The following is a 66905-nucleotide window of genomic DNA, read 5'->3' as shown; positions in this document are numbered from 1 at the left end:
CTGAGACATATAAAAGATTTTTGTCTTTATTTAGCAAGATCTTGACAGGAGCATTTGGTTTGTGGGGTTGCCTGAGGCTGTGATTATGGTCTCTGCTTTGTCTGGATTTCTACCCAACACCAGGCCAGCGATGCACCCATAATGGATAATTGTGATTCCAGATATTCCTGCCAGTAGTGAAGAATAAAAGCACTCAGGTATAATCGTCTAGGTATTGTAGATGTGTGAGGTGAATAATTTACAAGGCCATAAAAGTCCTATTGAGGAATGCAACTTTATTTTTTCTATTTTTAATATGCACTAGAAGATGGCAATTCTGTACCAAAGATAGAAGAAGCTTTTAAAGGAGTGTTTGGGATATGGCATGGTGGGTGGGGACTGGAGAGACAGGAAAAGCAAACACGCAGATTCGAGAGAGAAGGATAGGGAGAGACGAGAAAAGAGTGAGACATTAATGGCTCTACGAGTCACCAAGTCTTGCTTTTAGGAAGCCATGAATTAAATATGGAGAAAAAAGGAAAGGAGGAAAAGAGAAGAAAAAAATCATAGAGTGATACTAGTTCCACTACTGATTTATGATGGACACATCACCCATGAATCCACTTCTGAATCCTAATGGCGAAGGATGAAAAATGTTGTAGTTTTAGTTCAATTTGACAGAGATTGTAAACCAACTTCCTAAACTCCAATGTTAATATAGTATTATTTAGTATATATTAGTATAGTATTTATTTATTATTTTGAATTAGCTTTTATTTGTATATTTTCAGCTTGATTTTAATTATAGTTTACATTTTTTACATTTGTTTTAGCTTTAATTTTATTTTTAGGTCAGTTTTAGTTTTATTAATTTTAGTACTTCAACTTTCAGTTAGTTGCTTTCAGTTAGTTTTTAATCTAATATATATTTTTTTATTATTTAAGCTTTTTATTTTAATTAATAAACATTTTTGATACTTTTAGTTTCAGTTTTAGTTTGGATACCACCACCACCACCACCACAAAAAAAAAAAAAAAAAAAAAAAAAAAAATCTGTCATCGTTTACTCACCCTCATGTCCTTACAAAACTGTATGACTCTTTCTTCTGTGGAACACAAAAGAATATATTTTGAAGAATTTGGGTAAACAGTTTTGGTTCCATTGACTTTCATTGTTTTTTTGTCCATAATGGAAGTCAATGGTAGCCAATACAGTTTGGTTACCAAGAGGTTTGGAATAACACAAGAGTTTAATTTACGATGGGATACCAAAGTATAAACAAGAATTTTTTAAAGGTGCTATTCAGCAGATAGAATGGGGTTGTAATGATAGAAACTCGGAAGCAAGATGCAAGTAAAAACTCAGTATTTATTATAAAGCAATGATGAAGCAAGAAAGAGTCCAGTGGTAACAGGCTAGCGGCGCAGGGACTCCAATGGTCAGATGAATCCGGTGAGTGAGGTGACGGAGAGTGCTGAACAAACAAGACAAATCCAGATAACGACCACAGGAACACGAACAGGAACAACGAAGGCACGGGACTGGAACGCAGAGGGATCAACACAACCGGACATCACAAAACAACGATCTGACAATGGAGATGAGAAGTTGGTGAGATATATACACAGGAATGGATAGACTGCAGCTGGTGATGAGGTAATGAGTGATTGCTGAACGAGCGCTGATGAGCGGCCACGCCCCTCTGATCAGCGCAGACACATACAACAACAGAGACACGAGACAAGAAGACATAGGATTTACCAACCGTGACAGTACCCCCTTCCCTAGGAACGCCTCCTGGCGTTCCCAGACTACCTTACCTGCTGATTGTAATCATCGATAAGGGAGTGATCCAGGATGTCTCTAGCCGGTACCCAACTTCTCTCCTCCGGACCGTAACCTTCCCAATCCACCAAGTACTGGAATCCACGCCCCCTCCGCCTCGAGTCCAGAACACGATTGACCGAATAAGTGGGTTCCCCGTCTACGAGACGCGGCGGGGGGGGGGGGGGGGGGGGGGGGGGGGGCAACCGGGACTGGCGGATTAATGCGAGCAAAAAAAACGGGCTTAATTTTAGATACATGAAAGACGGGATGAATCCTCCTGTACACTGGAGGAAGATTCAGGCGGACTGTCACCGGACCGGACTAATGATTTTGGTGACAGAAAACGGGCCAAGGAATTTAGGTGCGAGCTTATTTGAAACGGAGCGGAGAGGAATGTCCTTGGTAGAAAGCCACACTTTAGAACCGACGACGTACACGGGAGGGCTCCGCCGGTGGTCGATCGGCTTTGGCCTTGGTGCGCGCCCCCACTTGGACTAGAGTCTCACGGGCTCTAGTCCAAGTGCGGTGACACCTCTGGACGAAGGTGTGGGCGGAGGGGACCGCGACTTCGGATTCCAGACTAGGAAATATAGGTGGCTGGTAACCTACGCTACACTCAAATGGTGATAGGCCCGTGGATGACACTGGCAATGTGTTGTGGGCGTACTCCACCATAGACAGTTGCTGACTCCAAGAGGAAGGATTCTTGGACACTAAACATCGCAACATTCGCTCCAAATCCTGGTTGGCTCGCTCAGTTTGACCATTGCTCTGGGGATGGAACCCAGAGGACAGACTGACAGTCGCCCCCAGAAGTTTACAAAACTCTCGCCAAAATTTGGACACAAATTGGGGTCCCCTGTCAGAAACCACGTCTGTCGGGAGGCCATGAATCCGAAAGACGTGATCAACGACAATCAACGCGGTCTCCTTGGCTGAAGGTAATTTGGGCAAGGGAATAAAGTGGGCAGCCTTCGAGAACCGGTCCACCACGGTCAAAACTACCGTGTGACCCTGGGAGGGTGGGAGGGCGGTGATAAAATCTAGTGCGATATGGGACCAGGGTCTCGAAGGTACCGGCAGTGGTTGGAGTAACCCATCTGGAGGTCGATTGGAAGTTTTACCCGTGGCACAAACTGAGCAGGCCAATACAAAATTGTGAACATCACGAGCCATGAGAGGCCACCAGAATCGTTGCTTGACTAAAAACATAGTACGATTAACTCCCGGATGACAAGCCACATTGGAACAGTGTCCCCACTGAATAACGCTGGACCGTAAACTCTCCGGCACAAACAACCGGTTCGGTGGGCAACGAGTCGGAGGCGTTACCCCTTCTAAGGCCTTCTTGACCTTCGATTCGACCTCCCATGTGAGTGTAGAGATAAATAGGGTCTCTGGTAAAATGCACTCGGGAGTAGACGGGCGATCGGAACGGTCAAAAATGCGCGATAAAGAATCGGGTTTGATGTTTTTAGAACCCGGGCGGTACGAGAGAGTAAAGTCAAAACGTCCGAAATAAAGAGCCCACCGAGCCTGCCTGGAATTAAGTCTTTTAGCCGTACGAATGTATTCCAAATTTTTGTGATCGGTCCAGACGATAAAAGGTACCCCCGACTCTTCTAACCAGTGGCGCCACTCCTCCAATGCTAGCTTGACCGCCAACAACTCTCTGTTGCCAATGTCATAATTGCTTTCGGCAGGGGATAAACGATGAGACAAAAACGCGCAAGGGTGCATCTTGTCGTCTGAAGGAGAGCGCTGGGATAACACTGCACCTACCCCCACCTCTGACGCATCGACCTCCACCACGAACTGACGTGATGGATCAGGGGTTATCAGGATGGGGGCTGAAACAAAGCAACCCTTCAGTTTGGCAAACGCAGCTTCTGCTGCGTCTGACCACCTGAACGTCGCTCTGGGGGAGGTCAAGGCGGTCAGAGGCGCGGCTAGTCGGCTGAAATTGCGAATAAAACGCCGGTAAAAATGGGCAAACCCCAGAAACCTCAGTAGGGCTTTACGGGAATCTGGACTTGGCCAATTTACCACAGCCTTAACTTTGTCAGGATCCATGCGCATTCCCTCAACCGAGATGATGTGACCTAGAAAAGGAACAGACTGTGCATGAAACACGCATTTCTCCGCCTTGACAAAAAGCCCATTCTCTAGCAACCTCTGAAGCACTTGTCGGACGTGTTGCACGTGTTCCTGGAGAGACGATGAAAAAATCTATATATCATCCAGGTAGACATATATAAATTGATCGACCATGTCTCGCAAAACATCATTGACAAGTGCTTGGAAGACCGCTGGGGAGTTGGAAAGGCCGAACGGCATAACCAAATATTCAAAGTGCCCCCTAGGGGTGTTAAAAGCGGTTTTCCACTCATCCCCCTCCCTGATGCGGACCAAATGATATGCATTTCTTAAATCCAATTTCGTGAAGATAGATGCTCCTTGCAACCTCTCGAAGGCTGAAGACATCAACGGCAAAGGATAAGTATTCTTTACCGTGATGTTGTTCAACCCCCGGTAATCAATACAAGGTCGCAACGATCCATCTTTCTTCCCCACAAAAAAGAACCCCGCCCCCGCTGGAGAAGAGGAAGGGCGGATGAATCCCGTTGCTAGAGAATCAGAAATGTATTTCTCCATGACCTCTCTCTCTGGGACAGAGAGTGAATATAATTTGCCCTTAGGCAGAGACGTACCTGGCAATAACTCTATAGCACAGTCATAGGGACGGTGTGGAGGAACAGAATCAGCCCGAGACTTACTGAACACCTCCTTCAGGTCCCGAGACTCCGTGGGCACGTTAGATAAATCCACTGTCTCCTCCTGCAACACATGAACAGCAACAGACGGACAGGCAGACACAAGACAGGACTTATGACAAAAACTGCTCCACGCCACTACTGATTTGAGCTGCCAGTCTATTTTGGGGTTGTGATGAGTGAGCCATGGGTGGCCAAGAACAATGGGTGCAAGCGGAGTGTCCAGGATATAAAAGAAGATGGTTTCTGAGTGGTTGCCTGACGTGATGAGGGTGATGTCTTCAGTGACCAGAGATATAGTGGGGAGTTCTTGGCCATTGAGGGCGTGTACTGCAATCTGATGGGTGAGGGGTTTGAGGGGAACTTGGTGGTTGAGTGCAAAGGTGTGGTCCATGAAGTTACCTTCGGCGCCCGAGTCCAGAAGTGTGTGACAGTCGTGACGGTGGTTGGACCATCGGAGTCTAACCGGAAGGAGAGTCGAAGTTGATGAGGTCTTCTCGGCGGAGATCCCACCCGACAGTAGCCTCATACTTACTGTCGGGCTGGGCCTTTTAAAGGACAGTTGTAGGTAGGGATGCACTGAATCCAGATTTGTGGGGTTCGGCCGAATACCGAATCCACTGGTTAAGATTCTGCCGAATCCGAAACCGAATACCGAATCCTACTCTCATCCTCAGTCCATTAACACAGTAATGAAGTAAACAAAGTGGATTTTTCATTTTATTTTATTACTGTAAATAATAAACCGTACTTTTACTTTTATAACTGTAAAAAAAAGAAAAAAAAGAATAAGCAACATTATGCATTTTAACAGCGGCGATGTTGTGTAGCATGTTTAGAGTCCTTGCCACCATGACAAATCTGCATTGCAAATTGAACATGTAGCTCGACTTGAATTGCCTTCTTTTCACTGAAAGTACTGCCAAACAACACTTTTTCTGCTCACGAGTTCCATTTTCACTTTCTCACAGCCTACTGCATTCGAACGGTCCACCTACTGTAACGACGAGTGAAAATAAGGTGTGGCCCCTTTAAGAACGGCGCGCTCCCTGTTAAACTGTCTGCACTGCAGTCCGTATTGTATGTGCCGTGCGCCTCGAACACATGCCCATGTATGCAGTTTATTTCTGTTTGATGCTCATTTTTACCTTATTTTGTTAAGTAACGCTGTGGACGGTAGAACGTGTGACAGACAGTTACACAAGTTCGATTGTGGAATAAAGTGCGAGTTGTGAGATGCCAATCGCCTCCGTGAATCTGTCTGGCCTCTGCAATAACTTTAGCTGTGAGCTATCCCTATTTTTCTTCCTGACACAACGCGTTACACTACTACAGGCTTGTTCGACTAGAACCTGAGCGCTGCACAGACAGATCAGTTTATGACATCAAAGTACCGCGAGAGCAATTCAAAAGCATAAGGAGCCGTCTGCTCTCTATTCGTTCACGCGGTACTTTGATGTCATTCACTGATCGGTGACTTCGACGTAGCGCGCGTGGTGCAAGCCTAGGGTTCGGTGGAAATAATTATGAGGTTCGGCAGAAACCGAACCCCGTTAAAAAGCCCAATATTCGGCCGAATCCGAATCCTGGATTCGGTGCATCCCTAGTTGTAGGCGAAGTGTCCAGCTCCTCCACAGTACATGCAGAGGCCCTGGGATCTCCGCCTTTCCTTCTCCTCCCGGGAAAGCCGGGCTCGACCCACCTGCATGGGCTTGGGATCGTAGACGGGGCTGACCGCGTCCCCGCCTCCAGAACGTTGGCCTTCAAATCCTCCCGAAGGGCGGTTGAGCTGTGCTCGCTGTTCCACTCTGGACAGCCGTGCGTCCACTCTAAGCGCCAAAGCGATTAGGTCGTTGAGCTTGGTGGGAAGGTCCATGGCGTATATCTCCTTCTGGACGCGGTCAGCCAGCCCATGCAGGAACATGTCCCACTGCGCCTCCTCGTTCCATTGGCTCTCCACCGCCAGGGTCCGGAACTCGATAGAAAAATCCGCTACGGATCTCCTTCCTTGACGCAGGTCGGCTAACACTCTGGCTGCTTCTCTACCGGCCACAGCGCGGTCAAAGACTTGTTTCATTTCGGCGGAGAGCGCTTGGAACGAGGCGCAGCATTCGTCCTGGTTCTCCCACACCGCCGTTCCCCATAGTGCCGCTCTCCCAGTCAGTAACGTCAAGACAAAAGCGACCTTGGTTCGTTCCTCACGGAAGGTTCGGGGCTGGAGAGAAAAATGCATTGAGCATCGTGTTAAGAAGGCTCGACAAAAGTTAGGTTCACCTGAATACGGCTCCGGAGCCGGTAGACGGGGCTCCGACTGGGAGGGGTCCGCTGGTGGTGGTTGGGGAATCGGCGGTGCAGGCGGCGCAGTAGGAGCTCGCAGAAGTTGGATTTGCTGGGTGAGCCCGGACACCTGCGCCACTAAAGCCTGAACAGCGCGCTTTAGTGTCTTCCAGACTTTCTGACGGGTTACTCGCTGCTTCCATTTGGGTCAGATCGTTCTGTAATGATAGAAACTCGGAAGCAAGATGCAAGTAAAAACTCAGTATTTATTATAAAGCAATGATGAAGCAAGAAAGAGTCCAGTGGTAACAGGCTAGCGGCGCAGGGACTCCAATGGTCAGATTAATCCGGTGAGTAAGGTGACGGAGAGTGCTGAACAAACAAGACGAATCCAGATAACGACCACAGGAACACGAACAGGAACAACGAAGGCACGGGACTGGAACGCAGAGGGATCAACACAACCGGACATCACAAAACAACGATCTGACAATGGAGATGAGAAGTTGGTGAGATATATACACAGGAATGGATAGACTGCAGCTGGTGATGAGGTAATGAGTGATTGCTGAACGAGCGCTGATGAGCGGCCACGCCCCTCTGATCAGCGCAGACACATACAACAACAGAGACACGAGACAAGAAGACATAGGATTTACCAACCGTGACAGGGGTAATCTATTATTGGGTATTGATTATGAGGAAGATAGTGAAATTTTTACAAAAAGATTAGGAAATATTATTACTGATTATACCTGTAAATTTAATCATAGAAAGAAAAAGAATACGGTCCCATGGATAAATGTAGATATTCTGAATTTGATGAAAGACAGGGATCATGCTTCGAAAACCTCACTTAAAACTAAATTAAGTAGTGATAGATATCGATTTACTATGTTGAGGATCTCTGTGGTAAAGAAATTACAAAAAGCTAAAGCAGATTTTTTCCTCACTATGAAAAAAACGAGCAAGAGGCAATCCTAGAATTATTTGGAATCAGTTAAAAAAGTTAACTGGCCAACAAACTGAAGTTAAGAAAATTCTAGAACTTAAAGTAAAAGGGAAATCAGTAAACAATCCAGTTGAGATGGTAGAGATTTTTAATCATCATTTTGTTGATTCGGTTGAAACTATTACTCATTGTTTTCCGCCTGCGTATACTAATGCCTGTCCAGTTACAACAGTGGAGCCTGTTTTTAGAATAAGGCCAGTTAGTGACTCTGATGTTATGAGAACAATTAGATCTCTTAAGTCATCTAGAGCAAAAGATAAATATGGTATGGATGTTGTTATGCTCAAAGAATCTAGTTTGACCTTAATTAAACCTATTAGTAAAGTTATTAATCTTTCAATATCTCAGGGAAAATTCCCAAGTGTTTGGAAATCAGCGATTGTTGTTCCAATATTCAAAAGTGGAGACCCCTTTTCTATTGATAATTATAGGCCAATTAGTATATTACCCACCATTTCCAAAATTATGGAGAAACTAGTTGCAGAACAGATTAGCATTTACTTGAGTAGTAGTTCATTTTCAATGCATCCAATGCAGTTTGGTTTTAGAGCAAAATACTCAACGGAAACCGCAAATTGTTTTTTTTTATAGAAAATATTAAAACTCTCTTAGATAAAGGTGGTGTAGTTGGAGCAGTGTTCCTTGATTTAAAGAAAGCCTTTGACACCGTTAATCATAGAATCGTTATGTCTAAATTAGCTTGTTTTAATTTCTCATTACATACAATTAACTGGATAGAGTCATATCTATCAGATAGATTTCAATGTGTTAGACTATAATCACCTATCTAATGATTTAGGTATATCAACTGGTGTTCCGCAAGGATCTATCTTGGGTCCAATGCTTTTTACTATAAATTATTTTCATCTTTCATGTCCTGGCACTAATATACAAATGTAAGCAGACGATACAGTGATTTATATACATGGTAATAGTCTGACACAAGTTGCAAATGACCTTACGAATTCTATGGTTAATGTGTCGGCATGGTTAAAAGAGAATTGCTTGCAACTAAATGTGGCCAAAACAGTATGTATGTTTTTCTCTAAGTCTAACAGTATTAATAAAGAGCCTGATGTTTACGTGTCAGGGGTGAGGCTGCAGGTAGTGCCACAATATAAATATCTGGGAATACTGATTGATTCTAAACTTAAATTTAAAGCTCACGTAAAAAAGGGTTGTAAGCAGGTTCAGTTTAATCTCTATAATTTTAAGCTTACTAGAGATAACATGTCATTAGAAGCAGCTAAGATGTTTATGTATTCTATGTTTATTTCTCACATGACTTTCTGTTTAACCACCTGGTCTCATGCGAGTTCAGTGACTCTAAAACCATTAGAGTCCTTATACAAATGTACACTTAAGGTCTTTGATAAGAAATCGGTACACTCTCATTATTGTCCAATACTGAAAAAATATAATTTATTAAGTTGGGAAAACATGATTAAGTATGCAAATGTATGCTTGATGTGTAAAATGATTTATGGGTTATCTTCTCCCCTTGGTCAGCTAGTTTGTATTAGAACAACTGATTATCGTTCTACAAGAGGTGCATTAAGACAAGACTGTATCATACCGTTTAGACGAAGTCAATTTAGCCAGTCTGCTTTTTCTGTCAAAGCTGCACAAGAATGGAATATTATTCCGACAACTATAAGAGATCTAGACACATATGCTTTATTTAGGGTTCAATTGAAGAATTGGTTAATCAGTACTCAGATTTGTCAACATTAGAATCTTATATCTGCTAGCCATCCTATTATTGTTTGTATTTTGCTGCATTGTTTTTAATTGATCCAAAATTGTTTAAATAGATTTTATTGTATTGTGTAACTATTAAATTTTCTATTATGTATTCTTAATAATTTTTTTCTTTTGGTTGACTTGTAACATCTTGTCCAGGGACTACGGATGAAAAATAGCCATTGGCTAATTCTGGTACATTTACAGGAATGTTTTAATAATGTACAATGTCCCTGTCAAACTAAAAAAAAAAAAAAAAAAAAAAAAAAAAATGATGACAGAATTTGTATTTTCGGATGGATTTTCCCTTTAACAATAACATCAGTACATTGAAAGTTTGTCCTTTAGTGGCAAAAAGCCTCAGAACATCTATTTAAGGCACAAAGGGTTAGTGAAGTGAGGTTAGTGGTTCCTATGTGACAGGATTAAAAGTTTCTTATTTAAACACTTTTCACATCATGATAAACTATATACTGCTTTTGCATATGAAATTAGATTTGTGTTGTCATTTTTGACATTAGAGCTGCAGTGCTCCTGGAGATGCAGGCTGGAGTCATGTCTTGATCACGTCACCACTCACTTTCTTGTCTAATTAAAGGCAAAGAGCTAAAAATATTGTAAGAATCATAAAGGCCAAAAGCTACAAAGTATCAATAGTATCTGCCAACTTCTAAGTATCAACCTAATGATAAGTCAGTTTATGTTTACCAGACACCTACATTTTCAAAAACAGGGAAAGCTTAATAGACACGTCTTCGACCACAACTCAGTGTTTAGCACCATGGACAGCGGCAGTGCTGTAGCCATAAAATGGTCTAATTCTCCCATATAGTATACAAAAAATATACTGCTGCTGCTGCAACTGCTGTTAAATTGAGATCTATCTATCTATCTATCTATCTATCTATCTATCTATCTATCTATCTATCTATCTATCTATCTATCTATCTATCTATCTATCTATCTATCTATCTATCTATCTATCTATCTATCTATCTATCTATCTATCTAACTATCTATCTATCTATCTATCTATCTATCTATCTATCTATCTATCTATCTATCTATCTATCTATCTATCTATCTATCTATCTGTTTGTCTGTCTACATCTACAGTATCTACACTATTTACTATAAAGGTTCTTTATTGGCATTAATGGTTTCATAAAAAAAACCTTTACCATTCACGGAAATCCAAGCATTCCACAAAAAGTTCTTCATATTGGAAAAATGGTTCTTTACATTTTTACATTTTTCTTCACACTAAGAAAAAAAAATGTTATTTTAAAATCTCATTTCTGAGTTCACTGAGCATCGCTGCAAAAAAACATGTTAGAGCCTTCATTTTTAAGAGTGTATACTGATAGAACTTTTGAACGCATATGCTCTGGTATTGTGCTAACATGAAAATTAGTTATGATTAGAATGCAACAATTTATAAAATAAAATATAATGCATAGCATGTTTTGTAAATGCCGCCTATGACTGTTTCATTTTCAGTTTACTAGTTCTATACAATTTGCTGAAATAATCACCTAATCTGAATTTGAACTGATTTATTTAATTTAAATGAAAATACGTGCGAAGGAAAAAACTAAAACCCTTGATTGAACTAATTATGTAAAAATTGATACAGGGCTCAGGCTCTTGCAGCACCTGCTCCCTCTAGCGTATGCACTTTGAGAGAGAGAGAGAGAGAGAGAGAGAGAGAGAGAGAGAGAGAGAGAGAGAGAGAGAGAGAGAGAGAGAGAGAGAGAGAGACAAAATCAAGACAGACTGTTCCCCCACATGCACACAAAATGACGTAGAAACAGAATTACACTTTTTAGCCTTGTTCCCAAATTGTAAACAAATTAGGAATATCTCTTTCCAATAAAGATTTTCAATGAAAATCTAACACAAACAAACTCCTATACGTGTGAAACGCAGGATGTGAAAACATATCAACTAGGTATACAAAGCCAAATGAAAAGGGCAACGAATGGGAAATGCAATAAATAAATATATTTATTGTATGTTAACGTATCTATTATAATTATCAACATTTGGCAACGTTATTACGCCAATTAAGCTTTTAAATCTGAAATTGAAATAGAGAGAGCATATAGCCCAATAAACTGAAACATCCACCAATAAGCATAAAATAAAGACAGCAACCTGAATAATACAGATAAGCATTATATTTGACAAGATAATTTATACATTATCATATATTTTGTGAAAATGTATGCTGCTATTCGCATTTGATGAAATTAACATATTTATGTTTATCCTGTCATTATACAAAGGCTTTAAATAAGGTCAAATATCTCTCTCTCTCTCTCTGTCTATTTTCTAGCCATTTGCACATGATGCTTGTAGTTTTACGGTCTCTTTGCTCGTGCACATCAGTGAAACATCAGAGTGTCCGTCTCCCATTATCATGACAGCAAATATACACAGATAAACACAGCCGTTTGTTGGGAAAACAAGAGCACAACAACAGCTGCTGAGCCATGTGCGTCCCTTTGGCCTATACATAGGGTACGTGTATAAGTTTAAAAGTTAAATATGAATTCACACAGATGGAAGACCTTGATCTTTCAGCTCCCTGGGATGTGTTTTTGTTTGCTCTGTATAATTAAAGTGAGATTTAAAACACCTTTTCATAAACACTCAAAGCTTGTATGGCTAAATTTAAATCAATATTCTAGAGGCTTTTCCCAAGGCACTTTGTTAGTCACCTGCTGAGTTCCACTCTATCGACTGCTCGGCTTTTAAAACTTGACACAAAACATTATGCAACTAAGAAAGCCTCTTCCATTTTGCAATTAAAGGAAATAAACCTCGGGACATGTTTCTCTCAAATGTTCTGCCTAGGGTGATGACAATATGTTGGAAGAGTTCTATTGTATAAGTACAATGTATGTGTATATTGTTAAATGCAACTGGTTGTTACTTCACAAAGATGTAACTGAGCACATTTCACATTTATATATCATGAAGTAAAACAACCTTTAAAGTCATTATGTCATGACTACAGTCATGTTCCAAATATGTTTTCATTTTTCTTGTGTGCAACACTGGAGAAATATTGAAGAATTCGTTTTTTTTGTTCATGCATTAACAATAATTGATGACTGAAGATGTAAGGTCTCAAAAAAAAAAAAAAAAAAAAAAAAAAAAAGAGACACAAAGTAGCCTACAGTATTATAAGTGGTCCAAATAAAGTTCCCTGTAGCCATGCATAATAGCTCAAATTTAAGTCGTGAAAAATTTGGCGCGTTGATAAGAAAGAAGAGTTTATGGAATTGATCTTGATTCGGAATGTATCAATCGGCTTAAACGGGAGTTTACAAAACCGATCTAAATGATTCGACTTGCTTTATCACACAAAGCTATCGTATGGATTTAGAAGACAGTTATTGTTCATGGACTACCTACTTTTATGGTGACTTTGCATCTTTTTAAGGCTGTGTTTCTTCAGTCACCATTCATTGTCAATGCAAACGAATAGGCCTATATTTTTCCAAAATGTCTCCTTTTGTTTTCTACAGACAATCTTGCAGGACGTCAACGACATCACGATGAGTAGCCTAAATTATGACATAATTATCATATTTGCATGAATTACCGCTTTAAATGGCTGTATAAACGACTCTGTGATTGTGCGTCTCATTAATGACAGTTGCTCGAAGACGTGGGGAAGGATGCACGCGCCCAGGGGGAGGGACGAAATCAAATCCACCTCACGCGCTTTCTGCTCGCGAAAAGCACAACTCAGCCACACAACCGGGATCCGCAAACATCCTTTTTACAGTTTGTTCCTACTCGATTCATTCACGAATTTGTTGCTTTCTTTTGGAAAGGGAGACGGATTCCCTAACTGCGAAGCTCGATGAATTCTGCGGGGAGAGTGACTTTGTTTTTTCTTTTAATTGCCCTGATCACGCAAGGTAAGTTCCACTCTATTCAGTTTATTAATACATTTTATGATTGCAATAACTTTGAAAAAGTATAATTGCTGTGCTTCTTTTGTGCCCACTGACCTCACGGTATTGTGATCAAGCGAAAAAAGTATAGCCTAGGCCAGGGGTTCTCAAAGTCTATATTCTAGGCTATATGCTGTCAGTCGTGAACTAACACTGTCCTTAAGTTAACTTGGTGAGAATGTAGAACATTTTCTCAGTTCCCATGATGTATTTTTTTTTAAACGAATGGTTCGCCAAGGCAAAATTCTTGCATCATTTAGCCTACCCTCATGTTTTTAATTCTAAACCCGTATGACTGAATTTCTTCATGGGAAACAAAAAGAGATAGAATGACAGACTCGGTCATCATTTACTTTTATTATGTGGAAAAAGGTGCAACGAAAGTGAATGATAATTGCTCGCTTAAATCACTAGCCTAATATTCTGACTAACACCCCTTTGTATCCCACGGAAGAAGTCAGAAAGGGTTTAAACAGCATTGTGGTGAAGAAGTTATGACAGAAATTTTGGGTAGCCTAAATCATCCCTTTCACATGGTTTCGTTAATGCAAAAAAATCACCAGGTGCTAAAGTCGTTTATGCATGTTAATTAGTAATCAGCGTGACAGTGGTACTCAATTCGTATTTGTCAAAAGGTTATAATTTGGATTTGATAGTAATCTTATAGATTTATGCCAAAGCGTAACATTTTAATATAGTCAAATTCATTCTTCACGCTGCTGGCGTGCGCGCGGAACGCGGAGTTTGGGGCGCATATTTTTCTCGCTCGGGAGACAGTACTGCGGGATCCCACGGCTATTTTAGACAACAACGATAGCACAATTGTGTTTAATCGCTTTAAAGCCTTTTATCGGCTGAATGTAACCGGTAGGTGAGCCCAGTGGCATTCTTATAATGAAATGCGGGTTATAATCAGTTCGCTTTTCACTTTCGTCAACATCCGCTTGTGCGTCAGAGCTTTGAAATATTTAAGTCTTCTCGGCGCAGAGAAAGCTGTTTACCTTAAGTTTGCAACATATCCACGTTTGGTCGTGTTCACCAGTTTTTGTCACTGGATTAACTGTCTGCTGCTAGTTTCCCTCCCATCTTGTTTGGTTTAGGTGGTAAATCTAGATCTACTGTAAATAAGAAGCAAGAGGCTTCACCTTTTGTCACTGCCATGCATCCATGTCACTCAAGAGTGAGTCACACTGAGGGGATAAACTTAGAAACAGGCAAAGACTCAGAGGACACATTGCTTTGTTCTTTCATCCTGTTGAGTTTTCACATTGTTAAATTCCTTTTGCTGTTGTTAGCTTAGAAGAGAAGAGCTGTCTGAGGATGAACTCGTGTACAACTCCAGCTATTTGTCATTCTCGCTGCAAGCATTCCCTCCATGCTGGACTGGTTACAAGGCCAATGTATGAAGTGAGAAGGAGGGAAGAGACAGACAAAGAGATGGAGTTTGGAGAAAGGCACACAAGTGGCTATAGAAAAGGTTTCTCTGGAGATATCCACAAATATAAAGTTTTGGAGAGTGCTGTGGGGAGTTACTGATATAGGCTAGTACATATCACTGTATGCCAAAGATTTTCTGTGGAATAGTCATGAACTTATCCACTCATTATCATCAATGAGTATATTTTAATATATTTTTTATTATTATATTATTGTATTACGTGTTTCAGAGTCGGGCAAGGTCAATGCAAATATAGTAAATTAAGCCAATGGATATTTGTAGGTATAAGCAAAAAATGCCATTTTAAATGTTTTTTTTATTTTATTAACTTACAATAGTTATGAACTTTTAAAATAATGTACTCCAGTAAATCATAATCTGAGTAACTGGGGCGTTTAAAGGACTAAAAGAATGAATGTTTATTAAAAACTTTCTTATCTATCTCTCGCTCTCACTCTCTCTCTCTCTCTCTCTCTCACACACACACACTGGATCCATATTGTACCTATATTGTTCCATTTATTCAAAATATAAATGTTGAAATGTACAATAAATCTTATAATTATGCATACAATGTTTGTAAATATTCGTGTGAAAATTGAATAATTTGTTTTATTTTAATGAGCAAATACCCTTTAATTCAGTGGTTCTCAACTTGTAGCTCTCTTAACAACAACACAGACACAGGTCGGATCCTTCAAATGGGCGTTTAATTTTTAGGCTCTGTTTTCTCCATGAGAACATACGTAAATGAACATAGTATAAGCACATCAGCAGATTAAACAATGTGTAGTCTGAAAGTAAATGAGATACAAAATGAACAATACATTAAACAAGTGACACAAATGCCTCGTTGGCAGTTTGTTTTGAAAAGAGGTCCTTAAGTCCTTAGTCTTTACCATCTGCTTGACTTAAGACAGAACTGATTTTAAACTTAAAGGATTAGGTCACCTCAAAATGAAAATCCTGATAATTTACTCACCCTGATGTTCATGTCTTTCTTTCTTCAGTGGCAAATAAATTACGTTTTTTGAGGAAAACATTGGACTTCAACAATTTGGTTACTGTTGAAGTCCATTGTGTGAAGTCCAAATCAATGCAGTTTCAAGGGGCTTTAAAGAGCTTCAAAGGCCTCTGCACGATCCCAGCTGAGGAATCGGGTCTTATCTAGCGAAACGATCGGTCATTTAAAAAAAAAAAAAAAAAAAAAAAAAAGTATATACTTTTTAACCACAATTGTTCGTCTTGTGCTGGTCTGCCAGGCATTACGTAATCACGTTGGAAAGGTCACGCTGGACATAGACGGAAGTACCGCCCCATTGTTTTAAACATCCAGGATACGCACACGAAAGGACCATTTTAAGCAATAAACTGACACAAAGACATAAATGTCATTCAACATACAATAAAATTTGAACGATCCTCCTTCTCCACGCTTGTAAACAATGGTGCGGTACTTCAGCGTACGTCCAGCGTGACCTTTCCAAACGCAATTACGTAATGCCTGGCGCATCGCAGACCAGCACAAGACGAACAATTGTGGTTAAAAAGTATATACATTTTTATTTTTTTTTAGAAAATGACCGATCGTTTCGCTAGATAAGACCCTATTCCTCAGCTGGGATCGTGTAGAGCCCTTTGAAACACTTCAAACCCTTTGAAACTGCATTGATTTGGACTTATCCTGAAAAAAAATCCTGAAATGTTTTCCTCAAAAAACGTAATTTCTTTTCCACTGAAGGAAAGACATGAACATCTTGGATGGCATTGGGGTTAGTAAATTATCACGAAATTTTAATTTTGAGGTGAACCAATCCTTTAAATAAAACTTAGCACTGCCTTGTGACGATATTAGACGACCAAGTCCCATCCTGTCTCCTACCTGTTCCGCTGTCCTCATCATCATGGCTGGTTCTGTCTAGTCCCCTGAATGTTTTAGATTTTCCACTCCCACCCCGTCACCTGCCCACCCCATTCTCCCCGTCATCACAACTTGCTCAGTCCAGTCCCCAGGACTCATCGGCTCCGCTGGTGTTGTGCCGCTCCTCGCTTCGCCTCCACTCCGCCAAAGACTCCCACTACCTCTCCAGCTCTCAACTCTGTGCTCCTTCAGCCTCCCCATGGTCTGACATTGCTTAGGCTTCACCGGACACCCTCGTCCCTCCTGGTCACTCTTCATCCTGGTTCTGCAGTGGACTTCCGGGCCTCTGGCTGTGACTCAGCCCTCCATCCCTTTGGCTCTACCGGGTACCTCCTTCCCTCTTTACTATCTGTCACGTACTGCTCTAAGACACAAAGGTTGAGGATCCAAATGCAGTATTTATTGAACAGGGTAATCCAAAGACGTAATCCAGATAACAGGCAAGGGTCATACACAAACAAACAATCCAAACAATAACAGACCAGGGCTGAGGCAAAGAGAGAAATCCGAGGGAACAGGCAGAGAACCAGGACATGGGAGAAACAGGATACAAACACGCTCAGAAATGCAGTGAGACACATACAAGACTTTGCAGAGAATGAATGAGAAAACCAGGCTTATATGGGGTGAGCTAAACAAGGTAATGACATACAGGTGGATGTGATCATGGCTGATTAGTTTGGGAAAAGGATTATGGGGAATGTACACAACAATATTCAAAGACCTCAAGATTTTTCCATTTGTTTGTGATTTACTGGATAAGGATGAAGATTTTTTTAAATATATATATATATATATATATTTATTTCTACCTGATCAGTGAGACCTGGACACAGTGAGAGAGTTGCACTGGGCCACAGATCTTTCTCTCTGGGCCATCAAGGAAATGGCAAACATCTTTGGCTAAACCTAGCAGCATTAAAGAGAAAGATAAGAGTTTTCTTATGGATGCTCCGCTGTCACCTCCTAGCCTCTTCGGCTACGCTGTCAACACAGTCTTCGAGAGGTTTCAGGAGGCTAGTAAACAGGTAGTGGCATTCCAGAAACTTCTCCCCCGCCGCTCTCAGGTCTCAGGGGCTGCTTGCCGGGAGCACCCCCAAACATCTCCAAACAGATCCTCACACTGTGCCACACAAAAACAGAGCATCGCCACCCAAGCACCCCCCTCACCACAGAAAGAATGGGGGTCAGGTTGGCGCTCTTAAACTCAGGTCACGGGGAAAAACGGATCTGAGGACCGTTATTATCTCCAAGAAGCCTGTGGGAAAGAGGTCCTGTCCCCTCCAGGGGGAAGTGGTCAACAACTCATTATATGGTGACCATTTCCCTTCTGTGCCCCCAGGGGGCTGTTCTGCCAACCCTGCCACCTCGTGTGCTTCGGGGCGCAGCGGTCTCCAGCGAGCTCACATTTCAGTGTCCGTCCAGAAACGTAGCGGTGCTGGGATGCTCTCCCCCTCTGTGGAGGATCCCAGAGCGACCAGTTTGGTTGTTCCCTCCGGGTTCACCACTTCAGGGCACCGAATTGGTTACTCGAGCAACACCAGAGGCCAGTCTCGAGAGACTGGTTCCCTCAGTAGATATTTTGACTGCGTGGAAGCTTTTGCCAAATATATCTGGTTGGGTCTTACACACTGTCCAAAAGGGTTACACTATTGAGTTCAGGTCTCGCCCGCCCAGATTTATGGGGGTCCTGCTCACAGTCGTAGGGCCCGAGCAGGATCTGTCCATGGAACAAGTGGTGAAAACTTTGTTGGGGAACGGGGATATAGAGCGTGTACCACCCCACGACAGAGAAACAGGTTTCTACAGCCGTTATTTCATCATTCCAAAGAAGGATGGGGGGCCCATTTTGGATCTAAGTCAGTTGAATCAGTCAGTTATGCAGCTAAAGTTCAAAATGTTAACCTTGAGACAAATCGTGCCACACATCAGGTCACTGCTTCCTCAATTCACTGCTATCTCAATTACAATCAAGTACAAATTAACTGTATTCAGTTGTGTTGTAGGCAGTAAAACAGTCCAGTCCAGTTTTATGTTGAAATAATGAAAATTTCTGTGCCACCCCAGACTCGTTGCTGGCCCCTGCCTGGCCACCCCTATGAAAAAATCCTGGCTCCCCCACTGCTGAGGAGGAACATCCTTAGGGGAGGATTGATTTTTTATCCACTCAAATGCTCTTTTTCTATAGCTTCACATCTGTGTTTTGGTACTGAAGAGAGAAATCAATGAGGGTCCAGCAGGGAGAGAAATTGTAGGAGGTAAACCCCTCTGCTCCAAACGAGGAGAAAAAGGCAAAAGAAAGTAAACAAAGAAAGGATGGGTGTAAAGACATTTTGAATCGTTTCTCATTCTTTTTCTTTCTTTCTCATACCAGCATTGCCACCTCTGTTTCTTCTGCCTTCCGGAGGCTGGTTTATTTATATATGGTGTCAAGGGTCTTGGAGCCCCAGGACCCTGCACTTGCACAATTCTATATGTTTCAGTGTGATCAGAGGTAACGCTTCAATTCATATGTAGGATGAACTGAGAGAAGAAGAAATTATAATAGAAGATGATCGCTCCAAGTTTATCTTTGAGATCAGCAGAAAATGTCACTTTTTAAAGAATGGATGACAGTGCTTGAAATGTGAATATTTCCAGGTGGCTTAGTGTCATTCCTCCTGCGTTCGGAATTAGTCACAAACTCACAGACTCTTTGTTCCAGATAGAAGTTACACAGCACACGCATGCACTCACACACACACACACACACACACACACACACACACACACACACACACACACACACACACACACACACACACACACACACACACACACACACACACGCGCGCACCACAGATAGTGACGCATGTCCTGACAGCACCTCACACACACATACAGAAACACACAGTCTGCTGTGGGGAACAGGCATGTGTATGCTACTGCAGGCTCAAGTCTCTGGGCAACAAGGACAGCTCACCTGTCTGATTCTATCTGTAATGCTTTTCCTCCACTGACAGAGAAACACACTTAGTGTCCTACTCACTTTGAGGGAAAGGGCAGAGAGGAGTGTTTCTCTCTTTCGCTTTCTCTCACCCCCATACTTCTAAATGAGGGCATATGTGCTCAGCAGCAGTTCAGGAGTGACATGGCTTTATATTATCATAGATGACTCTTTAGTCTTTCCAGCCAAATGAACACTCTTCATTATCTCCATCAAACCAGTTTCTGGAAAATTCATGTATTTTGGTTTGGCGATACAGTTAAAATAATATCAATATATGATATGTTTTTATCATGTTTTTATGATATTCAAGATATCTTGAATATTAAGAGATAATTAACCATTTTTGACAAGTTTTTCTTAAATGTTTCTATAAATCTATCTTTCTATGTAAATTAATTTTGATTTTGTTTTTATTTATATTGCACCAATAGAAAAAAAAAAAACTAAAGCAGTGTTTACAACATGTTTTACTAATTTTTTTGAATACATGTAAAATTCCATATAGGGACTTAAAAAAAACAAAAAAACAAGAATCTATATAAAATATCTGTTATCTGTTTATCTAAAAATAAAACAATTAACTAATTTCAGTAAAGAGGGAATACATTTCACGGTGACTCATACCTGTGGCTTTTTCGTATGTAATTGCAATTTTAATGGGCTTCAGTGCTGAATCCAGTGGACTAAGTCAAATGTTGGGCTTAACTGTTATGAACTGTAATTTTAACCGCAGCTATTTTTGATCAGCCTCCATCTTCATTGTGGCCACTGATGGCTTTCTTGCAATTATGATAATGTATGTCATTTCTGCTCCATTCTTACATTTTTATGTGAATTGGGCTCTGAAATGGAATAAATTTGATATAATTACCAGATTGTGTAAATAGTCTCTTGGACATAAAATATAGATTCATCCTGGTATATATATATATATGTGTGTGTGTGTGTGTGTGTGTGTGTGTATTTATTTAACTGACAGTGTTAATACAAAATATTTTCATGATTTGCCAGTTTTAGTAAATGCACAGAATCCTCAAAATTCACCTAGGGCACTGGACAATGGTTTAAAAAGTGAACATCTTTTCACATCCTCATTTTTTCCAAACCTGTATGACTTTTTTTGTGGAACAAAGAAGGAGATATGTGAAAAAAATAATAATACATTCTATTTTTTGTTCTTCAGAATAAATAAAGTCATACAGGTTTGGAACGGCATGAGGGTGAGTAAATCATGACAGAATTTTAATTTATTGGTGAACTATCCTTTTAAGTTTCCCACCAGGGTCTGCATAAGAGTTCAACTTTAAAAGATTTTATGGTCCATGCAGACACTGCTCTACTTTAATTTAAAAGGGTTATCTTAAGCTTGATGGGGTTCAGAAAACTAAATCTAAACTTCAACACTCTGCTTTGTATCTTATGCATTTCAGTGAGGGTTAAGTCCATTTAATTAATGGAAGCAAGGTCTTGCTATCCTTGGCTAACCCCATTAACAGAGGGTGCCATTGGAGAGTTAACTAGTTGAAGTAATTAGAAGAGGAAACTAAAACAAGAGACATACACACATGAGACAGCAGCACTGAAATATCCATGAGTGTGTTTGGGTGTTTAAAGTTCACAGCATATGGCTTTTCTATAAGGCTCACTCCATTCAATCCTATTCCATTTTTGCTAGGTTTACAGAAGTGATTACTGCAAAGGAGTGTTTGCAAAATGCCAAGTCAATTTATGTTATATCACTGCTAATCCATTATTTAATATAAATCTTAAAAGTGAATTTGTTGCAACAATACATGGAAGCCACTGTTTTAAGAAAACAGCTTTACGGTTGTATTGAAAATATTCTTTCAGACCTTTTTTAGCACCAAGTTTACACACTATTGAATATTTGAAAATTGCAACATTTAGCTGAATTGTAACCCCATGTATGGACTAAATATTTACTAGAGACGAGACCATATATTCACTATTCTCCAGTATATTTACTAAATAGTTATAACAGAAGCTATAACAGTAAGAATAAAATGGCAGAGTGATTGAATTACAAAAGATATATTGGACAACAGACTTCATTCATAGACATACTGTATATTATAATATTGACCTTCACACTCATTTATATTTTAAGAAAGATGTTAATAATTAGTTTTAGTTCTAAACATTGCATTTCGCCCTGTCGACAAAAAGCTAATTAAATAAATGTGTATTATAAAATTATTATTTTAAAATGTATTCATTTATAAAATGTATTTATTTTATACATATTTTTAATATTTATTTATTTCCTATTATCATTTGAGATATAGTTCCTATATCTTATTATATATTTAACTATAATTATTTAATAATTTTTATATATATCATCTTTCAATAGAAAAGGAAAAAGTTGAGGCGAAAGAAACAAAAGTACACTGACAAGTATCAAGATACCCTGAAATGTAAGCTTCTGGACATTGCGTATGTTTAGACAATTTGAAAGCCTCTTTTTGCATTAGTACAGGCAAACCTCATATGTGACTACACTTACGACCAGTATCCTACTAGACTATGTCTAAAATAAGAAGAAACGGTGCAAACAATTTAAGTTCAAAGTTACAAACTAAATAGTAATTCTATAGTGTGACGTTGTATATCCCATTTGAAATAAATATCTACATTCAAGTGCGACCCATACCCTGTTCTTGACTCGTCGTGTGTTCTTCAGTGTTACTTCAGACTTGGCTAGGTCCATCAGAGTGCACTATTTTAAAGTGGTTCTATTTTCCACTTGATTACATCTGGTCTCTTTGGTGATGCTGATGATGACCTCTAACCTTGAGAGCTATATTTGGACCCTATAGTGTCTGGTGGTAGGACTCTGGCTCTGACCCCAAGGAATATGCAACCAGCAACCAGAGTAAACACACTCACATTCTTACAAAAAACACGCATTCAAAATATAAAACAAGAAATAGAGTGAGGGGACAGTCAAAAACAAAAACAGCACAATTTTCACGGGTATATACAAGTACAAAATTATTTGCCCGTTTTGGATTACTGACAATAGCTGACAATTGTGCTTTGGGCCTTGGGCTACTGACATAAGTGGTAATTCCACCTTAAGGTTTTGTGTGTGTGTGTGTGTGTGTGTGTGTGTGTGTGTGTGTGTGTGAATTAAGTAAATATTTTGTACAATAATCATATAAATTCAGCCAATTTGGCTTACTTGCTTTCCTTGAAATAAAGATATCAACCATGTTCTCTTGATTTGCTTTGGTTGTAAAAACTCATATCAGTCAACCACTTTTACAAATACATTACTTTCCCGATTCGGAATGTTACTGTACTATGTGCCTCATTCTCTGTAGTTTTTATTTCGCCATCCACTGTATAATGAATGAAGTCTGTCCCTGGGTCCCACCCAGTGCACTGCATACTAAAGTAGATTTCTGTTCCATGTGTGTTTATCTCTGTATGTGTGTGTTTGTGCAGATTGTTTATCATCTAAAGGAGAAGACCGGCTGTTTCGTCGTTTATTCAGGAGGTATAATCAATTCATTCGGCCCGTCGAAAATGTGTCTGACCCTGTCACTGTGGAGTTTGAGGTCTCCATCTCACAGCTTGTTAAAGTGGTAAGAAAAAGTGTCCATGGTCTCAAAACATTTAAAAACTTTTGTTCAAACATTTGTGATAAAATGTAACTCTCACCTGAACTGTGGTCAGTATTACTAGCACTACATAATATATTGGTTATTAGTCAGTAGGCTATTAACATTTTTTTTTTAAATGATCAATATATCAGTATTGTATATTTAATTGTGAATGCTAGCCTATTTTTACATTTTATTATGTCTGCAATCATTGAACACTCACTTACTTTAAATCTTTAAAAACAATAATTTAATATATAACATACATTTAATAACATTCAAATGTTATATTTAGCCAATCTTAATATGAATATTCATTTTTCATAATATACAGTACATTATAATGTTGTGATGTCTACAATCACTTGTAGCATTTAAAACAATTAATTGTTTAGTTGTGGGTTTTCATTTTTTTATGGTGACAAAATAGTTTACAATTTCAGTATTTTGGTATGTAAGATCACCTGATCAGTATTGGACTGGACAGACTTTTTATATATTTGTGCATATTTGGTTAATATTTATCTAAAGAAGGAACCCTCTAATACATCTAATTACAAATGATCATATTGTTAAACATTATTGAAAAAAGAGAATCAAGCAAAGCTGAGACATTTGCATCAAAACACTAGAAGATTCTTGTCCAAATAAATTAGTTCTGTAAACTAAAGCTCAATCAAATGCAAGCACTTTTAACCTCTTAATAAAGCTCAATATAGGATTTTTGCAAGGATATAGTGCAAGGTTGTTTTCTCCGCAGGTTGCTTTCTATGAGTGTAATTCTGTGCTGTTTTCAGTTGTTGTGAGGGCTTTTTGTTTCATTTACTGTGGTCAGAAAGTGCAATTGAGTTAAAAGCCTTTGTGCCCCGCTGTTACAGGAAGTAGTGCAGACTCTGTGCTTTCCCTGGCGTCATACAAAATCAGCATGCCTCTTATAACTCCTGGATTAAATTTCCACTTCACCAGGGGAAAGCGGCCAAGATTATCATCACACCTTTATTCTTGCTTCACACACCTGAGAGATTAACAAGCCATAACCCACCACTCTATGGAACAGAATCCTGGATTATAGATTATACTCACTCACATGATTGAGGATTTCTGCTCAACAAGGTTTTTTTGTTTTGTTTTGTTTTTTTGCAGATGTTTTCTAGTGAATATGCAGAAGCTATTATCACTTTTGAGGGTACTGTGATGAATGGCATACAGTATGCACTTAAAGATAGAATATAAAATAACTAATGAAAGTAGCCCTCCAAACCCCTTTTCTAAGATCTTGTCAGATCTTCCTTTCCCATTAGACAATAACTGTATTGATTTTGTTGCTATGTTCCATTCTAAATAATAGAGCATGGCTGTCTTTCTTCTTTCTTCTTCATCTTTGTCTCTGCCTGTGTCTTCCTCTCTAAAGGATGAAGTCAATCAGATCATGGAAACAAACCTTTGGCTGAGACATGTAAGTGATGTAATAATAATAATACATTTTATTTAACAGCGCCTTTCTAAGCACTCAAGGTGGCTTTACAGAAAATAAAACAGGTACAGGGAACAAAAAAGTATAAACAAACAATTATGAAAAAGGACAAGAACAGTGCATTTACAAATAAGCAAGCTGGAACAGGTGGGTTTTGAGTCTGGTTTTGAACAGGGGTAGAGAGTCGATAATGCAGAGGTCAGGTGGGAGTGAGTTCTAGAGCTGTGGAGCAGAGCGGCTAAAGGCTCTGCTTCCCATAGTGACAAGTCGAGCAGGGGGTACAGTGAGGTGAATAGAGGAGGAGGATCTGAGGGAGCGGGAGGAGGTGGCGATGTGAAGGAGGGCAGATAGATATGGAGGAGCAAGGTTATGGATAGCTTTGAAAGTATACAGAAGGATTTTAAATTGTATTCTGAATTGTACCGGGAGCCAATGGAGCTGCTGAAGTACAGGGGTAATATGATGAAAAGAGGGGGTTCTGGTGATGACACGAGCTGCTGAGTTCTGGAGAAGTTGGAGTTTATGAAGAGATTTCTGAGGGAGGCCAAAAAGAAGGGAGTTGCAGTAATCAAGGCGGGAAGTGATGAAGCTGTGGATAAGTATGGAGGCAGTGTGAGTGGTAAGGGAGGGTCGGAGGCGGTTAATGTTGCGGAGGTGGAAGTATGCAGAACGGGTAACATTAATTATGTGTGACTGAAAGGATAGGGAGGAATCAAGGATTACGCCCAGACTCTTGACCTGAGGGGAGGGGGAGACCAAGGAATTATCAATGGGTAGTGTAAAACTATTGATGTATGTGTGCAGCATGTACTGTTGCACCTTGTGCATCTCATTGTTGTCTTATTGACGGTAATAATGTACTGTGACAAGAAAATGTGTATAGCATTCAATAGGATGGGATTGAGTAATGCAGGGAACGAAGAATAAAGTGGATATATATAGATGGAACAGATGAGAAGGTATCTATGTAAATAATTGAAAACTTTAGCACAGTTGTTATCTCCAAAACGAATGGAAATAAAGAGGTTAAAAAGATGCTAAAATATGTGCAAAAATTGTTTAGTCTAACTAGATCAAACTTTGTTTTTAATAATCAGCTGAATAATAAACTACTGTTCTGAAAGGTTTTTCAGTCAGCAAAATAATAATTATATTTTATAATAATTATAATAATTATAATAATAATTTTTTTATTCGTTTAGTTAATTATTTAGTTTAGAACTTTATTAATTTAGTCAACCTATTTTTCACCATCTAAGTATGATGCATTATATGATTTCATAAATGTCTAAAGTACTGCATATTTTTTCCTTTTATAATAAAAATACAGTAATATTGCACCTTATTAGTAATAGGGTTTCTTTGGAAATGTCTGGTTATATTTAAATTCTGCAATAGTTAGTACAAGATGCTCCTGCATGACCGCTGAACTTACTGCTTAAATTAGCATTTTTGGATTATTGAAATTTTTTCTAAGAATGTATGTATGTGTGTGCTTGTGTTAAACCCTTTAGTATGGTACAACGGTTGGGTACAACGCCTGATAGCAGTATCTCGGTATCAACATAGAGAGATAAGCAGTCTTAATAAGATATCTCTACACAGACATGCCAGAAAACAATGATGTGCACCCAAAATAAGCACAAATTCACAGCTATGCAAATAAACCACTTTAAACATTTTCAGCTCTGTATTCACATCTGATAGTAAACGGTAATAAACAATATACCTGCTCAAACAGGAAAAGCATTTTTTCCCCTTACAGATGGAGCGATGTGCACACGCAAAAACACACTTAAAGACTTTTAAAGACTATGACAGGGCACAGATGACTGAGGAACACATACCAGTGTAAATCCCAGATTTAATATTTTGTGATTTTGTCATAGATATGGAATGACTATAAACTGAAGTGGTTACCAGCAGAGTTTGATGGAATTGAGTTCATCAGAGTTCCATCAAATAAAATCTGGAGGCCTGACATTGTACTTTACAACAAGTGAGTCAAGTATTCCAAATTAACATGCAACTTGTATAAATGTTATATTAAAATATTAGAAATTTAGTATTTTGAGGGATATTTTCAAATTCTTAATTTCTTTTGGAGCGAAATGAGCATCAACAGAGCTAGTAGTCTAAGGGTTAAATTTCATAAAGTCATAACATTCAAATATACTTTTTTCTGACAGTGCTGTTGGGGACTTCTTGGTGGAAGACAAAACCAAAGCTCTGTTGAAATATGATGGAACCATCACCTGGGTCCCTCCTGCAATCTTCAAATCATCCTGCCCTATGGACATCACTTACTTCCCCTTTGACTATCAGAACTGCTCAATGAAGTTTGGTTCCTGGACCTATGACAAGGCAAAGATTGACCTGGTTCTCATTGGCTCAAAGGTCAACCTTAAAGACTTTTGGGAGAGTGGAGAGTGGGAGATCATTGATGCACCCGGTTATAAGCATGACATCAAGTACAACTGCTGTGAAGAGATCTACCCAGACATAACCTACAGTTTTTACATACGCCGACTGCCCCTCTTCTACACTATTAACCTTATCATCCCCTGCCTCCTCATCTCATTTCTGACAGTACTCGTCTTCTACCTTCCATCAGACTGTGGCGAGAAAGTGACATTGTGCATCTCTGTACTCCTCTCTCTCACTGTGTTCCTTCTTGTCATAACAGAAACCATCCCCTCCACCTCACTTGTGATCCCTCTGATAGGCGAGTATCTTCTCTTCACCATGATTTTCGTCACCCTCTCTATTGTCATCACCGTCTTTGTATTGAATGTGCACTATCGCACCCCTATGACCCATACTATGCCTAGCTGGGTACGTACTGTCTTCCTCCGAGCTTTACCCCGCATCATGCTCATGCGCCGGCCTCTCGATCTATCAGAGTCCTCTGGAAAAGGAGGACTAGAAAGCGGGAGCTCGTCTGGGACTGGAGCGGGACGAGGTGGAGAGGGAAAGAAGAGGAAAAATAGTGGATCCCAACAGGGAGCGATGAACTCTTTGGAATTTGGAGAAGGGAAAGGAGCATTAGAAGGAAAGAAAGGGGGATGCCCTTGTCACCCAATGAAAGAGGCAACCGAGGGGGATTGTGGGAAAGTGAGTCGTCAGTTGAGTCCACAGGCTATTAACACAGTTGTGGCTTTCTCTGTGGTGTCACCAGAGATCAAACAGGCTATTGAGAGTGTGAAGTACATTGCTGAGAACATGAGGAGCCGCAACAAAGCCAAAGAGGTAAAGAGGTTCCTATTCAGTCAATACACTCTGTACAACACACTGACTATGAAAAAATTGTTCTCTTTGGATAAACACACTGCCAAAATTGTATTCCCCTGCCAACATATAAGATTCCTTGTCATGTAACTTGACTCCACGTGCAATAGAGCTTTTCTGTCACACAAAGAGTTGTGTTTCACAACTATCACATTAGTGTAAGCTGGGCAGCAAACTAGACTTTTGCGCCTGCTTGAGCTGATGACCCCTATGATAGTAGTAGTCAAATTAGGCTTCCTGTTCAGTGCTCTATTTTGTCCAGGCATCTGTGTATATCCTGCTGACAGGATGGTGGGAGTGACATAGTCACATGGAGGGAAAACATGGTATGCTGACATCATTAACCTTCTAGTAGGACAGCCTTAGGGGCAGATTTACTAAACAGGGCAAATTAGCGTAACAGCGCAATTCCAAAACATTGCCGATGGGAGTTGAAAGTTCTGTGCGTGATCTACTGACGACGCGCAAATTAAAGAACACAGACGCAGCCACATTGACGAGCGCAAACCTTAGTAAATCTCCTTGCATGATTCATTTAAATACTCTCCCCCCATACATTTTGCGCCTGAAAGGGAAACTCCTAGAAATGCATATGCAATAAGGTCAGCTTCAAAATAACTGTCCACACCTTTTTAGCGCTAATTTTTCACTGCGTGTCTGTAGTAAATCCTGACATTAGTTTTTTGAGGCCAAAAGAGTGTTTGCGCTGGCACAAGCTGTTAGTAAATCTGGCCCTTAGTGTTTCCTATTTGCTACAGTTCTGCAAAGGGGGAAGTTCTGCATCGCTATCCAGAGCTGTGGGCTTTGAAGTCAGTGTTGTGGGCTCAGTGTTGTTTCTAGAGCTCACAATGGCGAAGCCTCTTCAAATAGTCTTTATTTTTTATTCATTTTTCCCTTTTATTTAACTCTGAAAGTCTAGAAAAACTTTCAGCATGTCATATGGAAATCTGTGGGGTTCCCCTTGAGAAATGTGAGGCGCCTTAAACTATCCAACAATATGTCTAAGACCTTTTCAATTGTAAATCTTTGTCTGTTTTGCCAATCCGGCTCATTGTACAGCGTAGTCTAAGCAACGTCTTTCTCACTGAATTGTGGAAGCTATCTCTTAGCTTGTAACAGCCCGAGGGTTTGCACAGTCATTCAACTCGTGGGATGGCTGTTTCCAAGCTGTCATATTTATTCCTGTTCTATATTTGCTAGATATTTGTCCTTTAGTCAAAGTATTGCAGAGTAGAGCAACTATATATAACTATGAATACATAATGACTGTTCCAGAAGCAGGGGGACGATGATCAAAACATCACAACCCCACTCTAAGTGAAGAGCATCTATAAATGGTGGGAATGACGTACTGTGGCGAGCAGGACGAGGCCGAGTGACGTGAGAGCGGCGCGAGGCCGGTGGCGTGAGTGGTAATGAGCGACACCTGTGAGACGCACCGGTCTCGCATCTCTCACGGAGGAGCGGAAGCATAAAGGAGGAGCGACGACAGTGAAGATCGAGAGAGGAACAGGCCTTATTTTATGTTGTGTTTTGTTTCTGTGGCCAGCAGTTGTCTGTGAGGTGCTGCTGGCTTTACTTTCATTTTGTATTTGTTTATTTTATTATTAAAGTGTTGAATGTTCGCCGGTTCCCGCCTCCCTCCTTCCTCCCGGGTTTCGGCACCAATGTAACGGGGTTCAGATGTTATGGGAAGAAGGAGGCGGGAACCGGCGAACATTCAACACTTTAATATTAAAATAAACAAATACAAATACAAAAAAACCCGCGCCCAGCAGGCTTGACGGCTGTTTCCTGCCCGGGGACGACGCTCCACTCCTCACACGAGGCCCGCTCCCTTCCTGCCGGAACTCCATGAGGAGTTGTCTAAGAGCTGGAAGGCGCCATTTTCTGCCAGGCTGTGGTCGACGGTCTCTTCGATGTTCTCCGTTGTGGACGGCGCGAAGGACAAAGGCTACCTCTCCATTTCTCCGGTCGAGGAAGCGGTGGCCACTCACTTATGCCCGCCCTCCGCTGGATGGCAGTGCAAACCATCTCTACCATCGAAAGCCTGCATGACTACTTCGGCTCTCATCGGTCGCGCCTATATCGCCGCCGGTCAGGCCGCCTCAGCGCTTCACTCGATGGCGGTGCTTCAAATTTACCAGGCCAACCTTCTCCGCGTTATGGACGAGGCAGGCCCGAATCCTGAGAACTTTACAGATCTCAGAAGCGCCACGGACTTAGCTCTGCGAGCCACCAAGTCCGCTGCTCAGGCTATCGGGAGGAACATGGCGTCTCTCACCGTCACCGAGAGACACTTATGGTTGACTCTGTCTGACATGAAGGAGTCCAACAGAGCTACCTTCCTCGACGCGCCCGTTTCTCCATCCGGTCTCTTCGACCCGGTGGTGAAAGGCTTCACCGAGCGTTTCTCTGAAGTTCAGAAAACGTTGCAAGCCATGCAGCATTTCATCCCGGGACGCTCCAGTTCCGCGACAGACCGCTCAAAGCAGCAGCCGCCTAACCGCAACTCAGCGCCACCACCGCCAGCTTAACAGCGCCGTCGCCCTGGGGACTCTCTGCAGCGTCCGCGCTCTTCCAGTCGCCACTGGCCGCCTCCCCCCCGGGGTCCCAGGCCCAAGGTCACGCTGAAGCCTGAGCCCTCTAAATCTTCCTGACCGTCCAGAGAAGACGAAGATGGTTGAGTCCCGACGCGGCCGGACCGCCATCAAAGACAATGCGCATCACTCTCTCAGCTCCCTCAACAGAGGGCAGAAAAGCCAGCCAGAATATTTCTTTTCTGGGAACAGACTTAGACTCTGTCAATGACAGCGCGGCTGACGTCACAGCGCGCGCTGCGGATACAGCGCTCAGTGGCATCATTCAGGGCCGGCAGTATTCTCCCTCTCAAGAACTTTCAGAGGATGCTAGGCCTTATGGCTTCGGCCTCGGCAGTGCTTCGGCTGGGCCTACTTCACATGCGCCCTCTCCAGCACTGGCTGAAAACGCGGGTCCCGCTTCGAACATGGACTTCGGGTCATTTTCGCCTCAGGGTAACCCAGAACAGTGTTACAGCTCTGGAACCCTGGAAGGTGTCAGACTGGTACCAGTCAGAGGTGGATCTGGGAACGTTCTCGAAATGGAAAGTAATCTCGACAGACGCCTCCAACTCAGGTTGGGGCACCCTCTACGAGGTCAGGCCGGTCTTTGGCCTGTGGACAGCCCAGGAAGGGCGCTTACACATAAACTGTCTAGAGATGAAAGCGGTCAAGAACGCCTTGGGGCATTTTCTCCCTTTCTTAAAGTGCCACAATGTCCTAGTCCGCACGGACAACATGGCGGTAGTGTCCTACATAAACCGCCAGGGCAGTCTCAGATCCCGGAGCCTTCATGCACTGGCAGAACGCCTCCTCGTGTGGTCTCAGCACAACCTGCGCTCGCTAACAGCGGCGAACGTGCCGGGCTGCCGGAACGTGGGTCCGGACATGCTGTCCAGAGACAACGTTCCCCCAGGGGAATGGTCACTTCACCCTCAGGTAGTCCAACTACTGTGGGACAGCTTTGGCAGAGCGGAAATCGATCTCTTTGCGTCATCAGAGAACGCGCACTGCCCAATATTTTTCAGAAAAAACAAGGACGCGCTGGCCCACAGCTGGCCCAGCTGCCTGCTCTACTCGTTTCCCCCGATCGCACTGTTGACATAGGTGATCAAGCGAATCAGGGAGGACAAATGCTCTGTGCTCCTTGTAGCGCCGCTTTGGAGGAACCAGGTTTGGTTCCCGGAGCTGATGCAGTTAGTGAGCACGGCCCCATGGCCTATCCCAGTGAGGACGGATCTCCTCTCTCAGGCCAGGGGCACCCGCGCCCCGACTTATGGGCCCTGCACGCATGGGCTATCAACGGGTACCCACTGATCTCCCAGCAGGAGTGTTAAGTACAATTACACAGACTAGAGCGCCCTCTACTAGACGGCTCTATGCTTCAAAGTGGTCAGTGTTTTCCGGGTGGTGCTCGGCTAAAAACCTAGACCCACAGCTCTGTGGCATTACAGAGATTCTCTCCTTCCTACAGGAGCCTCTGGACGAGGGCAGGTCCCCCTCCACGCTCAAAGTGTATGTTGCAGCCATAGCAGCGTTTACAAAACCCTTGCATGGCCAGTCATTGGGGAGGAACGATCTCATCGTCCGCTTCCTTAGAGGGGCTAGGAGGCTAAACCCTCCTCGACCCCCTATGGTTCCGGTCTGGGACCTTTCCACGGTCCTAGACGCTATGAAAAGTGACCCCCTTCGAACCACTGCAGTCTGTGGATCTGCGGTGTCTCTCGCTCAAAACCGCTTTTCTCATGGCTTTCGCTTCAGTCAAGCAAGTGGGTGACCTGCACGCGCTCTCAGGGAGCACTACGTGCATTGAGTTTGGGCCTAACGACTCTAAAGTCATTCTCAAACCAATACACGGCTATGTCCCCAAAGTGCTCTCCACTCCGTTCAGAGCGCAAGTCATTTCAAGGTCAGCCCTCCCAGGATCTGATGGTGAGAACGGCGTAAATCGTCTTTGCCCGGTCAGGGCGCTAATAATATACGTTGAGCTTTCGGCTACTTGCAGGCAGTCAGAACAGCTTTTTGTTTCGTTTGGCGGCCGCACTAAAGGGCTAGCCAGCTCGAAACAGAGCCTTTCCAGATGGATAGTTGACGCTATCGCTCTGGCTTATAAGTCTAAGGGCCTTCGATGCCCTTTAGGCGTTAGGGCCCATTCCACTAGAGGCATGGCCTCTTCATGGGCCTGGTCCAGTGGGGTTTCACTCCAGGATATTTGTATGGTGGCAGGCTGGGCCTCTCCGTCTACATTTATAAGGTTTTACAACCTGGAAGTTCCTGCCCTACAGGCTAAGCTGTTTTCAGTCTAAAAAACTTCCTGACTGACAGACTGTACCATTATTTCGTCATGCAGCTCAGGCTGACTTCGTCCATCCTGACTGTTATACTGTGCTAAGCACCCATTCCATTAAAACCTACATAGGGCTATGTTATATTCTTAGGCCCACGCCTCATTGGTCTAGACATTACCCACTATCATGTGTACCCTGGGCACATGCCCTTGGGGCCATGTGTGGACGACCTTAGCACGCACAGAGCTTTACATTGGGTTCCCGTAGCGTAAGCTCGCTTGCGCAACACGAGAGTACTCTTGTAAGAGAATGTACTCGGTAACCTAACCTAACGTAACCTCGGTTCTCTCTAGATGAGGGAACGAGTGTTGCGTAACCCTGCCATGCTTGTGCTGCGTTCTGGTTTCGCTGTATGAAAAACCAAAGAACACCCTATCTGGACTCTGCTTATATAGACATAAGCCACGCCCCTTCTGGCTGGACGTGACGCGCGCGGGCGCCCGCGCCCTCATTGGTGCTTACGTCACGTACAGTCCCACGATAGGCTGCGAGCTGCCTCGCCTAGGTCTGCTCTGTGCAGCAATGCGCTTTAAATTAATGTAAAATTAAGGATAATTTTTTATTCTCGAGAAAAGGGATTTTACCGTAGCGTAAGCTAGCATACGTAACCCTCGTTCCCTCATCTAGAGAGAACCGAGGTTACGTTAGTAACCTTTTTACAGTAACATTGAATTAAACTTGTAGTTTACTTTACAGAATTTTGTAATTTCACCAAATTACAGTATTTACCTGTCAACTAAAGTTGCCAATAAAATCCTGTAAATATCTCAAATTCCAAGATGATGTTGTTAAAGTTTAAGATTTTTAAGAAATTAAGAAATTTTAACAGTAAACTGTAATACATTGATTTAAATGCATTAGGATGAACACTATCTGAATATAAATTTTAAAATGAATTAAAACCAAATCAAGGGTGTTGCAAGTAAATATTTATTAAAACTGTTGCAAGGCTTTTACTGGTAAAATAAAAATTTCAGTCTGTTAAACTGTTAAAACCTTATTATAAAAATTACACAGTATAAAAAAAAAAGAAAAAAAAAAAGAAGAGTTTTATCTATTTTTAAAGAGTTTTAAAAAGCCATTTTAAGTCATAGTCTGAATAGAACATTAACTTTCCATATAAATTAAGGTCAAATACAGAATTTGGGGGATTTTGGTACCCCAAAAAATAATTTTGACTCCTGTTGAAACATTTTTCTTAAAGAAAAGGATTAAAATAAAATGCTTTAATCAACAGTATGCCACAAATTCTGTTGTTTGAGCTTATCTTCTATTAAAGGGGTCGTTCACCCAAAAATGAAAATTCTGTCATTAATTACTCACCATCATGTCGTTCCAAACCCGTAAGACTTTCGTTTAACTTCAGAACACAAATGAAGATCTTTTTGATTAAATCTGAGAGCTTTTTGTCCCTCCATTGACAACCTACTCAACTACCACTTTCAAATCCCAAAAAGTTAGCAAAGACTTAAAGTAATCCAGTGACTCCAGTGGTTTAACCTCAATTTAATGAAGCGACACGAGTGTTTAACATAATTTACAAAAACAAAACTTACCACTTTATTTACAAAATATTAATCTCTGACGCACGTTCAAGCATCAACGTCTGCTCTTGTGTCAAATTCTGTTTTTTTGCACAAAGCGCTCGCGTCGCTTCATAAAACTGTAAAACAGTGTTTGACCCATAATACATCGCAACCTATACGGCTACATCTTGTAAAATGTTTAAACAGTAATATTCTGTACAATTTTGCTGTAAAAAAAATACAGCAATTTGTTACAGTGAGCTACCTGGTGTCACTGTTTATTAGTGGCTTTTCGGCATGGATTTCAAGTGTGATTTCCAATAGTCAATGTGTTGTACTTTGTTTCCCTCTGGGAACAGTAATTGCATGCTTAACTGTACCTTTACTCACATGGTAATGCATGCAGTGCCATTGTTCCATCCACTTGTCCATTCAGATATCATAATGTTTTTATAATAAAGATCCTCATTGCCCATTGGTAGAAGGTTCCCACTTAGTGTCTGACTCAAATTCCAATATCATACCATGTTTTGGTTGTAATATCCTCAAAAGGATAGGTTATACATCACAGACATCAAGCATAAGCCTACAGACTCCTCTTCTCTCAGTGGAAATGTTTACTGAGTGCTTCACTGACAATAAGTGCTTTAGATCCCTCAACAGAGACATCACACTTTGATATGGAAAGTCTCAACACTTAATCCTTCTTCTTCACTCTTGGCTCAGAGCCTCACTACTGAATCAAATTTGCATAGTAAAGCGCCCAGTGCCTAAATATACGCAGGTAAAATGTTTTGCTCAGCTCTGCTTATAGTAGCACAATATAATTGAACGTATCCTTGTCACTGTGTAGTTAGTAAAGCATTCTGGACAGACAATAGGCCTGCTTTTCACTCATTCTCATCCTCACTTTGCCATTTTCTCCTCCATTTACCTTGCTTTCACATGCTCTCCTTTTCCTTCTTTCTCTCATTTTCTTTCCTTGTTACCTCTGACCTCTCTTTTCTTTTATTTATTAACCTTCCGTATCTCTTATTTTTTTCTCTATTTATTGTGTGCCCTTTCTCTCTTAGGTGGAGGATGATTGGAAGTATGTTGCCATGGTGATTGACCGCATCTTCCTTTGGGTCTTTGTGCTGGTGTGTGTGCTGGGAACTCTGGGGCTTTTCCTACAACCTCTAATTGGCTTCTTCTCGTAATTAACTATGAAAAACAGATGCCAGCTTACCTGTTTTAACCAACAGTTATCTGAGTCACTGACATGACTGCATTAATCCATATTTAATTGTTTTCCGTCACTACAAAAAAGCTCTTTTAAAACTATATACTGGTTTCCTTGCGCAAAAAGAAAATAGCTAATCAGGTGTTCTGTTTTTCTCTCTGCCACTAATCAATTGAAGACTTAAAGACTGCTTTTTGCCTTTCTAATCACCTTCCATCTTGAAGCACTGCAATGCCCATAAGAAGACTAATCAGACTGATTTGTGCTCTGTGTCCACTACTCACAATTCCACTTACAAGTTCTGATTACACGCACATCATATGTGGTGTTTTATACCAAACAACAAGTCCATCTTCTCTCAACCAACTACTCAACAGTCACTCAGGAAAATCTGCAACAGACAGTGATCTTTTCCTTGCCAGGGGGAATAGAGGAAATCTAGTTTAAACAAAAACAAATGTGTTGTGTAGATTAGTTTACCAAAATATCCGAGGAGAAACAGTGAGCTGTGTGATTATGGGATGAAATTAGTCAAGAATATGGGTTATCTCCAAATAGCTGTGAGTCGTAGCATGGCTGCATTCCAGAATAAAAATGACTAATCAGGTCCCATTTATGCCAAATAATTTGTGTTTAGAATGAGATTTATTCATCTTTTTTTTTTCTCAGTGTGTCTCATCCCTATGATACTGCATGGTGAAGTTTTTATTTTATCATTTGAAGCAGATGTATTGACCATGATGTCTAAACAACTGTTTTAGTTCTGTGCAGGCTATAAAAATTACTGCTTTTCTTCCCTCTCTTACACTCATGCTCTCTCTCTTGCTCCATCAGAGACATAATCCCCTCTTTAATAACAGCATTTGCATTTTTTTTTTCACTTCCACTTGTCAGCTTCTGACACTTTTGTAAAACATTTTTTTAAACAGATGTCTTTCAAATAAAAATCAGTTATTTTGTTGTTGTACACACTATCATCTCTCTGTGTTACTGCCTGTGTGTTGAACTCAGCAAGCAATGAGTGTGATGTGGTGTATGACTGGGAAACAGAGTGTATGTCTGTGAAACGCACATGCTTATCTTGGTTTGGCTGCTAGCAGAAATTTAAAGTGCCTCTGGTTTTATGATTGGTTTTTGGTAGTATTAGGCCTTTTGAAGTAGCAGATTTTTATAATCATTTCCTAAGTGTAAAAGCAGCTTCAGAATATCTGACTTAATTCTAGCACATCATAATCCTGTACAGTACCTCTGTTTATGGTGTGTGTAAATTACAGTTTTTGCTATTTAAATGGAACTAACGCATATGACTTTAGAGCAGTAGAGAGGCTCTAAACAAATTGTGAAAATATAGCGATAATATAGCGAAAATATGATTATTAATAATTAAATAATCATAAATTAATTATTTTTCAGAAATTGTATTTAATGTAGCTATCCTAATCAGCAATTAATTCATAATTCCATGTTTAAATTACTGCATGAGCATGATTTTAAAAAATGGTATGTGTTCCTACAGGGCTATCTTTTGAGAGAGAACAAAGATATGGCAAATGTAATAGGGTAGAAACACTATAGAAAGAATGTGCTCTCTCTGCATTGGTTTTTTTATGTTCAGGAATGTCTATTTTCTTCTTTTCTTAATATCAGCAGAATGTCTTGAATCAATATCGACTCAAGCATACAGACTGCAACAGCATCTTTGATATGTGGCAACATTTGGCCTTGTAATGCATTAATTCCAAAGAAAAATATGCATTCACATTGATGCAGGGAAAATAGCTAATTACCAACATTTGGCTGGAATTAGCATTACACTAAAGAGCATAAAACGCTTAGCTTACGACTGTAACCTCGGTTCCCTGAAGATGGAATGAGCGTTGCATCGATACTGACGCTATGGGAACGCTTTGCGTGATGATGTCTTGAAGCACATGTAAAATCAGTCCAATGGTGTGGCGGAACGTCAGAGGCGGGTGACGTCACGAACCAGGAAACTATAAAGCCTGCTCGAAAACAGAGAGCGCCAGCTTCGTAAAAGTCTAAAGTAGTCGCTGACAGGCATGTAGGAGATATGGCAAGGTGATGCAACGCTCGTTCCCTCTTCAGGTATGGGAACGTCTAAACCAATGCCACCATAGCGACGAGTGTCTGTCCAGTGTGAAATCGTGACACTTGGTCAGGTGGAACCGGGGATTGAACCACCAACCTTCTGGTTTGTAGACAACCTACATGAACCACTAAGCCACTGCCGCCCACTGCCGTTTAAGGTTATGGTAGAATTAACTGATGTGCGGTCCCAGGTGTGCATATATCGGTAGTGGTTTCGTGCATGGTGTATCCAATCAGAATTTAGACTCTGTCATGTGATTTACAATTAGCCTATAAACACAAAGCTGTGGTAAAGGTGCATCTTCTAAAAGAGTTCTAAATTAGACTAGTTCTCCAGCGTACACACCACACATTCACACACAAGTGTGGTGTGTACGCTGGAGGAGGCTCTCAGGACGAGAGCACCTGAGACCCTGGTGTAGAGTCCAAGTCCAAAGAGTAAATCCTGACGAATGTGTGCGGGGAGGACCACCCTGCCGCATCACATACATCTTAGAGGGCAACTCCTGATATAAGGGCCTTAGAGGCCGCCATACTCTTAGTAGAGTGGGAACAAACAGCTATAGGTGAAGCCTGTCCGGCCGACTCATAAGCAAGTGAGATAGCCTCGACCACCCACTTGCTCATTCTTTGCTTAGATGCAGGGGACCCTTTGTTAGGGGGCCCGAAACATACAAACAGCTGTTTAGAGTTAAGCCACAGGGCAGCTCTGTGGACATAAGCATCTAGCGCCCAAACTGGGCAAAGCAGGTTATTCTTTTCCTTGTCCGAGTTCTGGAAGGGAAGAGGACAAAAGGCCTGCAGCTTAATCGATCTGGCCACGTTAGTGTGGACCTTTGGAACATAGCCTGGTCTAGGATGAAGGAACGCTTTAACCATGCCAGGTGCAAATTCCAAGCACTAGGGAGCAACCAACAGTGCTTGCAAATCTCCTATCCTTTTAAGAGAAGAGATAGTGAGGAGGAACAAAGCTTTCAAAGTCAGGAACTTATCCGGAACCTCCTCCAGTGGCTCGAAGGGAGCCAGGAAAAGGCCTTGAAGGACAATGGCCAGATCCCACGTCGGCACCCTGGTACGAGCTGCAGGCCTCAGCCTCAGAGTACCACGGAGGAAACGAGATACCAACGGGTCTTTTCGCAAAGACATTCCACCCAAACGAATGTGGTAAGCACCTATAGCCGCAAAATAAAACTTTAAAGTGGACGGGGATAGACCTGGAGTGAATCGCTCCTGCAGGAACTCCAGCACTGTACCAACCGGGCAGTTAACTGGGTCCAACTGATGGTCACTACACCATGAAGTGAAAACTCTTCACTTCAATGCATAAAGTTTCCTCGTGGAGGGAGCTCTGGAATGTAGAATGGTCTCCACAACCTCAGTTGAGAGACCCGTCCCTATGAGCTGGGCCCCCTCAGAGGCCAAGCCCACAGGTTCCACAGTTCTGGTCGGGGTGAAATATCGAGCCCCCTGCTTGGGATAGAAGGTCCCTCCTGATGGGTAGCTCCAGTGGAGGCCCGTCGAGGAGAGACACTAGATCAGGGAACCATACTCTGCCCGGCCACCATGGGGCTATAAGAAGTAGGCGAACCTGGTCCCTGCGAACTCTCTCCAGAACTCCCGGGAGCAGAGCGATCGGGGTAAAAGCTTTCAAACGTAGCCTCGGCCATGTTTGTACCATAGCATCCAGTCCGAGAGGAGCTGGATGCGTGAGGGAGAACCAAAGTGGACAGTGACACAAACGAGACACAAACAGATCCACTTGTGCCTGGCCGAACACCCTCCATATCTAATCCACCACCTCGGTGTGGAGCCTCCATTCCCCGGGCCTCAGCCCCTGTATCGACAGGATGTCTGCTCCTATATTCTGGACCACAGGAGGATTTGGCGTGCCAGTTTGCAGAGTGGACACGAGCGCAAACCCCCTGGTGATTTATATAGGCGACCACCGATGTGTTGACAAGCACATGGTAGCCCCTGAGATCTGCGAGGAAATTCTTTAGAGCAAAAAATACCGCTAACATCTCCCGACGGTTGATGTGCCATGAGAGATGGTGGTCCCTCCACAGACCCTGAGTTGAGCGCCCTTCTAGGATTGCTCCCGAGCCCGTGAGAGAGGCATCTGTCGTTAGCATCTTGCGACGACAAGAAGCTCCAAGCACGGGACCCTGGACAGGAACCAAGGTTTCTTCCACATAACCAGGGCACGTAAGCACCGCCGCGTAACCCTGATCATGCGAAAGGGGTTGCCCCTCGGGGAAAACCCTTTGGTCCTGAGCCACCACTGCAGGGGTCTCATGTATAACAGTCCAAAAGGTTGGACGCTGCTTCCATCAGACCCATCAGTCTCTGAAACTCTTTGACAGTGAGTGACTGGCCTAGCTTTATTCTTTTCACAGCCAAAAGGATGGACTCTATGCGTGCCGGTGACCACAACCAGTCCCAAACCACACCTAGAAAAGTGGTCCTCTGAAGTGGAGAAAGCACACTCTTTTTGGCTTTTAGCCGTAACCCCAACTCTTTCATGTGGGCGAGAACGACATCTCGATGCCGAACCACCAACTGATGCGACTGAGCCAGAATTAACCAATCGTCGATGTAGTTCATGATGCAAATGCCCTGCAGGTGCATGGGCACCAGAGCTGCATCCACGCATTTCGTGAAAGTGTGGGGTGATAATGCTAGGCCGAGCGGAAGAACTCGATATTGGTAAGCTTTGCCCCCGAAAGCAAACCTCAGGAATTTCCTGTGATATGGGAGGATGGAAATGTGGAAGTATGCGTCCTTGAGATCTATCTTGACAAACCAGTCCTCGGATCTGATCTGTGGCACGATTTGTCTCAGTGTTAACATTTTGAACTTTAGCTGCATAACGGACTCATTCAGCACTCAAAGATCCAAAATGGGACGCAACCCCCATCCTTCTTTGAAACTATAAAATACCGGCTGTAGAACCTGGTTTCCCTGTTGGAGGGAAGTACATATTCCATGACCCCTTTCTCTAACAGGGTTTTCAGTTCTTGTTCCATTACCAGAACCTGCTCGGGGCCCACCACGGTGGATGGGACCTCCATAAACCTGGGCGGGCGAGACCCGAACTGTATTTGATACCCTTTTTCTATCAAATACAGTTCGAGAAACATCCACGCTGCCAAAAATTCTACTAGTGGTACCAGCCTCTCGAGACTGGCTACTGGTTTTTGTTGAACGACCGGCCTGACTGCTCTGGAGCCTTCCTCGGAGGGGGCAGGCATCCTGAGGCCACTACGTTTCCGGGTGGTCCTTGATATATGTGCTCGCCGGAGACCGCTGCGCCCTGAAGCACACGAGGTGGCAGGGTTGGCAGAACAGTCCCCTGAGGGCACCGAAGGAAGACGGGCACCATATAAAGAGGTGTTGACCGCTCTCCTTCGGAGGGGGACTGCCCTCACTGGCCTGAGCCCTCGGGCGTCAGGACCTCTTTGCCGCAGCTTTCTTAGAAATAATGACGGTCCTCAGATCCGTCTTACCCTTTGAAGACTGTGGCTGAGCGCAGCATTTCTGTGGGGGAGCACGGGAGGCAACGCTCCATTTTTGGGTGGCACGGTGCGAAGAGCTGTCTTTTGAAGTTTGGCAGCCCCGGAGACATGAGAGCGACGGGGAAGGAGCTTTTGAAAAGCGGCCGCCTATTTGGCTGCCTCCTGGAACCCCTCGACGACTGAATTTACAGCGTTGCCAAAGGTGCCAGAAGGTGACAGGGGCGCATCTATGAGGAAGTTCTTGTCCTTTTCCTTTATATTACTGAGATTGAGCCACAGGTGCCTCTCAGTGGCCACCAGGGCTGCCATAGAGCTGCCGATGGATTTAGCCGTCTCCTTGGTGGCCCTGAGAGATAAATCTGTGGCTCGACGTAGTTCACAAACTACGTCAGGGCCAATTCCCCCGCCCTCATCCATGTCTCCTAACAACTCAGTTTGGTAGGCCTGTAGCAGCGACATAGTGTGAAGGCATGCTGCAGCCTGACCAGCGGCTGAGAAAACTTTACCCACTAGAGAAGATGTAGTTCTGACTGGCTTAGTGGGTAATGCCGGGGCCTTTAGGGAAGATGCCGTATCGGGGGAGATATAGCTCGCAAGCGTCTCTTCCACTTCTGGCATCTCCCCATAGCCGTGCTCTTTATAGTTAGATATAGAGGAGTAGTTCGATGTTTGTGTACTGTACACTCTATATGGAACCGGTTTCTCCCACGATCTCGACACCTCCGTGTGGAGATCGGGGAAAAACAGTAGGCCCCGGCGCTGAGGTTGTGATCGTGAAGGCAGGAAACATTCGTCCAGCTTGCTTTTAGAATGAATGTCCTGTTTATCAGCTGGCCAGTCAATGCTCAGTCTTTCAACCGCTCTTGTCACAACCTCAACCAGCTCTTCGAATGCATGAGACTGAGGTGGCGAATCCTAAGTATATCTTACATCGACACTGACAACGTCCAGTTCCTCAGAACTAGATAGTTGCAGTGTCGGTGCCTCCACCAACGCGTGCTTCCAAACCCTGAGAGAAGGCACTGGATCTATCAGGTGAAGGCAGAGATATACAAACAAATGTGTACCTTTTTAACCATTTTGGACACAATATAGCAAAACCACCTTTTGGGAACGTCCTCATTTGTAAAACAAAAACAAACAAACAAAAAAAAAGTATATAAACAAGTTATATAAATTGTAAAAATGCTGAAAGTTTCCTGTTAGGGTTATGGTTTTGTTATAGTATTTATAAGCTGTATATAAAAACAATAAATGTTTATAGAATGTCCCCATTTATAGCTAGCTACGTACTTGTAAAAATGTTTATATACGTCATACCTCAGCTATTGTATCATACATTTAGAGTTGCTCAACATGGTGTTGAATACTATCACACAGATTTTAAAATATGATTGCTACTCTATTGGTGAGAGCAGATGCTTTCACATCCTTTTCAGTCCACTAATAATAGGCTTTATTGTCACCACATCACTTCTCACCACAGAGAAAAGCACACAGCTGTATCCCTCTCTGAATTTGGAAAGTTTGTAGATGCAGTATCCACTGGTAGGCAATCAAGTAGCTGAAATATTTGAATAATAAAACATTTCTCCAACAAAAAGGTTTTTGCTAAGAATTGTAGTTTATTTGATAATCCCCATTTTAAACTTGTGTTTGTATCTGTGATATTCTCAAGAGGTGGCACATAAGTCAGAAATAGTGTTTTAGGGATCTCTAAGGACAGCCTGTCGTTTACATTAGCATTGAGGCGTTTCACTCACTCTGTCTCTCTTTCTCTTCAAACTACATAATAAAATCCTCTCTCGTTTCCTGTTTTGATCAGGCATGCAGAATAACTTCCTAAGCTTGACTGACTTGTTTGGTTATTATCTTGTCACTGCTGGTCTTTCAAGGACATCACCTCATTTTAACTCACAGAACACTTAATGCTGCACTGATGTATTTGCCCTTGTGTAGGGTCGTTCTCAAACAGTGGAAATGAAAACTCAAACTTTTTAATGTCACCTGTTCACCGGGTGTTGCTTGTACCCCCACTGTCTTTTGTGTTTATGCTGTTATTTTATTTCTTCTTTTTCTAACAGGCATATAAAGCAAAGCTGAAGAATGTTTGTTGTTTTCCACACACACATAGAGGCACAATGGAGGGATAAAGAGCTTTTGAATGTCTAATGGATCTCTCAGAAGGCTTTAACAAGGATATGTTTTATAGATAAATCAATGTGAGCACTCTTTCTAAAAGCAGTGTGCTCATCACTGAAGTAATTTCCGAAAAATTACATAGTAAGAGAATATTAGCTATTGGCACAGTATTAAAGGGCCCCAGGTGTGATTTTTGGATGGTTCATCTGCTGGAGTCTCTTCTGTGTTTAGTGTAAAGAGTTCACAGTCCAACACACACAAGCACAAATCAGATGCACAGTCACATACAGATGTCATTCATTGTACTAAATATGCCACCCCTGTCTCTATTCAGGTTAGATTGGAAACCTAAAACATACATATCATAGTGCCATATCTGACGATGGTCACCAAAAATACATGAGGAAGAGAGTAAATGCTCATGCAAACTTGTGTGCACATTCACTCACACGCATCTCAGTCAAGTCAACTGGAAGTAAAGGGAAGAGCCTATCACTCAATAATTCATTCTAGTGTGCAGAGCTTCTGTTAGATTATGCTTGTCCATGCCACACAGCAACTTTTGTTTTACTAGCATGAAAAACCTCTCATAAACCAGCTCTTTATCATTACAAAGCTCTTTAATTATGGTGTTATGCTGCTATTAACAGCTGTGATGCTAGAGTTGTTACATTTATGTTTTTGTTCAAATTAAAGGGGGATCTAAAGGACCACAGAAGGATAATGTCCTTTACTTTGTTATTATACACTGTTGAATTGTCATGATTCAAGAGGTCGAATTTGAGGTAATTTGATTAACATAAAAAAACATTTTAAAATGTATATAGCAAATGAGAACCGCTGAATCAATCAGATATTTTGACACAAAAGACAAAGGCCAATATTGCTTAATTGCAAAAAATTGAAGTGTTTATAAAATTTATGAATTTTATTATACATTTTAATTCATGTTTTATTCTAGTTTTTATTTTAGGCCTCTTGCCATAGCTGCCTGTTTTTATCAAAACAAACACATTTACCTCTTTTTTTACACATAGCTTTACCAATATTTAATACAAAGAAATATGATATAATCTATGTTTTATTATATTATATAGTTTAGCCATTTTGTCTCTAGCTGGCTTCAAATTTACATATTGTTTTTTTTTATCAAAACAAACTTTTTACCACCTTTTTGCATGTAGTTTTACCAATGTTTACTGCAAATAAATATGATATAACTAATGTTTTATTATAATATATAATTTTGATATTGTATTATAAAATATAGTTGCTTTTTTATCAAAACAAACTTTTTACATGTTGCTTCACTAATGTTTAATACAAATTAATATGATTTTATTATACATTTTGAGAACAGAAAAAAAAAATCCTTAATGGGCGTTTTAGTCCTGGCATACTCAAATATCAACTATTTGTAAAAAATAATGAAAATCTCACATATATTTGATGTGAAAAGCTATTAATCAGTCAGCTCACACTTGACCTGGAAGAAAAAATGCACTAAAATGATTTCACAGCCTCCCGTACAACTCTCCTGTGCTCCATTAGAGAGAAGGTCTGTATTTCTCTCTATGTCAGTCTCAGTTTTAGCTAGTTCTCCCCCTGCTGATAAACCAGTGCAGCTCAGCTCTGGCATAAGTATTGTGCTCATTGCTCTCTCACAGTCAGAGTGCTTTGATCTGGCCATCGAGCACTTTGTTCATTAGCAGCACGTTAATGCTGAGTCACATGCCCCTTCCAACCACTCTAACAGACTAACAGCCTTTTAAATTCCATTTACAGTGACCAAGGCTCAGCGGTGCGCCTTTATGATTATAGGGCTCTAAACTTACTGTGTTGTGTCTGTCTGAATAACCTGTGGTGTGAGACAGAGCATCCCTTGTGATTTATTACATGACTGCACTGCAGGTCAGTCTTTTATGTGACTATTGTGCATGTGATTGGCATTTTAATAAAGCTTTCTTTTTAAAGCAGGTGTAAAGGGGCCATATTTTTGTTCTGTCAATATTAGTAAATGCAGCAGTCATCAGGCAGGAGTTTGAGAACTTGACAGTGGTATCCTTACTGTGAAAACAGAGATAGGCTAGTCTCAAAGCTGTCACATAATAGTTAGAAGAAAAATGTCTTTAAAAACCGACTTAGACTAAAATATTAGTGAAGAAGAAAAAAAAATAAAGAACAGCAAAAAATAAAGATTTAATAGAAGTTAGAATAATAGTTCCAATAATATTCTGAAGAGAAACTGGCATTAGAAAAGGTCAGGGGTGAATAAACAAAACTGCATCATGCTGTGGAATGATTGTCACTCTGCTTTCCAGAAGGTATAGTTGTCAGGGTTCTGCCCTGGCAGCTTTGTCTCTTGTATCTTTGTTTAATGTTTCCATGTTTGTTTTGTGCTTGAGCACATGGCTTTCTCTTTGTTTATGTTGGCCATGTGCTCCTTTTGTCTTGCCTCCTAGTTTCAACTTACCACGCCCCCTCGTTTAGTCCTTGTCTAGTTGTCATTCACTAATTGTCTTCACCTGGTCCTTGTTTGCTCCACTCCCTTTATATTGTGCTTCCTTGTTGCTTGTCTTTGCTGGATCGTTGTTTTGTGTTCATATTCTAGACCTTTCTCGTGGCATAACCAGGTGTGATTGTCCAAAGCTCTCTCTGTAGCTTGTATCCTTGCAGCATTTATTTATTTATGAACATTTATTAGAGGATCAGCCCCATGAGATGAAACATCTCGTTTTCATGGGGGTCCTCAGGATCATGTCCAAACAATATAGAAAAGCAAAACAACAGAGTAGATACAAAATACAAGATGCAAGAAAAACCTCAACACACCCCCTCACACCACACACACACACACACACACGCACGCACGCACGCACGCACGCACGCACACACACACACACACACACACACACACACAAAAGCTCTCACTATCCCCACTCTTCACAGATAGAGTTAAAGTGAATCACAGTGGTTCCCGAACTGTGGTATATTTACCACTAAACAGTAAAACCTTTTTTAATCTTAGACTCAGCATGATGGTGCTCTGAAAGTCAAGCTTTTTAAGAGTGGTATTAAGTGTGAGATGTAAGAGAACAACTGGTGTAACATATTGCATAAAACACAATAATCCCAAATATAACTGACAAAGTTGACATCACTAGATATGTATATTTCTGCATACACATTCATACACACATAACATGACATATATCAATGCTAAATCTGAAATACTATAAACATAGGCAAGTATTCTGAAGATGTGTTAACAAAGCAGTTCGGAACAGAGGAAAAGACGTAAGCGAGCGGATAGATGCAGGAAGGCTGTTCCAATCACGAGGGGCTTTAACACAGAAAGCATATTTCCCAATTTCTCTCTTAACTCTAGGGACAGTAAAGAAGATCTGTTCATTGTGACGAAGATTATATTGTGAACTGTAAGGCACTAAATATTGCGATAAATAATATGGATATTGAAAGTAAATGAATTTAAATATAAGCTGAAACCAATGATATTGTCTTCTGGCTGAGGGTGCAAGCCAGGACAGCTGGTCATACATCACACAATGATGTGTCCTATAGGGGCAGCGAAGGGTGAATCGGCACAGGCTGTTATATACCACATTGAGAGAGTGTAGACAAGTGGCAGAAGTGTTAGCATATATAGTATCTGCATAGTCCAGTATAGGTAGCAGCAACTGGGAGACTATTCTTCTCCTAACCTGAAAGTTAAAACAGTCTATCGATTGATATAATGTTTTAAGACGAAAGCTAAGTTTGTTGTTAAGCGCGTGTATATGAGCTTTGAATGAAAGATCATTTTCTAGCCAAACACCGAGATATTTAAATTTTTCAATTGACTCGAACGGAGAAGAATCCAGAAAATGCAGATTAAGGTTATTTCTATCTTTCTTCTGGAAAAGCATACAGTAAGATTTTGACTTATTCAGCAGGGGTCTATGAAATGACAGCCACTGCTGTACAGAATCAAAGTTATGTTGTAAGGAATAATTTATGTCAGGAATATTCAATTTGGAGCAATATATAATTGTATCATCTGCGTAAAGATGAATGTCACATCCTGAACAGCAGAGTGGCAAGTCATTAATAAAAATGGAAAATAACAAAGGCCCAAGAGAAGAACACTGGGGTATGCCTTTATCTATACCTGTAAAATTCGACTGACTGCCCCTGACGGACACACATTGGCGGCGATGATGGAAATATGAATTAAACCACAGAAGAGATGAACGCTTTGCTTTGGGTTATCTTAGACTAACTTCCCTTTCTTTTACTTGAGCTATTCTAGTTTTTGATTGGTTCTGTCTTAGATTTATAGAGTTAGTTTGTTACTTTGTTTTTCTCTTTGATTTATCGTGAGCTTAGAATTATAAGGTTCTATCTCCGTTTAGGGTAGTTCTGAGATATTGAGCATCAAAGTTTTTACATCCCTGCTGTTTTGTGAGATGGAACCTTTTTATTTTATTAATAACTACTAACAAAATATTTTTTTTTACAAAAATAACACCACACAGGCATTAATAAACACCTAATGGATAAGATTATATCAAAAACTCAATTTCGACCAAAAGTGGAGATAGAACCTTATAATTCTAAGCTCACGTTATGTTTTAGCCTGAGTTTTCACTTATTTAATACCTAGCTTTCTCCTGTTGTAGACTAGTTTTACTTTAGTTATTTACTTTAGTGTTTTGTTAGTTTTCCTCTCTTATATGTAAGAGTTTAGTTTTTCAGTTACTTAACTACAGTGTTTGCCATGCCTTGTACTTCTCTAATGTTTTAGTGTTTTGCTCTTGTCTTGTTTCTCCTGTATTATCTGTCTGTGTGTGTTCGAGTTGAGTCCTGTCCTGCCCATCCTGAGACTGCACTGACTCCTGGTTACTGGGCTGCTCAATCCTGTGCCCGGGTCTCCTGTCTGGACCTCTGTTGTGGGCTGTCTCTGGACTGTGCAACTGTTACACATTGTCACATCCTATTGTCAATAAATCACCATTCACTGCTCATCTCTGCGCTTGGGTCCTGTTATTTCCAGCGGTTCCTGACAATAGTCTTCTCTTCACAACAGTCACTGTTTAAAAGGCCCCATGAAACCCAAATTCCCTAAAATTAAAAGTAATGAAAAATAAAATACAGTCCTCAGGTTATTTTGAAAATAGTATGTACATACCTGTATCTCTATCCAAACAAAAACATCTAGGCCATGGGTATATGTCTCTAATATCCTAATTCTGTCTTATCAGGTGGACAAAGTACACAACTTCCTTACTTGAGTGAAAGTACAGTTCCCTTTCGAGAGGTTCCTCTTATTGCGTAAGCTTACGCTATGGGAAAACTCCTTTTCTCGAGAAATATTGAAGTCTTTATGTAAAACGCATTGCAGCTGCACAGCATACAGCAATGAGCGAGGCAGCTCGGTCATTGGCTGTGCTGCGGCAACTTGCACGAACCAATGACGGGGCGACTCTGAACCCGCTTCCAATGAGCGTGCTTCGCGCCCACGCGCGTCAGAGCCCGCCAAGATGGGCGTGGCCAAGGGCTATATATTGGGCGCCCCGTCGTCTGAGTTCTTTAGATTTAATCTCCTTCAGCAAAGAACCTTCTCTTCGCTGGTTCCTCCGGATTTGTTGGAGTCTTTTCGCCCGCCGCCGTCGACAAGCCTACAGCAGGACTGCTTCGAGGACGCCGGCGCCTTCAGCCGCCTTCGATCGCCCTTCTGCTAAGCCATCCGGCGCGCATCATCTAATATCCTTTCAAAAGCTATCAGTGTTCGCCCCCGTGACACTTTCTAAAAGAGCTAATTTAACAAGGCGTTGTTTCAAATGCCTTCCTGCGCCTCGTGTCGAGGCCCTCTTCAGGACGGGGATCGTCACATCATCTGCGCCCGCTGCCTGGGACCGGACCACGCAGAGGCTGCCCTCACTCGAGGCGGATGTCCCGAGTGTGACGCCCTGGGCCTCACCGAGCTGCGCGCTCGCTTCGCCGTTTTCACCGCGAAAGAGCCCACCTCTTCCGTGCTGCCGTCTCCTCTAGTCGAGCCGCGAAAGAAAAAACGCCGCTCACAGAGGCCGCCGGAGCAGTGATGTCACGCCGGGCCAATCCCCGCGTGCTTCACCACCACCCGAAGACTCCCCGCCGCCAGTCCAGTTCACACAGGCGGACCAGCACCCCTCCAGCGGAGCGATGGGGCTCGTCTCGTTTGGCGCGTCAGGGGATGACGATGATAAGGATGACAGTTTTTCCTGTGATGCTGCATCCGACGACTGGCCGGGCTCGTCCTTCGACCCCGCTCCATCGACATCAGCGGGCACGAGCGCGGGCTCCAGCATGGACTCGGAGATCGTCCGCATTCTCTCTAAGGCCGTGGAAGACCTCGGGCTCGATTGGTCTTCCCCGGAAGAACCCGCCCGCAGCCGACTGGACGAGTGGTTCCTGCAGGGGCGCCGACAGGCCCCTCGACAAAGACCCTCCCCCTTCTTCCCGGAAGTTCACGACGAACTCAGGAAGTCGTGGAAAGCCCCGCACTCCGCTCGCCTGAAGCCTTCTTTTTCTTTGTCGCTCTCCTCTGTGGACGGCGCGAAAGAAAGAGGCTATGAGGGGACTCCGCCCCTCGAGGAGGCTGTGGCCAATCATCTGTGTCCACCCTCCAACGCTGGATGGAAAGCTAAAGCTTCTCATCCCTCGAAGCCTTGCCGGTCTACTTCAGCTCTCGCCGGTCGCGCATACGCCGCCGCCGGCCAAGCTGCATCAGCACTTCACTCTATGGCTGTCCTCCAGGTGTTTCAAGCCAAACTTCTCCGCAGTATGGACGAGTCTGGACCCGATCCTGAGGCATTTAAGGACCTACGCAGCGCCACTGACATAGCGCTGCGAGCTACAAAAGCCACCGCCCAATCCATCGGCCGTGCTATGGCTAACCTGACTGTCCTTGAGTGCCATCTGTGGCTGACGCTAACAGAGATGAAGGATGCAGATAAGGCGTCATTTCTCGACGCGCCTATCTCCCAAAGCGGCCTGTTTGGACCAGCGGTGAAGGAGTTCGCCGAGCGCTTCACCGAAGCCCGTAAGGACTCACAGGCTATGCGTCACTTCCTGCCCAAGCGATCTAGCTCATCGCAGAGCCGCCAACGGCCGCCTCAGCAGCAGCGAGCTAAGACGGCGCCCCCCGTCTCTCAGCCCAAACCTGAAACGGATTTTGGACGCCGCTCGCGCTCTGCCAACAGGAAACAACCGCCCGAGCGACGGGGACCTCGGCCCAGGATCGTGCTGAACCCAGAGCCTCGTAAGTCCTCCTAGCTACAGGGAGGAAAAGGGAGAGCGCGTGTCTCGCAAGAGCCGGACCGTTCTCTCCAAAACGTTTAAAGCATTACCCAGTCCCCTTACAGGCGGCTGGAAATGTCTATACAGCAGCCAATGTGCCAGCCACACAGCTCGCCCACCTGCAAACAAACGCCGTTTTTACGGCGACACACAGAAATCACATAAAGAGCTATTTTCTGCCTGTGTCATTAAAGGGTCACGTGTCCACACCAAAGTGCGCATTCCCACATATCAAAACTGTCAACGCAGTGCCAAATGTTTTCCCAGCTCAGGCTGGACGCCCCATAAATGTAGATTGTGTGCCAACTGTCACGTATGCACCACTACACACAAGCACTGTTCCCACAGTTATAAACACTTCCCCAGTAAAAGCGGGAAGTTGTATAAGAGTAGCGCGTGTGCCCGCTGTTATGCACGCACCCCAACTCACAAACACTGTTTATATGGCCAAAAACCTCCCGCCATGAGCGGGAAGTTTTATGAAAGTGGCGCGCGTGCCTACCACAGTCTATGCACCCCCACCCATAAGCACTGTACACACAGTGTTAAACATTTCCCCATCTCACTCTGTGAGCATTACAGCGAGCGTGCCTGTAATCTCACAGGCACCCCTGCACTCGGCATTCAACAGAGCTGCTCAGCGCGCGCCCGCGCCGCTGAGAGCTGTAAGCTCGGTATTAACACAGAACGATTCGCTGGCGGGAGCCATACGTCACTGCGACACGCCCCCGGCCAGCATTCAGCCCATGTCTGTGCGAGCGAAAGCTTGGGAAAATATCCCCGACATGCCGAAATGGGTTTTGAACATAATAAAACACGGTTACTCGCTTCAATTCGCTCGCAGACCGCCCCGCTTCACAGCAGTGGTAGAGACGAAAGTGAGAAAAGATGTTTCACATGTTCTACGCACCGAGATGCTCAAACTGATAGAGAAAGGCGCTATAGAGACAGTCCCTCCCTCTATGAGCGAGGCAGGTTTTTACAGCCGCTATTTTCTCGTCCCGAAAAAGGATGGCGGTCTCCGCCCCATTCTAGATCTCAGACATCTGAACAAAGCTTTAATGATTCGCTCGTTCAGAATGTTAACAACCAAGCATATCCTCGCGCAAGTTCGCCCGGGGGATTGGTTTCTGTCAGTGGATCTGAAAGACGCTTACTTTCACATTCCAATAGCGCCTCATCACAGGCCATTTCTGAGATTCGCTTTCGAGGGACAGTCATACCATTCGGCCTGTCACTGGCACCCCGTACATTTACGAAATGTATGGATGCAGCACTTTCCCCCCTGAGACAGCGGGGAGTGCGAATACTAAATTATCTCGACGATTGGCTAATCCTAGCACAATCAGAGAGCCAGTTAGTGACACACAGGTCTTGGATTATCAGTCATCTAGAGTGCCTGGGTCTAAAAATCAATTTTGCAAAGAGCATGCTATCCCCCAGCCAGAATATTTCTTTTCTGGGAATAGTGCTAGACTCAGTGCAGATGACGGCGCGCCTCTCATCAGAGCGCGAGCTCACTATCCGGCGCCTTGCAACATCGTTCAGAGCGGGTGCGCGCGCCCCCGTCAAACGATTTCAGAGGATGCTCGGTCTCATGGCCTCAGCATCAGCTGTACTCCAGCTAGGATTGTTGCACATGCGTCCTCTCCAACGCTGGCTCAAAAGCCGTGTCCCCACTCACGCGTGGCGCTCGGGCCACTTTTTAATCAGAGCAAATCACGGCTGCATAAAAGCCCTGACGCCCTGGAAAGCTGTCGACTGGTATCAGTCCGGCGTGAGTTTGGGCGTGAACACAAGGAGAAAAATGATCACGACAGATGCCTCCAAAATAGGCTGGGGGGCCCTTTACGAGGGCAGGCCTGTCTCCGGCTTGTGGTCAAACCCGGAGAAGCGCCTACATATAAACTGTCTGGAATTGAAAGCGGTCGCTTTGGCTCTCAGAGCCCTGCTCCCGTACCTGAAGGACGAGCACGTCCTAGTCCGAACGGACAACATGACGGTAGTCTCGCATATAAATCGTCAGGGTGGACTCAGATCGAGCTCCCTGCACTCGATGGCCAGGGAGCTCCTCCTATGGTCCCAGCGCAACCTGCGCTCGCTGAGAGCAGCGCATGTGCCAGGTGTTCTGAACCAGGGAGCGGACATGCTGTCCAGAGACAAAGTTCTCCCAGGAGAATGGTCTCTCCACCCCCTGACGATTCAGTGGTTATGGCAAACCTTTGGCAGAGCAGAGGTCGACCTCTTTGCCTCCAAGGAAAATGCGCACTGCCCTCTCTTCTTTTCAAAGAGCACAGACGCGCTCGCCCAAGTCTGGCCGAGCCGCCCGCTGTATGCCTTCCCTCCGGTCGCGATGCTACCTCAGGTCATCAGTCGGATCAGGGAGGAGAAATGTGCAGTGCTCCTGGTAGCCCCACTCTGGAAGAACCAGACGTGGTTTCCGGAACTGATGCAGATGATGCAATCTGCCCCATGGCCGATTCCACTGAGGCTAGATCTCCTCAGGCAGGCGAACGGGATGATCCTCCATCCCCGCCCCGATCTGTGGGCCCTCCATGCGTGGTCCCTCAACGGATTCCCGGGAACCCCCCCAGTGGAGTGTTGAGAACCATCACTGAGGCGCGAGCGCCCTCTACGAGGCGCTTATATGCCCAGAAATGGAAGGTGTTCAGTGACTGGTGTAAATCCAGGAACCTGAATCCTGAGACATGCGAAGTACCGAGTGTGCTCGTTTTCTTACAAGAGCTGTTGGAGGCAGGCCGCACCCCCTCCACGCTCAAAGTATATGTGGCTGCCATAGCGGCATCACATGAACCGGTCGAAGGACGCACACTAGGGAAAAACTACCTAGTTGTTCGTTTCCTGAGGGGCGCCAGGAGGATAAATCCCCCACGCCCCCCCTCGGTGCCGATTTGGGACCTGGCCACGGTCCTGGACGCACTTAAGCGTGCCCCGTTCGAACCCCTCCGAACTGTGCACCTTAAACAGCTCTCGCTCAAAACTGCTCTCTTGCTGGCTCTCGCCTCGGTCAAGAGAGTGGGCGACCTGCACGCGCTGTCATCAAGCGCTACCTGCCTGGAGTTTGGACCTAACGACAGCAGGGTTGTCCTCAGGCCAAAACACGGGTATATTCCTAAGGTGCTCTCTACTCCTTTCAGAGCACAGGTGATATCTTTGGCCGCGCTATCGTCCCCAGCAGACGAAAGTGACGCTAATTTACTCTGCCCGGTCAGGGCACTCAGAGTATATTTGGAACGTTCTGCCCTGTTCAGACAGACAGAGCAGTTGTTCGTATGCTTTGGCGGCCGCACTAAGGGTCTGGCTGTGTCAAAGCAAAGAATATCGCGCTGGATAGTTGATGCTATAGCGCTGGCTTATGAAGCCAAGGGCCTTCAGTGCCCCTTGGGCATCAGAGCTCACTCTACGAGAGGCATGGCCTCCTCGTGGGCGTGGTCGAGTGGGATACCCATTCAAGATATTTGTGCGGCTGCAGGCTGGGCCTCACCGTCCACATTTATCAGGTTTTATAACCTACAGGTCCCCTCATTGCACTCTAACATACTGTCGGTCTAACTATGCATAGGCTGGGGTGTGTACATGCTGAGCATTGTCTCCTCCCTCATAGAATCACATCTTGGAAACTGATGTGGAGGATTTTTCATACATGACAGTACATGAAATGTGCTTGTGTGTGTCTCTGGACGCCCATCGGGCCGTTCCACGTTGTCCTTTTATAAAGCCCGCCTTCGGCTGGCTCGTTGGATAATTACTTTGCTCAAAGGCTCAGGCACCGGCCTCCGGCTTAATAGAAGCGAAGTCAGCACGCACGGCGTTTTACATGGCGTTCCCATAGCGTAAGCTTACGCAATAAGAGGAACCTCTCGAAAGGGAACGACTCGGTTACTAACGTAACCTCGGTTCCCTGAGAGGAGGGAACAAGTATTGCGTAATCTGCCGTGCTTGTGCTTGGTCAGTTTGCTTCAGTCGATTGAACCTAAAGAACTCAGACGACGGGGCACCCAATATATAGCCCTTGGCCACGCCCATCTTGGCGGGCTCTGACGCGCGTGGGCGCGAAGCACGCTCATTGGAAGCGGGTTCAGAGTCGCCCCGTCATTGGTTCGTGCAAGTTGCCGCAGCACAGCCAATGACCGAGCTGCCTCGCTCATTGCTGTATGCTGTGCAGCTGCAATGCGTTTTACATAAAGACTTCAATATTTCTCGAGAAAAGGAGTTTTCCCATAGCGTAAGCTTACGCAATACTCGTTCCCTCCTCTCAGGGAACCGAGGTTACGTTAGTAACCGAGTCGATACCGTCCCCTTGGAATTATAAGGTTCTATCTGCGTTCTGAGCAGTTTTGAGATATTGAGCTTCAAAGTTTTTGCATTACATATAGGGAAATTTATATGGGGAACAAGTTTCTTTCAAACATGAAAATAACAGGGACCCTAAATGTATTCTAAATATACAATATCAAAATCCTCTCAAATTTGTAAATGGGGATTTTTGGAATGGGTCAAATGCAGATAGAACCTTCTAATAAAAAAAAAAAACCACTTTTCGCTTAGAAAGTTTTATAGCCAAAACATTAATATTTTTTAGCCAAAACATTATTACTGTTCAAATATTACTCTGTTACAAGTAAAAGTTGTAAAGACCGAATTTTACTTAAGTAAAAGTACAGAAGAACTAGTTTTTAAAGGTACTCTATCAAAAGTAAAAAGTAAATGTCAGTGCATTGTTTTATTATTGTTGCATTGTTGTTTGTAATACTTACCCTCATATATCAAATGTATTTCTAGAACACAGTTCCAGTAGTGGGATTGAATGTGAGATTGAATAAATGCACTCAATAACGCCCACAATGGTTTCGGACACCTAAATGGCTGTTCCTCAAAGAGTGCCTTATTTAAAGTTTTTGGGCTTTGACGTCAACCCGACTTTCATTTCCAACCAAAATCCAACGTCTGTCCAACGTCGGTTTGACGTCAGAACCCAACGCCGGACAGACGTTACCTTGCCTTGCCTTTTATTTCCAACCAAAATGCAACCCCTGCAACCAAAATCATCCCCTGACTGACGTTACTACTTTTTACTCAAGGACCTTGACAGAAAAGTAGTGGAATAAAAAGTATGATATTTGTCTTTCATATGTAGTGAAGTTAAAGTAAAAAAATTCCAGAAAAAATAATACTCAAGTAAAGTACAGATACTCAAAAAGTGTACTTAAGTACAGTACTCAAGTAAATGTACTTTGTTACTGTCCACCTCTGAACAGTGCTGAACAGTCAAATATGAACAAAACTACATTTATAGAGACCAGCTGCATGCTGATGTTGAAATGCTGTGTGGAGCATTAATTGAGACTTGTGGGTTTATAACTGTGGACCATCTTTTTGTAACACACACCGTAAATATAGATGCAACTAAGCACCAATGGCCCATGTGGATGATTAGTTATTGTAAAAGTTTAAATTAACCTATGTAATTGTTATCACAGTTATTAACAGGTGACACCAAATTAATATTATGAGTTTTCGTCAAGTCCTTTAAGGTGACTGTTAGAGTAGTAGATGACCTCTTACTCCTTTTACCTCAGTGAACCAGCTAAGGAATTTCACCTTAACAGTAAAATAACAATCAAAGATGATTGTTGAATATATCAACTTATGTAAATTGTGAGATAACTTGTAGAGATTCTTACTGCATTATTCACACTAAGAAGACACAAATGTAAAAGTATTTTTATTAACAAAAAGATAAACAAGAGTAATCAACACAACTACTTAATAAATGAATGATAAAGGACTAAAGTGCATAAGCATAAAGTACAAGTGATTAAGTTGCGTGTGGCTATGGCAAAGTTACATTATCTTATGGAAAGATAAACAGTTTTTTCTCTGAAATTAATAAGGTGAAGAACCTAATAATGTATTATTTGTAATTATTTATAAACTGGAATCAGCTATTTAACAACTATGTGAATTAGAAAATCATATAATGATAATATACAACAATGCCAAGGTCTCTGGAAAGAGGCGATCTTTATGTTCCACACGAGTGAGCAGTCCGGTTGCAGTGATGTCTTCCACTGGTTGTGATGGGTAACAATGCAGTAGGAAAAGGAGCCAGAATACATTTCAGCAGATTTTAATGTGAAGTTATGTGGGATGCTGATGTCTTGCAGTACCTAGGGTCCTAAAATCTGGAACACGCAGATGAGGACCTGAAGTAGGTGCAGAAGGTCTTTAACCCCTGCCAGCTTTTCTTTCTTTTTTTAAGTTACCAACCACCGCCAGTACATTTGCTCATTTTCACACAACTTGCATGAATATCTGAACATGCAATATATCAAAAGAAAGAACGGAGCCTTTATTTATAAAAAAAAAGTATATATAAAAACAGCAACATTTTGAACTAAAAGCTGAGAGAATAATAATTGTTTGTCAAATGCCACAACATGCATAAGCAATGCTTCACTTGTTTCTGCTTTTTTCCATGATCTAGAGCAGTGGTTCTCAACCTCTCCTGCAGGGACCCCCTGACAGGCCATGTTTTTGTTTTAACTCTGAAATGGCACACCTGATTCAAGTAATTAAAGGCTTAATGAGTAATTAGAGTAGGAATAGTTCAATTAATCAATTAGTCAACTACTCATTAAGCCTTGAATGACTTGAATCAGGTGTGCCATTTCAGGGTTAAAACAGAAACATGGCCTGTCAGGGGGTCCCTGCAGGAGAGGTTGAGAAACACTGATCTAGAGATTCTCTTTCAGAAGTTGCGTAATATCGCTCAGTGATCCTCCAGGGGGATAACTTAAAATTAATTTAGGGGTGAGCGGGGCACAACCTAACACAGGGCTAGTTGTAACACACATGGATTAAAACTTTCCACACATGCCAGCATGAGGAAACTTAGTGTATTTACAAGTTTCCATATCAATACTATATAGAGAAAAAATTGTGCCAAAATTAAAAAATCTTTGGAAATCACTGAACATTTATTTAACCATAGAAAAAGTACATTTCTGTCAGGTAACTCAGACAATTGGAGGACTCAATAGCGGTGACAATGTGAAAAGTTTATTAGCAAATTTTGTAACACAAAATAAATGATTCTCCGTATGGTGGTTCCCGTGCGCTCCGCACACAGACAGAGGAGACCACCGAGAGGAAATTAGCACAGGACGACCAAAGAAAGACAGGCCCCGAGTCCAACAAGCGAGACAGTGCTGCTACAGACTCCTCGTCTTACGTTCCTGAGCACAAATAACAAGCAGGTGAGTAACTGCGGTAACACACATGAAAGAGCGCACAGAACATGAGACAAACACATGGCAAACTGATCAACTGACAACAAGAGGTAGACACAGCTGGAAATATAAAGGGTAAGGGAAACAAGCAACAGGTGGAGGAGATCAGCTTTTGATTGTGCACACAGTGCTACCAAGCAGCACTGATTGCTTAATTCACAAGCTGCAGAAAATGACAGGACCCTGACAACCAGTGACACACCCTGACCCGTGACAATTTCTTACTGAAGTAAATTTTTCATCTCTGTTTTTTGTGTTTATTTAAAATTAGACAAATCTGATATTATTTTAATCTTATATCTGTTATTTAACAGTTGAGATACTTAATGCTGCTCTAATCAGCAGAAGACACTAGCCGGGTTTAAATCCCAGTTGCGCAGGTGGGTCATGTTGTAACACTGCGCTACAATGTGTCCCTTTTAGAACTATGCTATTTTATTCTATACTTTTATGAATTCTATTGAGAAACCATGAGAAAAAGGTGCATAAAGATATATTAAAAAGTTAACAATTGTATTTTATTGACAATATTTTTAGTTTGTCTTGTTTTTTTTTTGTTTTTTATTAGATCATATAACATTTTAATCTGCCATATGGTCATGTTACAATGTGCCCCTCACAGGCATGTTGTCACATTTCTTTTACATTCTTTCGGGGTAAATCAAGAAAAAAGTATACACTGTATTAATGAAACAAAACCACATAATTGTACTAGACATGTTTGAAATTAATGTGGGGAAAAAATTGTTCTCTGAACCCCAAGTGTATTTACACAAACTGAGAAAGTCAAACGTCAAACTAAATATATTAATATAATTAATGAATTTGATAAAACAAAATTAACAAAGCACCACCTCTCTCATATGCATTATGTGATTGTTTCTGAGCAGCCCAAGCCGTTTCTCATCACGTTGTGTGAAATACAGACTAAACGGCTCAAAATATCCAACCGCTTCATGAACATGGGATACGCAAACTACACCTCAGTTGGATAAAGAAAACCAGTGTCGCTAATAAAGTTTTGATGGATGACGCTTGTAATGAAGGTAAATATGATTACAGTGACATACAGGAGTCATACATCAGGCATGTTAGTTGCCACAGTGGGAAGTGTCTGTCTACCCAGTCAACATTTCCATGTGGGCCCCATGTGTGTTTTTGATGGGTTGTCACTTGGGCCCTGCATGGCCAACCCAAATGGGGCCCAAAGAGTGAAGAGGAGTGAATGGGTGGAGATAGAATATCCACTAACGCTACCCACACCTTTCTCCCTCCACCCCAATAGACATCCAGAGAGGTGGAGCTGGACTATCCCCACCCTATTAGAGGTCTAGAGAGGAGGAGCTGTACATCATTTGACTTGAGATGTTCATTATATGGGCTCACTCGGGTCCCAAATTGTTGCTAATAATGGGGCCAAGGTCTACACACAAAAATATTATGTGGCCCACATGGGTGATTACACTGGACCCACAAATGGCCCCATTACATAATGTAACAAAGAGCAAATTTAAAAAAAAATGATTGGTAACTACAAGATTAACGTTCTTGCAAGCAGTCTTTTTCTATGATAGAGTTTCCATGTCTATTTATACTGAACAAGTCCCAGTGCTATTGATTGCTAAATCAAAGAATTATTGACGTTTACAAAGTTCAGCCACAGAGGCCTTACTCAGCTACCCCTACGCACACTAACACAATGACACAAACACCAAACTTCTTTGAGGAGTTATGCAGCACAATTCATCTGCCCACAGGGTGAATCTAATGAAAGTAACTCCCTCAAACTCCCTATCTTTCTAATCCTTCTAGCCCTCTTACTGTGCCCTGCAGCTGTGTGTGTGTGCACTCAGAAATGTGTACAGTATGCATCACTGCATGTGTAACATTCAGAACATAGAACTAAATGCAGAAAAAAACATGGTGCAAAGTTGAAACGCGCTAAAGTATTCAGATTCTTAGTTTACCGTCTTACTTTACTTACTAAGTCTTACTTTACTGAATTACTTTATTGAATTACAAATTCTTCATTAAAATATTTCTCTCAGTCATATTTTTATTTCAAAGCACTCAAGATTAACATTTGGAAGTCAAAAGTACTTATTTTAATGTGGAGCAAATTATTTTATGTTAGAACATTAGTCATTGGACTTCATTCACTTCCTTCACTTGTAGTTTTTTCATATTTGAGTATTTGTTTTAATCATGGCTCTACCTGAACCAAGTCAGCTAATTTACTGCCTCACTGTCCAGTCATGGAATGTAATATCAGGATAGTAGGATATCATAAGCAGTAAAAGATACTTCCAAGCTGCCTTCCTGAGAAGGCATCTCAGTTGCAGAATGTGACAAAATCATTAGCAAGGTGCAGGGTTTTCCTGGCTCAAAAACGAGGCGGAGGTGGTCAAATCCTAATTTATTTTAATAATAAGATAATTCAATTTGTATTTTTCGTAGACCATCATATATGTTAAATGGACTGCATTTATATAACGCTTTCACAGACCCAATGGCCACCAAAGCGCTTTACATATTGCCTCACATTCACCCATTCACTCACTCATTCATACACCGACGGCGGTGTCAGCCATGCAAGGCGCCATCCAGCTTGTTGGGAGCAGCTGGGGTTAGGTGTCTTGCTCATGGACACCTCGACACTTGGTCAGGTGGAACTGGGGATTGAACCACCAACCTTCCAGTTTGTAGACAACCTACATGAACCACTGAGTCACTGCCGCCCCTGGGCTTCCCACAGTATATTTGTGGGTGGAGCTCAGTACCTCTAGGGGGGTCCGGGGGTATGCCGCCACCCCCGGAGGAAACATTTGTACATTTCAAAGATAAATTCATTAAGATTAATACTTAATACATTCATTAATACTTTGAGTCACCTGAATATAAATAAATAATCCACCCGTCAACCGCCCAAACCTATGATAGCCTATTCTTTGATTTAGATATCTTCATCTGATCATAACATTACAATTATTCAAATTATCAGTGTTAAGCATGATAATATTGCAAGTAGGCTGATTTAAAATGAAGATTTATTTAAAATAAAACTTCTTCTTTTGGCAAAATTACATTTCCTTAATAGCCTAAACAGAGGCTCTCTTCAAACTTAAAATTTAAGTTTGAAGAGAGCCTCTGTTTAGGCTATTAATTGTCAATTCAATTTAATTGTCAATGTTTCATTACATCACTGTTGGAAAACATTTTTTTTTTTTTTACCTTTATAAAGGGCATTTTTTCCCTAATTTTATTAAATGTTTGCTCCATCTTTCATTTCAAATTCTTAAATTTGATCAATACATTTATTTGGAATACCGGCTGGCGGCTGGTGAAAAATATTCTAGGTGAGGGCGGCTGTTTCTGCGGGGGTCTGGGGGTTCACCCCCGTTAAATTCCAGCACTGTAGGGCTGAGCAAACTGGAGCCCAGGGAAGACAGCCTATTAGCTACTACTACACCAACATGATAAACGTAACGACGCTGACAGTGAATGCAAATATCATTCTGGAGAGTTCTAAACACATTCTAAAGTAAAACCATTATTAGAATGTAATTAACATGTAATTAACACAGATTATTTTTCAAAATGAGAGATTATAAAAAATGTAAATAAAAATTTTAAAAAAGCAGGCAGATCAGCGGGAGGTCGGTGCCCCAGCGCCCTCTATGGGCGAGCCGCTGCTGGAATGGAGGTTATAACAGTAACCGAGACGTTCCCTATCTGTCAGTCACTTCAATGTGGTGTCAAAGACTGACACTAGGGATCCCTATGGAAAGCGCCATAACAGCTGAACTGAGTTATGAGGTTCTGGTTATGCAGATGTTGGCAAGTTACTGCGTGCCGGGTAATAAGTGCACTCGCCACAATCGTAACCTACTAGGGGTGGAACGGTACACAGAAGTCACGGTTCGGTTCATACCTCGGTTCAGACATCACGGTTCGGTATGATTTCGGTACAATGGAGTGAAAAGCAAAACAAAAATGCAGAAGGCATTTTTATAAATGTCTTAAGCCTTGTATTTTTTAAATAAGTTTTATTAATAAAGGCATAGAACCAGTTTATTTGTAGTGCACTGACAGTAGTTTTATATAATTAGTTTATTAATTAAATTATTAAAAAGACCTTGAGATATGTTTGGTATTTGTACCTGAATGAATTTAAAATTAATTTGCTATTTCAGATCAATATATTTGTCTTCCTTCATTTTAATTAACCCTAACTTTATTCTCATCTGAATTATAAATAATTGATTTCCGTATAAAATAATACTACCATTAAAAACTTTTGTTAACAGGTGTAGGTTACAGTTTGACAAGAGTTTAGAGTGTGACAAAAGCACAATGTTGTGTTTTATTGCGAGTGTACACAAATTAAAAAAGTTAACAATTTGCAGTTTTAATGATGTCCTGTATGAAAAAAATGACGGAGTATGTTTTTATGTTTCCACTGTTCATCGCCCGTGCCTCTCTCACACCGACACACACACACACACTGTTCGATCGCGCGAATCGCGCCCCCGCGCCTCTCTCTCTCTCTCTCGCACGCGCGCGCGCGCATACACACACACACACAGACACACTGTTCGATTGCGCGATTCGCGCCTCTCTCTCTCTCTCTCTCTCTCTCTCTCTCTCTCTCTCTCTCTCTCTCTCTCTCTCTCTCTCTCTCTCTCTCTCTCTCTCTCTCGCACACACACACACACTTCAGCATTGATCGCAGCCTGTTCATTGCTGCGTTCACAGTCACACCAAAAGCGAATAGAGCGAAATTGATCGCTATTTAAGAGGGTTTTTTTTTATTATTTGTACCGTGTATTCTCCGTGCAAATTCGTGCACCGAACCGTGACGCCCGTACCGTTTCGGTTCAATACGAATACATGTACCGTTCCACCCCTATAACCTACCCAATGCCCCACGTAAGCCGTGTAGTCCTTCGTTTCACTCTGGGACAAGAAGGACAGTACTTAAAATGGGAATAGGTTGCTTCATTGACCTTTTCTGTTCCCTTTCGAGGGAACTCACGATGCGTCGATGCCGCTTTGGGAACGCTTCCAGCGTGAATGTGTCTGAAGCATCTATGTCAACTAGTCCAATGGAAGGAATGAACGTCACTGGTGGGTGACGTCATGACCAGGAAGAGATAAGAGCGCATCCGGTGCAACCACCATTAGCTTCTGTTGCCTCAGCAAGCGATCTCTGTCAAACTGTCTGTTATATTTACTGTTGTCTGTCTGAATATATATCTAAAACACTATGGCGAAACAATTGCACAGACTCTGTGTTCTCCCTGCTCGCGTTATTTAACAAGTGGGGACACACACAAGCTTTGTGTGATGTGTTTGGGAGTGGAGCATGCGGTATAAGCCTTCGAGGTGGCTATTGCCGACATTGTGAGAAGCTTTCGCTTCGCATGCTCCACTCCCGCCTGTCACTTTTCGAGGAAAGTGGCCAGGCTCGCGGTTCTCAGGGTGCAGGATCCGCGTCTGCCGAGGCAGCACGGAGAATGCATTCCTGTGGATCGCAAATGGATCTCTTTACAGGGTTGGAGACGGGTCCGCGGATCTTATCTCCTCCCTCCCGAGGGATCCATTGCTCTCTCTCCGGTATCGGAAGCCCACGCTGCGGTCTCTTCCACCCGGAGAGAGAGATCAATAATTCAGTGCTCTACCTCCGAGGAGGTAGATGTGCTGGGCATTGAAAGTGACACAATCATGGGGGAAGTGGATTCGCCATCTCTTTCCCCAGCGTATGAAAAAAAAAATATATATATTTCCTTTCCTTCCTCAAGTGGAGGAGTTTAAGTAGTCTCTGGAATGCTCTCCCTGTCCATCTAAGGGCCCCACAGACTGTGGACTCTTTTAAAAAAGGCCTCAAAACCCATCTTTTTAGAAAAGCCTTTTGTGGCTAAAAGTATAATTTTAATGTTTCTGTTTTTATTCTGTTTTGCATTGTAGCACTTTGAGGTCATTGAATTGATGTAAAGTGCGTTATAAATTAAATTTATTATTATTATTATTAAGTATCTTGGGGTTTGGTTCACGAGTGAGGGAAGGATGGAACGGGAGATTGACAGACGGATCGGTGCAGCTTCTGCAGTAATGCGGTCGATGTACCGGTCTGTTGTGGTGAAGAAGGAGCTGAGCCGTAAGGCAAAGCTCTCGATTTACCGGTCAATCTACGTTCCTACTCTCACCTATGGTCATGAGCTTTGGGTCATGACCGAAAGGACAAGATCCCGGATACAGGCGGCCGAAATGAGCTTTCTCCGCAGGGTGGCTGGGCGATCCCTTAGAGATAGGGTGAGAAGCTCGGTCACTCGGGAGGAGCTCAGAGTAGAGCCGCTGCTCCTCCACATCGAGAGGGGTCAGCTGAGGTGGCTCGGGCATCTGTTCCGGATGCCTCCTGGATGCCTTCCCGGGGAGGTGTTCCGGGCACGTCCCACTGGGAGGAGACCCCGGGGAAGACCTAGGACACGCTGGAGAGACTATGTCTCCCGGCTGGCCTGGGAACGCCTCGGTGTCCCCCCGGAAGAGCTGGAGGAAGTGGGCATCTCTGCTCAGACTGCTGCCCCCGCGACCCGGCCCCGGATAAGCGGAAGAAGATGGATGGATGGATGGATATATATATATATATATATAAAATAAAAATAAAAAGCTGGTGGAGGTGATTACTAAGGCTGTAGATAAATTAAATATTTAATGGCCAGCAGAAATAGGGGGCGCTCGTCCGCTTCCTTCTCTCTATTTTTTCACCTCCATCACGGGGCCTTCCATTTTTCCGATCTGCACAGCGAGCTGTCTAGATCATGGAAAAAGCCTTACTCATCTTTCTTTTCAGCCCCCAAGTTCATGTATATTCAGATATTAGGGGGTTAAGAGAGTATGGCTATGGGGCAACACCCCGGGTAGACGCTTGCGAGCTATCTGTCTCCCGGTTCAGTATCGTCCCTGAAGGAGTCGGCTTCTTTCTTCCATTACTGACCATCGGCGTCAGACCGGTGAAGGCAGCCCCAACCGGAGTGGAACGGTGTACACCTCATTATACGGTGTCCGTTCCATCTCGGTGCCCTCAGGGGACCGTTCTGCCAACCCCGCCACCCTTGGTGCTTTGGGGCGCAGCGGTCTCCAGCGAGCTTCTGGCGCAGCGTCACCTCGACATTGCGTCAGACTCGCGCCCTCTGAGGGGGGTTCGAAAACAGTCAGTTCGGGTGCTTCCTGCCAGTATGCTTCAGGTCCCCGAACTGGCTGTCTTTATTACACCAGAGGCCAGCCTCGAGGGGCTGGTTCCCTTGGTAGATTTTCTGTCAGCGCGGAAGCTACTGCCAAATATATCTATATGGGTCCTGCAGTTAGTAGTAAAAGGCAGATTTGGTTCTCGTCCTCCAGGCTACAACGGGGTGTTGCTCACGTTAGTGCATCCCGAGCAGGCTCTGGTAATGGAGCAAGAAGTAAAGGCCCTGTTAGCAAAGAAAGCTATAGAGCAGGTGTACTCACCCGACATTGTGTCGGGTCTTTACAGTCGTTAACTCATTGTTCCAAAAAAGGATGGAGAGCTGCGTCACATACTAGATCTTCGTCTGTTGGAGTGTTTGGTGCTGGAACTCAAGTCCAAGATGCTGACACTCAAACAGATCGTGACTCAAATCAGATCCGAGGACTGGTTTGTCACGATAGATCTAAAAGACGCATACTTCCATATCTCCATCCTCCCTCAGCACAGGAGGTTCCTGAGGTTTTCTTTCAGGGGCAAAGAACACCAGTATCAGGCACTTCCTTTCGGTCTAGCTCTATCACCCCGCACATTCACGAAGCGCGTTGATGCAGCTCTGGCCCTGCCAGGCTGCAGTGTATACGCATTCTGAATTTCATAGACGACTGGCTGATTCTAGCGGAATCAGAACAGTTAGCGGTTCAGCATCGAGATGTCGTCCTCGCTTATATGCGAAGGTTGGCATTGAGGCTCAATGCTAAGAAGAGTGTACTTTCTCCAGTACAGAGGACCACTTTTCTTGGAGTGGTCTGGGACTCAGTCACGATGCGAGCCATTCTGTCGCCCGCTCGTGTAGCTGTTATCCTTACTCCCACAAAAGAGCTAAAGCTAGGTCAGTCACACACTGTGAAACAGTTCGAGAGACTGTTAGGCCTCAGGGCAGCAGGGTCCAATGTGATACCATTTGACCTGCTGTACGTGAGACCTTTACAGTGGTCGCTCAGGACCAGAGGGTTCTCCCCGAGGGGAAACCCACTCCGTACGATCAAGATCACGCGGCAGTATCCCCGCGCCTTGGTTATATGGAGGAAACTCTGGTTCTTGTCTCACAGACAACACGTTGGTTGCCTCTTATTTTGGTCCCTCAGGAAAATACGCTTTCTGAGGGCAGTGTATATTCTAGGGGGCCAGAATATTGGAGCAGACACCCTGTCGAGGCCGGGGCTGAGGCCAGGGGACTGGAGACTCCACCCTGAGGCGGTGGAGCA

At 42.8% G+C, this 66905-nt stretch overlaps 1 protein-coding gene across 1 annotated transcript; it reads left to right on the top strand.

Annotated features, from left to right (window-relative positions):
* The first annotated feature begins 13255 nt into the window (after nt 1-13255).
* chrna6 (cholinergic receptor, nicotinic, alpha 6) lies at nt 13256-36791 on the top strand. Its single transcript, XM_056256948.1, has 6 exons — nt 13256-13548; nt 23404-23543; nt 24973-25017; nt 26925-27034; nt 27225-28284; nt 35850-36791. Exons 1-6 carry the CDS (start codon nt 13491-13493, stop codon nt 35973-35975), a joined length of 1539 nt encoding a protein of 512 aa, XP_056112923.1. The 5' UTR covers nt 13256-13490; the 3' UTR covers nt 35976-36791.
* Nucleotides 36792-66905: the final 30114 nt, after the last annotated feature.

Source organism: Rhinichthys klamathensis, unplaced genomic scaffold (genome assembly GCF_029890125.1).
Source record: "Rhinichthys klamathensis goyatoka isolate OS25496 unplaced genomic scaffold, OSU_Roscu_1.1 h1tg000133l_1, whole genome shotgun sequence".
Classification (NCBI taxonomy): Eukaryota; Metazoa; Chordata; class Actinopteri; order Cypriniformes; family Leuciscidae; genus Rhinichthys; species Rhinichthys klamathensis.
The sequence above is the reverse complement of the archived record's forward strand: the minus strand, read 5'-3'. Positions and strand labels throughout refer to the sequence as shown.

Coding starts and splice junctions, on each gene's coding strand:
- chrna6 (XM_056256948.1), top strand. CDS start 13,491: ATGAATTCTGCGGGGAGAGTGACTTTGTTTTTTCTTTTAATTGCCCTG. Junction 25,018..26,924: donor CAAACCTTTGGCTGAGACAT/GTAAGTGATGTA, acceptor ATTTTGTCATAG/ATATGGAATGACTATAAACT. Junction 28,285..35,849: donor GCCGCAACAAAGCCAAAGAG/GTAAAGAGGTTC, acceptor TTTCTCTCTTAG/GTGGAGGATGATTGGAAGTA.